Below are 72,089 nucleotides of genomic sequence, written 5' to 3'. Positions count from 1 at the left end.
GAGGGGAGGGGGGATCTCAAACTTTGGGACGCGCTTCTCTGAAATGGGGGAAAGTTACGAACTTATCCCCCGTTTAAAATTTTGGACATCGCGTCGGTTGGGGATAGGACGGTAATCTCGCATCTCCCAAATATTTGTCGGTAACTATTTCGGGCGAGGAGAGGGTGTTTTGCCGCCCACGGTTGGCGCCCATGGTGTATGAACGGGGCTGACAGGTAGGGCGGTTGTGTCACGTCTGATGGAAGTTACACATCTGCCCGTATTTAAAATATTAGCCTACATCGATTTCGGGCGAGGAAAGGGTGTTTTGCCGCCCACGGTTGGCGCCCATGGTGTATGAACGGGGCTGAAAGGTAGGGCGGTTGTGTCATGTCTGATGGAAGTTACACATCTGCCCCTATTTAAAATATAAGCCTACATCGATTTCGGACGAGGAGAGTTTGTTTTGCCACCCACCGTGTATGAATGGGGAAATGGAGGAAGAGACACATGTCGTTCGGACGAGCTTGAATCAAATGTGTTTTGCCGCCCACGTTTGGCGCCCACCGTGTTTGAATGGGCTCAGAGGCCGTTGTGTCACGTCTGATTGAAGTTACTAGTCTACCCCTATCGACAGCAGTGTAAATCCTGTCGATAAGGATGTCAAGTGTCAGGGGTAGACAGTAATTTCCATCTCGCAAACACTTGCTTTGAGCAGCCCACAAATTATAGTGGGTGTTTAGCCGCTTCGTTCAAAACTTGGGAGAATTAGCATTCACGTTTGCCCTGGGACCTGGCAAACTAAATTCAAATCCAATTTGTATTCGATTACGAATATCCACAGATAATTATACGTTTTGTTATTTATTTCTTCAAAACCACAACAAAGATTTATTCCACCTTTATATATGATTATGATTTAGAAATGTCGTGATCTTCAAATTCAGTAGGTTGGATACACTCTGAGTCAAATAGTTATTTCAGCCAATACAATATGCTCACACGACAAATAGTTCACCTTATGTCAATCATACAAGTTCTGAGGATTACCTCGCCTAAAAAATTCGGATCATTACAACACATGGACAACATAGGGGGTCTTGCAACATAATCCATTCAGAGACATGACACAACATGCAAGTACAATAATCTAATGAAAATTTGAACTGGTATCTAAAGAAGAACCGGGATTATCTTGGGCTTCAGATAGCAGAAACAGCAGGACCTCCTCCGTCTTCAAATGCAACATTCTTACTTCCTCCAATTCTTGGGTTGCTTGCATAATGCGTGCCGCTAATTCCGTAATTTCCAGCCTCAAGATAAATATTACCTCATTCATGGCAGCTAGACCATCTCTTTCTGCCTCTAGTAGAGCCACAAGCACTATAATATCTGTGCTCAGACTGCTCTCCGGCGGTGTTGTCTCTGAACTGGTACCATCTGGTAACATGGATGGCGCACTGCTTCCACAAATAGATTCTGGGGTTGTACATTGTGTCCTAGTGTGAACGGCATCCTGAAAGGTTTCCGCTGGACATCAGTAAGAGATAGTTATTGTATGATCCAGGCAGTATGCTTACATGGTAAACGACGGACGAATTATTGCCGAGCATGGAAAACTATATTTAAATGGTTCAAAGCAGCATCAGCCGAAAAACAATTAAAATGGTAAGATGAAACTAGGGATGTAAGTGGCAAATAAACGAAATCCGCCAGTCCCATCTAGTTAGTTTTTGCTACCTCCCTAGTTCATTTTCCTCAAAAAACAAAAACTCTTTTGAACTATCATACCACTAGTGGACTTTAATCGGGATTAAACCGGACCCAGTTGACATCCCTAGTTGAAAGGCAGTGTACAACCGCTATATTTAAGTTGCCAAGGCATCTAAGCAATTGAAATAATCTGAGAAAGCACTTAACAGTGTGGCCTCATATAAACTACGAAGACAGTCTTGTGATGAAGTTGAGAGGAAAAGTTAAGGACTCAAATGAAATAGGCATGCATTTCTTTACGATAGTACAGCAGGCACTGCTGACATATTGGCCAACTCAGGTATAGCGTAACAACAAATAAGCATTCGAATCAAGCAATACAGGAAAGCAGACAACTGAACTATTTGTAATTCGGTAGGATTACACGTTGAGGGCACAAGCCAAGAAAGCAACCCACTCGCATTACATTTCACATGTACTAAAACACACTGGCTTACCATATGTTGCTGTGAAGCCTAGCTGTTGTTGCAATGTTCTTTGAAGATATCGTCAGCATCCCGTGGTTGCAAATCTAGTTGTTGTCGTTTATTCTGCACCATCCATTTAGGTAAAATTAATTTTAATCGCATGCACTGGTCCGAATTGATCATCAATGGTTCATCTAAACTAATGAAAGAAGGGTGTGTGCATACATGACAATACTCCCCCCGATTCTTTTTACTTTGCGTATAACTTTTTCTCAGTTTTCTCGTATTAGTTTGCGCGTTGCCAATTCCTAGCGTTGGTTTCCTTTTGTGCCCCGCCCCATCCGCCTCTGCCCTAATTAATTGGCAAATTAGTCCAGAAAAATAAACCAGTGCCCTCCTTGGTATGCGGGTCAAGAGTTATGGCAGAGTAAATAGAATCGGAGGGAGTATATCTGCTTCCCTCTATTTTTATGCTTGTTCGAGGTGCCAGCCCCAAAAGAACAAATATTTTGCTTGATGGGGTTGGCAGCTCCATAATTAATAGAAGCATCAAATTAGTCATGCAACTTGGGAAGATCAAGAACACACAAACAAGTAATGAACAGACTCGGAGCAGTGATGTAATAGCTAGCATCAAAAAATGTAGGGTAAAACGAACAAAAAGCAGCGGAACCACATGCTAGTTTGCTGATGTGTAATTAAGCATAGAGAACATTAAGCAGTCTGATGGAAACAACAGGTGGCATCAGAACAAAACTAAAACATATTAACTATATGTGCACTGGTATGTAATTTAGCACATGTAATATGTTCACTGCTAGAAGTATGGCCCTACAGGTGCAAGCAGAATAACGCGTCTCATGAAAAACTGAATGATGCCCTGAAGAAATTCAAAGGTGCGGTGCTTATGCTAGGAAAGTGAACGTAGGTGCCGGCCGTTGGATAATAGTACATGATTCTCAGCGACGTATGGGTATCGTTGTCATAATTGATAGCTAAGGATCGTCGATGGTGCTCGTGTTGCGGTTGAGTTTGGGCCGGCTGTCGCCGTCGCTGAAGCGGCTCCGATGCTACGGTTACGGTGCCTATCGACATACAAGAAAGCTCATCTGTGGTAAGTGAACAGTTGCACGATAAAGAGAAAAACCGAAGGAGTACAAATCGAAATAACCTAATGAGGTTGCGGCATCGGTAAAGCAGGGCAGGTGGAGTTGAATATGGCGTACGTGGAGTGGGTCCGGTGCAGTGGACGAAGACTTCGGCGGGCGCATTGTACAGTGCTTTCGGTGAGGCGGATCTGTTGCGGCGGACGAGGGCTTGTATGAAGGGCCAGCGAAGGGGCGGACGAGGGAGTCAGTGAAAGGCCTACGCTGTGGTGGACGAGGGCGCCGGTTAAGCAGATCCGGTGCAGTGGACCATGATGGCGGTCAAGGAGATCTGGAGCGGTGGACAAGCCAGTCGCTGAAGCGGCTCCGGTGAAGTGGTGAGTTGGCGGTTGGGGGTTCCAAGGTGCGAAAGGTAGATCCGGCGGGGTGTGAGGTCCACCGCTGCGGCGGAGGACTAGATTCGGTGGCTTGCCGGGGTTGGGGGGGGGGGGGGGGGAAGGGGAGGGGCCCTGGGGAAGAATGTTGGGGGCAAAGAGGGGAAAACAATGGAGTTACCAAAGCAGCCCTTTTCCGTTCATGTGGCCGGGGTAAAACAGGAATATCACAGGGCTAAACTTTCGGGCGTGTGATATTTCGATGTGAGCGGGAAGTTTGAAAGCTTTTGGCTCCTAAAATTATAAGTATTCTTCTCTCGTACGGCCGACTATGATATCATGGCCGACAATTTGTTTGTTTTGCACACAAAAAAAGTGCAAGTTTTGAAAATCAATGTCTCCAACTCGAAACTTAGATTGTCCATTCAATTCAAATATGGATCATTGAGCTACTACAAGCAAATACCATCATACGGTCCAATTCAAATGAAATTCCAAATGTTTTTATCCTAAATATGATGACAAAAGCAAAAATGTGTATGTGTATGAATAAAGTGGATGATTATAAAGTTTGAACATGCCCGTATGTGTATATCTCTAGGTTTGATATATGAATTTGAAATCATGAAATCCCGGCTTAAAAAATATACCTCCGTTTAAATGAATTACAAAAGCTAATGATGGAGTTGAATTCCAAAATTCCAATCTTAGGTTTGTAATTCTGGTACATCAAGGTATATCATGCATGTTCAAAAGTATCGTTATCTCATAGTACAAACTGTGAAACAAATTGATCAACCATGAGTGCACAATATCTCAATTACGCTAAAGTCCCTCAAATATAGACACCTCACTCTTTATCTGAAGTCAACCCCCCCCCCACCACACACACACACACACAAAGAAGTCGTTCTCTCCCCCAAACACCAACACACGAGCACATTAACGCCCCTCTCTCTTGTAAAGTCTGGACCCCAACATAGGTCTCTATCACTTTGTCTATCGGGCATGAACATATCTCTTCCGTCACTCTCTAGGTCTCCCACTATCTCTCTTACCCAAGCACACGCACTATGTAGAGTGTATATTTCCCATACACACAAAACGTCGCCCCCAAACATCTATCTCCCTAGTTATGTGGTTCTCGCGCACTCACCTCACACACCACCCACACTGCAAACAAGCACACTTTGTCTCCTTGTGCACCACTCTCCTCGTTCTATCTCTCCCACATGCGGACTCGCCCCAGCTCCTTCCCTGTATACATATATGTCGTGACTCTTTGCATAGCTCCCTAATATATAATCGTTCTCGATTTCGCACATTGTTCTCTACACCATCTATTCTAGCTCTCTCATGAAGTCCCTATCACACACACGATGACTCGCTTCCCTTGCGTCTCCGTTCATAGGCCAATTTTGGACAACATCAACATTGTCTCCCTATCTATACACCATTTATGGACACAAACGACCCCTCTCGCCCCCTCTCTTCCTCTCTCTCTCTCTCTCTCTCCGGCGCTAGCTCTCTCTTTCTCTCGCTCTCACACCCCTCTCCCCCACACACACTCGATGTCTCTTCCAAATAGTCTGCTCCCCCCGCCCGCACCCGTGCTATCTCGCTACTGCACATGTCACACCATTCCCCCTTCCCTTATACTAGGTTTACATCATCGGTGGTCTCTCTACTCCACATACACTCTCTCCCTCTCACACACAAACGCATGCACAAACACACACGGACACGCACAAATACCCATTTACCTGGATCCTCATGTCTCCTCATGTATGCATGTGTATCTCACACACTCACTCTCTAATTATGTATATGTGTCTCCACGTTACACAACACAAAGCCCCATGTACATGTCTCTCTCTATCCTCCACACACATAGACACAAAGAATCTATTATCATTGCCTAAGTCTCTAACATATCACACACACACACTCTCTCTCTCTCTCTCGCAAACACGCTCAACCAGGGTTTCCCCGTGAATAACTTACCGTCTATTCATGAACAGTCTTGGCAGTACGGCGAACATGAGACGTGAAAAAGAATAAAATTACACGTGCTTAGACCACCTAGTATGACTACTAGGACTAGAGCAAGCCAAAAAGCGCGCCGCCGTCACCCCCTCCTTGTCGGCGACGGGAAAATCTTCGTTTTACACAGATGAGAAGTCATTGTGCTAAGGGCCCACATGTCGAGGCGTTGAATAGAATGTAGATGCTAGTTTACGGAAGCAAGTATCGATAATACGTTTGTATCTCCATACTTATATTTCTTCTCTTATAAAAAACCCAGTTGGTGATGATGGTACATGTGCCATCTTGCAATATAGACCGTCCGATCTATATCTAACGGATGGAAATTAAACTAAAAGATACCCGCACCCCTCTCCATATTTGCAGACAAGGCCTTTCCTTGTTCATCCTTATCTCCAACAGAACTCATTGTTGAGCAATTAAGAAAGGAAGCCTCTCGAACAAACTGGCCTGGTGACCACTGCCGGCGTCGTCAATCCCCATGCCTCCGCTCAGTTCGACCACCTACCACCACCACACCCCACTCCTCTTCACCTTATCTCATATTTCTCGAGATATCATTAGTTTTTACACATGGGATTACTCCCGCAAGGGTCAATCACAACAAGTGTTTTATAAAAAAATGCATCTTGATATTCCCTGCAATGCACGGATCTTGCTAGTACTCCTACACAAGACTAAGTTGGTGATGTTGGTGTGTCTGCCATCCGTCGTTTTTGACCATTAGATCTACATCTAACGATTGTGAGGTAAGTTGTTGCCTTTTCTAACCAACATCCCACTTGTCTACCAATTTGCAGAAAAACCCATAATTAGTATCTTAAAACCAACCACATCCCTCCCTGACCTCACCAAAATAGCCCAACGAATATATTCTAATTGAAACATAATATATCTCTAGTGACATATGTATATCAAAATTAGAGTGTTTTGTACCAAGTTTGTGAATAAGTATTATTCTAATTATGATTCGTTGCAACGGACATGAACATTGCTAGTATTTCCAACCATGCATTTCTTTTCCTAGTATTCCATAGTTTCGAGTTTTCCATCAAGATATTAGTCACTCATGGTTGATATTTACTTTGAATCATGTACACATATGCACTATGTAACTAGCCTTGCTTATTGGCTTCCAAAGCTTAACTTTCACTCCTACTTACAATATGTAGAGTATTTAACAAAAAACTACCACTTTCAACCAGCCCTAGGAGGAATCTATTGTACAAAAAATAGCAAAAACATACCCAAAATTTCTTAATCCACGCCAAAAACTACCTAGTACTCCTACCGATTAGGTTCGTTTAAACCCATTTATGACAGGGTTGGCCCACACGTCCGTGCTGACGAGGCAGCTTAAACCAACACATTTTGTTTGACCGTTGACACGAGGGACCCACATCTGACCTTCTATCCTGTTATTCCCCCTCAAATCATTATTTTTCCTGAACATTACTTCAAACAGTACTGATGCGTGTTCGTCGGTGGCGCCGGTGATGAGCGAGTTGGCCGTCGCTCCGCCAGACGGGTCGGACGCCGCGCTGGCCTCCGCACGGGTTGGCAGGCTGGCCCGAGCATGACTCACGAGCGAGCAAGCCGCCGCGCTAGCCTTCGCTCGAGCCAGATGGCTGGCCTTAGCGCGGCGCGCGCGAGCAAGCCGCCGCGCTGCCTTGCCAATCTAGCTAGCAAACCTTGCAGACAAGCAGCTGGACAAAGCTATCTTGTCTAGCTAGCGGCCGTGAGCGCCGGACGGAGCGGGCATCCGGGCTGCCGCAACATGGGCTCCGCACCACCGACGGTTTTGACCTCGCCTTCTGCCGGCGGTGGTAGCTGCGTCCCATGGCCGAGGATGACTAGGTGGACGGGCCGGAGGTAGGAGGTCACTCGAGGATTTTTGTTGGTAAGAGCATGTACAATGGTTGATAAGGTAGTCTTATCTTAAGTCTGCCATGTATGCAAGTGGTAGTAGTTTCTTGGCATTTTAGTGGTTTCTTGCATTATTAGAGCAAGTACAATAGAGCTGAGTCAGCGGGCTATAAGAAATAAACTACTACTACATGTTGGCTATAGGATGGGTTGTAGATGACATGGCACTGGCTTATAGCCAGCAGCTGGCTATATTATTAACCATGCTCTTAGGGGTTTCTTGTAAGGAACAATGTATGTACTACTAGCGACAAAAGGCGATTCTAGGTTGCGTTGTACTCCAACGAGTACTACTAGTGGTCGCGGGAGTGTATACCTCGTTTTGTAGGTTTGATCCCGGCCGAACGCACGGCGGCCTTTAAAAAAATAGTACTACTACACTTCGCTGTGAGCCAATATTTTACACGGGTAGTTTGAGTTTTGAAGTCAAACGGACATGCGGCCCCACAATCTGGGTGCACTGGACAGCCTAGCCACGTGAACGGGTTTTCCTTCCCAGCATCCCGTGGCTCGCGTGCTCGCCCTAGCCGCACCTCGCTTGCAGCTTCCAGCTAGTAGCATATTTAAACTAGCGCCTCCCAATTAAGCCCGAGGAGCCAGAAAAGCCTGGCGGGGCATTGGGAACTATGCACTATGGCTTTGTACGTAAAGTGCTCTACTACTACTCTGTAGCTTGTGGCGTTGCATGCATGGAATTCACTCCATTATCGGCTCTACTATAAAATAAATTCCTCTTGCCGTGTTTTTTTGAAACGGAGACAAAAGCTTTGCTTCATCTCATTCATAAAGAAGGAACTACTAACAAAGTTCGACGAGATCCATTACACCTCCACAAATGGAAGCGAAAAGCCTAGTCTCGCTGTATCAAATAACTCAAATGTTCTGCCCCCACAGTAACCGTCGCTGATAAATAGGCTGCTAGTGTGTGCGTGAGAGGAGCGGCTGAGTAGGCCAGCTACGTGAGAGGAGCGGCTGAATAGAGCACCGAGAGTACCCACTAGGCCACTACGCAGGTGTACTTCCCCTACATTGATAGTACAGCGATGGTTCTAGAGAATAGTAGTACCCTCCACTTCCAACTGTAGCTCCTTGGCCCTAAGATTCAAGAGTTCAAAACTGGTGCACTATACTAGACTAGACTAGAAGTATAGTACATCGCACTACTAGTTAAGAAAAGTAGTACTAGTACTGCTACAATACGAGTACGTACTCCTCCGTCACATAATGTAAGACGTTTCTTGACACTAGTTGGCGTGTACAAAAAATGGCAAAAACATACCCAAAATTTCTTAATCCACGCCAAAAACTACTACCTAGTGCTAAAAATTTCTTACTAGTGCTATTATTTACAGTATAATGCAATCCCATAACGTTCCATAATCCATTTCTTTCAAAAAAATCACTTCTGGAAAGAAGATTGCTATCTCCACGCGAGCTTCTCATAGGCCAGCGCCACCGCATGCAGTCATGTGAGAGAGAGGGAGACATCCATGCAGCATGCAGAGAGAGGAGAACGCGGGCCGACAGCCAATGGGCTGCATGGGGCATTTATAGCTGCTAACTCCTCCCATCCATGTGCCAGGGGTATTTCCATCCAGAAAGCATGCAGCGAGCCCCTGCCTTGGTATCCGGGTTTGCTCTTATGCGCAGAGTAAAAAGAATCGGAGGGAGTACTAGTAGTAAATAATAGCCTCACCGCCGCAAGACTCGGTGCTTCCTGCACCAACTTTTTCAGGACGCTGCTTAAATAGGCCATGCTTGTTGGTCTTCCATGCATCCTCGAGGAGAAGGTTCTTCTATGGGACAATCCTTCGAACAGTCCACCGCTCCTTGGTCATGGTTGCACGTTGACTCCGCTAGAGTTGCCGACGTTGAGAGCTAGTCGGATTTTGTCTGATGAGCAGGTCAGTAATGGAGTTTGATCATGTAGTACATAGTTATTCCATTTCCACCCCATAATTTCTCCGCTGCCCACCATCTTATATATAGGTCTGGGTCGGTGTCAACGAAGATTGGCTTGCATACCTCCGGCCGGATACCACCATCATTTTGCAAAACATCCACAGCAGTGCGGCCGTTCCGGTAGACCCCTTCTCCACCATTGGGATCGGCCTTCCGGACTGGCTGGGAAAGAATACGTATGATGATGCCTACATGAGATTGAAGAACATAGCAATTGCGGACCCGCCGACAAAGCAACGCGGCTACGACAATTACTATCTCATCGCGGTGTTCGACATAAGGATTGCCATCAATGCAGGAGGCAGTAACGGCAGAGGCTGGCGCATGTTGGCGGCGGCAGATTTGTACCCCTACACGTTCGAAGACGCCGTGCGCCATCTAGGCCGCATCTTCGCGGTGACAAGCCAGGGGACTTGTTTCATCTGGTTGACATCCTACGGTACGGGAGATTACAAACGGAATGCACAAACCATCATTTGCATCCCTAACGGTACTCCATTATTTTGCAGGGACCAGTCATCCCCCGATCAAAATAAGATCGCCGATCCTGGATGTGCATTTGCATCCGCGATTCGGTCTAACCTGGAACCTTGTAGCTGACTTTGGCATATTGGGATCAACTATCTTAGCAGTCGTTACCCATGGTACCACTGATGTGCAACATGGTCACATAATCTACCACGATCGGACCGTCACCATCTACCCAGGTATTCCATTTTTTAACCCTCTCGCCTTCTCTTTCATTGTTGTACTAGTAGTATACTTTGTAGTACTAGTAGGAGTACTTTTTACCTTGGAGGACGTGTATAGCTAGCTAGGCCCTTGAAGACTTGAACCCACTAGCTGCCACCATTTTTGTTTTTCCATGTCTTACTATCTCATCCATGTAGCCAAGAGTGGCTATATATAATAAGCCGGTTATTTTACTTCCTCTATACCGGAGTAGTACTATTTGCTGCACAGTATTACTGACCGCCACATTTGAGCACAACATCATTATACATGGACCTTGACTATGTACGTCACCATGTGTCCAGATCTGGGATGCCGCGTGTACCAGATGAACGGCGCCGAGTTCGACCCCCGTGATGCTACGTGGGTGCCAAGGAACACTCTTGGAGAGTACTCGCTTTTCATCGGGGACAGCTACCCCATTGTGAAGCGTATGCCACCTTCCGTGCATGACACAGAAGGCCTGCCATTCATGAAGTATGGTTGTGTCCTCAGTGCACACCGCTGGATGAACGACATGCTGGGACACGCTATCCCTGATTTATGCCGCTTCAGCTTGGATGAGTCTCCATCATGTGGAACCGGACTAGAAAGCTGCGACAATGATTCCCGTTGCCCACCGCTATGGACCGTGCCATCCATGAAGAACACCTGGGACTGGAACCTGGAGGAGGACATTTAGCCCATCTATAACGTGTAAGTGGAGTACGGTAATTGTGAACGGTAGCGCTGTGAATATATGTAGACTAGTCGTGCACAAATTTATCACATGAGTTGGAGATGAACTTGTGTGGCATACTGGCATTTATCCTTTAGAATTTATTACTAGTAAATGTGTTATGTGTACGTGCAACTTGTGTGGTTGTTGCACGGGCTCCAACACGCTCTTTGAGAAAAAAAGGTGGCACAACTTTGGATAAACGTGATGTGGCGGCATCATACAGTAGCATCGTTCGCTATAGTTGTACTAGTACACTCCTACTAGGACGACAACTCCTATAAAACCTTGCGGTTGGCTCTTTGGCCCTGTTTGGATCATCGGGTTAGAGCTAGTTTGGGTTAGTTGGAGGCTAAAATAACCCAAAAGTATCCAAACAGGGAGGGTTAGAGTGGGTTAGTTTCATCTAACCCAACTATCCCGGTGGAGAGGTGCTTATTTGGGTTAGAGTGGGTTAGAAACTAACTCTAACTCTAACTGTGTTAGAGTATCCAAACAGGGCCTTTGCCTCTTCGGGAGGTTCAACAGTTCGTACTCGTGTGAACCTTGCACTTGGCTCTTCGCCTCTTCGGAAGGTCCAACAATGATGATACTACAGTACAATATGCTTCTGGCAATCTGACACCGATTGAACTGCTGCACGTCCACCGCGAGGGCGAGGGTGAGGGAGAGGGAGAGGGCGCTGTAGTCAAAACCCTCTCCTCGTCCTGCGAACCACCGCGCGCGTGGGCGAGGGAGAGGCGTAGTAAGCAAGCTTCTCCTCGTTCGGCGAGTTGACGGGACACATCAAAGCAGTACTAGTACTAGTAGTAGTAGTCCATACTGCGTCCTTTCCGATTAATATGGCTTAATTTGAAACGAGAAAAATACACTGGCGGTCAACGTATGTAACAGTACGCTCTTTACGGTCACTATATATAGTTTTGCGGCGATTATGCGATCACTAGCTCATCGTAGAGCACCGTATTGCACCCTACTGACCGGCCACATAGTCGATGTGGCACTTTATTGACTGGTTAAATTGTCACCTGGTTTATGGGTCCCACCTGTCAGTTGGCAGAGAAAAGAAATCAGTTAAACAAAACTTTACGCAGGCGCGACATGAGTCCAACCCTTGTGCGCGAACCGCCCTGGCTGTGTATGTGAGTGCATGCACGTGTCCTCCCTCGGTCTTCCAACAAAGAGTGTACTACATGATGTACATCTACACTTCCAATGTGCTTAGCCTTTAATCTAAATCGATATTGATTGACTAATGCACCAACTTGTGCTGTAGGTATAGGCTACATGTCTATCCTTAATTACAGCATGCAACGGCCTTCATTTAATCTTCTTATCTCAATGATCGCATGCACACATAATTATGCCCTGGTCAATGTGTAAATCTCTAAATGTGCAGTCTTTCACGGACGTAGGGAGTAGGTTGAGCACTTGAGCGTGAGCGTGTGTGTTGCGTCGTGTGATGTGTGCCGCATGGGTGCGTGAGTGTTGCGTGCGTCCATGTGTATGTGTGAGTGTTGCATGTTGCATGCATGCATGCATGCATGGGGCTTACTCCCTCCCATTGACATGTCCATTTGGCTATAGATTTCAACAAGTGACTAGGTATGGAGCAAAATGAGTGAAGTGAGCGTAGAGGCATAGGGATACTATAGAAAGGAAGTCCTCGCGATCCATTTATTGCCCATCTCGGTCAGAGAGAACTATTCAACTAGTCTTTGCAGTGAAGTGACAATACACACTGCAGCAGATGGGACACGTAATTAATAAGCTGAACCAGTGTGTTGGTGTTACTAAATCAGTCGGTTATGCTTGGTAGTCTCAAGTCATTGAAAGCATGCACAACCCACATATCTTATTGGTTGATATGCCACAAAACAAAAAACGAGAAGGGAGTTAATGTATGGTGCCTAAGTGTTTTGGGATTATTTGGTTTTCGTAAGGTGACTTACACACCTAGACGGAGGGAGTAGTAGAATTGAGATTGAATGCACTTTCTTCCCCGTCTTCCACTCTTCTTCCTCCTCTATTCTTCTTCCTCCTCTCTTCCCCATCGTCGGCCGCACACCATTTACCCCCGCTCACTGCTCGCCCGCCCGCGCCATATTCCTTGGTAGCTCGCACGTACCATATCCCCCCGCTCATTGCTCGGCCACACGAGGAGAAGCTTCTTCGCTCGCCCGCCCGAATCCACTTCCCCGCTGGCTCGCAGGCACCGAAAACCCCAATGGTAGAACCGAATGACATGCAGAGCCGTGATTGGAATTCCCTCCCCGGTGTTCTCTTGGAGCAGATCTGTAGTCGTATGGACCTACTCAGCACCGTCCATCTGGCCGCATGCTCGGTGTGTTTGTACCGTCTACTCGTCTGCAACCAGCCAGCTCTTTTCAAGACACCCTGCTTGCTAATGCCCGATCCTCGCAGGTGGCCCAGACACCAACTTGACGATCCTACAGAGGTTTCCATGGTGCCCCTTGACATGCTACCACTACCCGTCCACCTATCCTTCATGCATGGCCACTACTGGGTGGGCATGAAGGCCAACTGGATCGTCCTCATCCACCACACTGGTAGTCCGTGGCGTCTCGTGGATATCTACACCCAGCGAGAGATCACCCTTCCATCGTTGGATACCGCCGCCATCGAGCCTCGCGGCCTGCCAGACACTCCTGCCTACTACGCATGAGACACGTCAAGCTTTTGGCTCGACCTCTGTTTGCAGAAAGTTGTAATCTGCGAAGTGCCCACACCATCAGAAGACTACATGGATTACAAGCTCATTGCCTTGTTCAACAAGGGATTAGTCTATCTGGAATCCGGTCGCCATACATGGTTATGGCTCATCATCAATCCTGTTGAGGAAACGTTTCTGTCTGATGCTATAGTGCACGATGGCATCATTTACGCGGTCGATGCACAGATTGGCTAACTATATTGGTGGAATCTATCATCGTGTAATTGTTCTATCTCATCTCATCTTTACCTTATGAATACGACTGCCTGTTCATTTGTTACAAATTTAGAATGCATAGCATGTCTATAACCACATCATTCTATATGTTCCTCTCATTTCCTAGATTTTTATGACCACACATTTTATTGTTAGAGTTGATATGAGAACAATTGGCATCTAATGATTGTTAGAATACATATTATGAGAATAACATCATGATTGCTATATGTTACTCTCATTTACAAGATTTTTATAACAACGCATGTTATTGCTTAGAGTTGATATGAGAACAGTAGTAGTAAGTGCCATGGTAGAATATGAGTAGGCGCTGTCATAGTTGTTTTCCTCTCATTGTTACATGATGTTTGAACCATGACATATTGCAAGAATATGAAAGCCATTGGCTTATTTTTTTTAAACTTGGGGTATGATTATGACCACGGCATTGCAATTCTCTATCTATGATATGTGTCACTGTTATAATAATCTTAATTCCACACATACTCTGAACATGATTGTTTATTTTTGTCCTTTTGGTCTCCAATTTGAATTGTTGCAGCAGACGCAAATGCGCTGGCCTTCATGATTCTAGGACCTGGAATCATACCAGTCGATGCGTGGTGGTTTATCGCTCGTTCAGCTGACGACGGTCATTTGATGCTCATTCGCACGTACCAAATTGACCAAACCATTACATCAAACCACATGTAGTACAATGCGTGGGGCATTCGTGACATTGATGGCTATGGCTGCTTCGTGTTCGAAAAAGATCCCAGCTCCGTTGGGCCAGGCGTATTCAACTGGAAGCGGGTTTACAGCCTCGGCAACCACTCCTTGTTCCTCGGGCTCAATTATCCGATCATCCAACCAATAATCGATCATATCACCGGCGATGATTATTGTGATATGCAACTTCCATTCGCGAGGGGGGCTGTGTTTACACATCATACCATGGGTTTCATGAATCACCATATCCAGCGATTGGTCGACACAGCTTGTTGTCAGATAATCTTCAGTGTGTGAAAGGTATCAAGCTTCTATGCGATGGATGGCTTTTGCAAACCCGACATGCGGCGATGTGGTTCATGCCAACAGAAAATATGCACAACTTGATTCGTGCTGATATCTAGACTGAGCCATGTATTCTGCTGCTGTAGCACGACCCTCTTTTGTTGGATATTATATACTGTTGTTAGTTTGAAGCACTCCTCTGGTTTGAAGGATAGATACCATCCTGGGATCAAGTGCATCCTAACTCACCTGCGTAGGATGTACTGATAATGATGATGGAAATGTTGTGCAGAAGCCATATATATATCAGGTGGGCTTCAAGTGCGTACTTGTTAGTTAAACCTATGTATAAATCGTGACACTAAATACGACTAGTAAGTAGTACAGTAGTAGTACTAGTATACGTCGGTCAAATTATTCATCATGTCCACACATTGAATTGACGTGACAACACGCTGCGCGTGAGGTGACACAAGAATCCCGGCAGCGTGTTTGGGTATTCTAGACTTCAGATTTGGAGTACCACTTATCTGTCGAAATCTTTCATCATTCACTTAAAATAGTCGATTGATCATACATTGAGTACCATATAAATGGAATTACCGATGCAAGTCGAAGAAGGATTGGCCCGTGCTTCCGGCTGGCGTCAAGTTTGATCCCACGGATCAGGAGCTGATTGAGCACCTTGAGGCCAAAGTGAGTGCTGACAGCGTGAGATTTCAGTATCTCTTCGATTTGTTCATACCAACCATTGACAGCGAGCACGACATATGTTACACCCAACCTGAGAAACTTCCAGGTAAGACACCAATCGGCCGTCTACTTGCACAAACATATTCCTTTGTTTATAGCTTTATTTTTCTTTTTAGACGCAGAACTGGTGAAGCAATTACAATTTGACAGTTAATAAAAAGTGAAACAAGTGATTGCAACATGCCAAAGATGTTATGAAAATGCCAACTAGGTACACTAAAACCCGTATTCCACAATACTGCAGGTATCACAATGAGTGGCCTAAGGAAGCATTTCTTCCAGCGCAATTCTAGGGCGTTCAAAAGGGGCGCGTGGACGTGTCGCAAGATACAGTCGGAGTGCGGCATGCACGCGATGTGGCACAAGACCGGCAATACCTTGCCGGTGATGGTCAACGGTCGGCAGACGGGCAGCAAAAAAGGTTCTGGTGCTGCACACCAACAAGAACTTCGACCAGCAGAGGAACAACTGGGTGATGCACCAGTACCACCTCGGGGACCTGGAGCAAGAGAAGGAGCGGGAGCTGATCCTCTGCAAGATTTTCTACCAAACGAACACTAGGGCCAAGAGTAAAAAGATTATAAGTTAGTTTGGCATTGGTAGTTGTACTACCTTGTCATCCGCAAGTTGATATTGTTCTTAACGATCTTTTGGTATGAACTTGCATTTGCTTCCAACTATCATGCCGAGGGTCGACGTGGATATAAAGCTGAATCATTTGTTTCAAAACGAATTTTCAGGCACCTGATTTTTATTTGATGAGTCGCATAAGCACCCGCCGTTCGAATTTCCAGTTCTCCAATTTATTCGAAACAAGTGCATGCACTTATTATCACGATAAAAAAACAATATCCGTGTTGCATCCCAGTTATAAGTCTGTATTTGTAGAATTCTCTCGTTTATTGAGCACGTATATTGTTTTTTCAGGTCGAGCAAGTTTCAACTGGGTTGTAGATTGTCCAGGGTTGTTTTGTTTTTAACAGGCCCAGCCCATGACGACAACGGGGCACAAAGATCCAGCAGGTATCTACTAGCCTCTGGCCCGCCAGCGTTAGTTATATTTTGTCTTACAACATCCGCAGGCAGTTTTTTTACTGAATCAAACACACAACCCAGTTCTATTTTCCTCTTGAAACGCATGTCCTACATCCGTTTTCTAATCTCTACCTATAGTTTTACTAGTTCATATACACGTACCATTATATTGAAAACACATAAAATTCCCTTTTCATATTTACATCCTTATTTTTGTTGTTTTTTCCGACCCAGCGCTGATTTTTTTACCACTGGTTTTCCCTTAAACCAACTAAATTGTCCCACGTCTTATTTGCTTACAAAAACAAAACGATTTTTTGGCAAATCAATAAGTTCTTAAAAAATGTTTATCATTTCGGGATTACAATAGTTCGGACTCCACCGAAATATGCAAAATAAGGTTGGACTTTTTGACCGTGGTCCTGGGCAGAAAATGGGCTGTAATAAATTACTTAAGAATTAGCAAATGGGCTGCAAATTATAAAAAATAGTAATTGGGCTTTATGTTGTCTGCCACAGATTTGGAGGCTGACTTGTGGGCCTACTAAGTTCATGCGTACACAAGGTTTCTCAAAAAAGAAACTTAGTCAACAATCGACTCTACCAGCGTCAGACCGTTAGATGGCAATCTAACGGCAATCGTGCTTCTTCAGTCTCTGATCTTCCTGCCCTAGCCGCCCAAACCAGCGCCATCGGAACCGCCTGCTCCCGTCTCCCGTGGCCGGCAGTGCTGCCGGGAAGGCCTCACGGCCCCATCATACTCGCATCCCTGGCCCGTCTATCCCTCTACTCACTCACACCTCCTGTTATTTTCCGGCGACGGCAGCCGAACCAGTCAACCCTCATACTCTCCACCGCGTGGGCAGCCACTGTCGTGTCTTCCCCGGCTCCGTGTCGTTCCCTTCGTAGGCCTCGCTGTCGTCCACCGCCCTGGTGCTCTCGGCGCGGCGTGGTCAATGATGTCCATCCAACAGTCGTAGTGCTTCTTCGACCTCTGGTCTTCTTGCCCTAGCCTCCCAAAGCAGCGCCGGTCATGCCGCATGCTCCTGCCTCCCGTGGCCGGCTGTGCTGCCGCGGAGGCCTCACCGTCCCCATACTACTCCCATCGCTGGCAAGGCCATCCCTCCACTCACCCACTCCTCCTGTTATTCTGCGGCGACGGCAGCCTCACACCGCAGCCGAACCAGTGAACCCTCGTATTCCTCTTCGCGTGGGCATCCACTGCCGCGTCTTCCCCGGCTCCACGTCGTCCCCTTCCTAGGCCTCGCCGTCGTCCACCGCCGTGGTGCTCTCGGCGCGGCATGGTCAATGTGGTCAACGACCGACTTCCATCAAAAGAGTACTGTACGTGGAGAGGCTGACAGCTGGGTCCACGACAGCCGCAAGGAAGTGCCTCCTTATTACGCGCAAAATAATTATTTCTCCACCTGATAGCAGGGACCCACCGGACGGGCCACCAGTATTTCATGGAAAAAACATTTCCCCCCTGACAGCTGGGACCCACCAGACGGGCCACCGTATTTCGCGAAAAAAAGTTTGCCCCTGACTGCTGGGACCCACCGGGCGGACCACCGTATTTCGCGAAAAAACGTTCCCCCCGCTGTCAGCTCGGACCCACCGGAAGTGCCTCCTTATTACGCACAGAAAAATGAATACTCCCCCTGCTAGCTGGGACCCAACCTGGTGGGAGGCTGACTTGTGGGCCTACTAAGTTGACGAGGATGGAGGGCTTTGTCAACTTAGTCAATATGAATGATTCTAGCTCCAGTGACCGTATGATGTCCATCTAACGGCCGTAGTGATTCTTCAACCTCTTGTCTTCTTGCTCCAGCCGCCCAAAGCTGCGCCGGTCGTGCCGCGTGCTCCTGCCTCTTGTGGCCGGCTGTGATGCCGCGGAGGCCTCACCTCCCCCTACTACTCCCATCGCTGGCCCATGCTATCCCTCTACTCACCCACACACCCTGTTATTCTACGGCGACGACAGCCTCACAACGCAGCTGAACCAGTGAACCCTCGTACTCCTCTCCGCGTGGGCATCCACTGTCGCGTCTTCCCCGGCTCTGCATCGTCCCCTTCCTAGGCCTCGCCGTCGTCCACCGCCTTGGTGCTCTCTGCGTGGAGTGGTCAATGTGGTCAACGACCGACTTCCATCGAAAGAGTACTGTACGTGGAGAGGCTGACAGCTGGGTCCACGGCCACAGCCTAGTTTTTTATGATTTGCCAAGTAAGTCGCTTTGTCAGGCCTGTTGGGCTGCAAATCTTTCAAGACGAGGAGAGCTTAATTCGGCTGGCCGAGAAAATGGCCCATCAGTAATGAGAAATGGGTTGTCCATTTTTAAAACACATCAAACCGGCAATTAGTTTAAAATATCTTTTTTTCATTTCGAGATTTTAAATTACATTAATTTTTATGCATGGAGAATTTGTTGAATTTTATATTGATATACATTTATTTTTAAAATCAGTTTGAATGTAAGTCGAAATTTCAGGATTAAAAACAGTTCGGACCGCACCGAAATATGCAAAATTTCGTTAATTTTTTAACCGTGGCCACAATATGGGCTGTAATGCTAACAAAAATAATACGGGCTCCAAAAAAAACCTTAAAAATTAGCAAATGCACTGTAAATTATTACAAATAATGGCAGATGGGTTGTATGCTGTTTTCCACAGATTTGAGGCTTTCCTAAAAAAGGTTGACGCACAAGCAGTGACTGTTGAATGTCCATCGAACGGCCGTCGTGCTTTTTCAATCTCTGCTCTTCCTGCTCCAGCCGCTCAAACAAGCGCCGGCGGGACTGCCTGCTCCCTCCTTCCTGCGGCCGGCTATGCTGCCGCGTAGGCCTCACCTCCCCACCGTACTCCCATCGCTGGCCTAGCCATCCCTCTACTCACCCACACCTGCTGTTATTCTCCGGCGACGGCAGACGAACCAGTAAACCCTCGTACAGTCGTACTCCCCTCCGCGTGGGAAACAACTACCGAGTCTTCCCTGCCTCTGTGTCGTTTCCTTCCTAGGCCTCACCGCCGTCCACCGCCCTGGTGCTCTCGGCGCGGCCTGGTCAACGTGGTCAACGACCGACATGCATCTGAAGTGGACTGTACATGGAGAGGCCGACAGCTGGGTCCACGGCCGCACGCAAGGAAATGCCTCCTTATTACGCGCAAAATAACGATTCCTCCACCTGACATCATGGACCCACCGAAAGGGCCTCTGTATTTTGCGAAAAAAACGTTATCGCCGCTGACAGCTCGGACTCACCAGCTATATCTTCGCACACAAGGAAGTGCATCCTTATTATGCTCAAAAAAATGAATACCCCCTGCTAGCTGGGACCCACCTTGTTGGGAGGCTGACTTGTGGGCCTACTAAGTTGACGGGGACGGAGTGCTCTGTCAACTTAGTCAATATGCATGATTCTAGCTCTAGTGACCGTACGATGTCCATCCAACGGCCGTAGTGCTTCTTCAACCTCTGGTCTTCTTGCTCCAGCCGCCCAAATCAGCCCCGATCGTGCCTCATGCTCCTGCCTCCCGTGGCCGGCTGTGATGCGGCGAAGGCCTCACCGCCCCCTACTACTCCCACCGCTGGCCAGGCCATCCCTCTACTCATCCACACCCCCTGTTATTCTTCGGCTATGACAGCCTCACACCACAGCGAACCAGTGAACCCTCGTACTCCTCTACGCGTGGGCATCCACTACCGCGTCTTCCCCGGCTCCGCGTCGTCCCCTTCCTAGGCCTCGCCATCGTCCACCGCCCTGGTGCTCTCGGCGCGGCATGGTCAACGTGGTCAAGGAACGGCTTCCATCGGACGTGGACTGTACGTGGAGAGGCTGACAGCTGGGTCCACGGCCACAGCAAGGAAGTGCCTCCTTATTACGTGCAAAATAATTATTCCTCCACCTGACAGCGGGGACCCACCGGACGGGCCACCGTATTTCGCCCCCCTGACTGTTGGGACCCACCAGCTACATCTTCGCACGCAAGGAAGTGCCTGACAGTCGGGACCCACCTGGTCGAAGCGTACGTAGCATTGTCATTCTGGTCGTGAACGTGTACGTACATATATACTGGTCGATATAGAGGCGCGCACGTGTCGTAGTAGAGGCGCGCACGTAGCATGTACACGTATGTACAGCGGCCAGGGTGCAAGAAAGAAAATGCGGCCACATATGTGTACATACGGGCTCGTGTACATGGTTGGGTCGGAACGGAGAAACAGCGTCGTCGTCGTGTTCATGGGAGGCAACGGAATGCGTCATGTTCGTGAGGAGGCAACGGAATGCGTCGTGTCCATCGGGAGGGCTTGGACGGAACAAGCGATGGAAATGAGGCCTGGCGTACCGCAGAACGGAGGAAACGGCCTTGTGTTTGACCGGCCACGTTCGAAACGGGATCATGTTCATCAGGAGGGGTCTGGCGTACCACAAAACGGAGGAAACGGACCTCCTACGGTCGAAACAGGGGTCCTGTTGATCGGGAGGGGGTGTGGCATACCGCAAAACGGAGGAAACGGACTTGTGTTGGAGCGCTACGGTCGAAACGGGGGTCCTGTTCATCGGGAGGGGTGTGGCGTACCGCAAAACGGGACTCCACGGGATACTGTTCATCTCCACCGTTGACCTCCTCCAGCCTCCACGGGCTCCTGTTCATCCAGCCTCCACGGGCTCCTGTTCATCCAGCCTCCACCGCGCGCTACTCCACCGGCTACTGTTCAACCACCCCTCCACCGTCTACTGTTCATCCAGCCCTCCACACAACGGGGTCCTGTTCAACCACCCCTCCACGGGCACCCCTCCACCGTCTACTGTTCATTCAGCCCTCCACACCACGGGGTCCTGTTCAACCACCCCTCCACCGTCTATTATTCATCCAGCCCTCCACACCACGGGGTCCTGTTCATCCACCCCTCCACGGACACCCCTCCATCGTCTACTGTTTATCCAGCCCTCCACCACACCACGGGGTCCTGTTCATCCAGAGACAACGCCACCGCTCACTGTTCATCCAACCCCCCCTGCAACGCTCACTGTTCATCCCATCATTGGCTTCAGTTAGCAGCAGTAGCGAAGGAATCGCTCGATCGGGTTCAGTTAACAGCCATCAATCGATCGTTCGGGTTCAGTAACGCATAGCCTGCAGTGCAATCGCTCGGGTTCAGTTAGAGCCCAACGCCTCGCTCGGGTTCAGTTAGATCCAACGCCTCGCACACACGTGCGTACGTGTACGAGAGAAACGCGCATCGCTCGGCCCCCGACCTCCCACCGTAACAGGGAACTCCCTAAAAAATTTTCCGTCATGGACGGCCCAAAGAATGTCATGCAGCTGCGTCTCCGGCCCGCCCAGGACGAAAAGCCCATTTTCTGTCACGATTTTTTGTCATAGAAGTAGGAGCCCACCACATCTATGATGATACCTGGTTTTGTCACAATTATTGTCATAGAAGTGTCATATGTATGACATAAAAAAATTTCGTTCGGCCCAAAATGTCACGGATGTGTCTTTTTTTTGCAGTGTAGCTATGGACCCGTAGGTCTGAGATAAACTACTCATGCTTCATCGGAAGGGCAATGGTGTTGATATAGAAGCCCTCCGTGATTGAATCCCCCTCAGGTAGGATGCCAGAAAAGGCCCCTAGATGGGATCTCACGGGTACAGAAGGTTGCGGCGATGGAAAAGTGTTCTCGTGAACTCCCCTGATGTTTTTGGGGTATGCGAGTATATATAGACGAAAGAATTAGGTCGGTGGAGTCACGAGAGGCCCACAAGGGTGGGGGCGCGCCCTCCGTCCTTGTGGCCGCCTCATGGCTTCTCTGACTTGCACTCCAAGTCCTCTGGATGTCTTCTGGTCCAAGAAAAATCATCGCGAAAGTTTTATTCCATTTGGACTCCGTTTGGTATTTCTTTTCTGCGAAACTCTAAAACAAGGAAAAACAGAAACTGGTATTGGACTCTAGGTTAATAGTTAGTCCCAAAAATCATATAAAATAGCATATTGATGCATATAAACCATTCAAAACAGATAATATAATAGCATGGAACAATCAAAAATTATAGATACGTTGAAGACGTAACAGGCTGCATTTTATATAGTGGGCGAATGGCAACGGTGGGCAGCAGGCAGGCGGACAGGTGGCGCCGGAGTTGATTCCTCGGCAATCGCGTGCCATTAATGTGGGCAGCAGATGGACTGATGGATGGCCGACCATGGTGTCGTGTGAATGCGGAGCAGTCGCGTGCACCGGGAAGCGATGCGGGCGACGCTCTCTCTGTCGACATGCCGCTTCAATGCCGCCGCCAGTAAGAGGTCGCATCCGCTATGGTCGGGCAAGAATGTTGCACTGACGCTCTGGAGCGATGTTGACCATTTCGGATGAGGTAGGGGGTTTGGGTGGGCCAGCGCGGTCAGACGCGGGCGTGGCAGCGATCCGGACGTCCACAAAGCCCCGCTATTTTGTTCCTGATTTGTGGGAAAAAGACATGTCCGAACCGTTCGACATACCAGTCGAATGACACAACACATCCAGACGTATGCGGGTCGTTTGACGGTCGGCATTGAAGATGCCCTTAGTGACATTAATAGTGCTCTCATTCCCAAGAAGCTTGTTCACCCCACATTAGAAACTTTTAACTCACATGTATACTTCCACCTCACATTAGTGCGAAAATCCGGGTGTATAGCAACGCTCCTGCGTATATGGTCTTTGACTTTTCTGTAAAAAGGGAGAGTACCAGTCAATACTTTAATTCTTTTTAACCAGATGCAGTAGTTTTGCATGTGTGCGAGAGAAATCCTAAACATTCCTCTAACCAGATGCATGATGAGCGACTCTTGCACCCACTGCGATGTCACCTCTGTCAACACGCACATAGACATAGTACATCTGTTTCCTTTTTCTTTTGCGGATGACATACATTTGTTCTTTCCTTGTTCAGTTGTTCGTCCTGTGGCCACACCTAAAACCGGAGATAATGTAAGGTGCATCGGTCAATTGGCATCGGTGTTAGCAATCTTGCTCTAGTTTTATGCGTTCGAGAGGACGCTGCATGACTAGAAAAGGTTTTCTCTTTTCTTCTAGGGGTGCATAGAAGAGACTTATTCGATCGGATCTGTTTCCTGGCATGATCCGTACTTTGCGTTCTTATACTCTGACTTTTTCACCACTGGCTAGCACGTTCGTGACCGCACGGTAGAGCATTGTGATTGGCATCTATCTGTATTTTCAACATAGTACGTACATGTGATTGTCGGTTCGCGGCGTTGTGAAGTATGGTTCATGCAACAAAAAGGAAATTGGAGTAAAAATTGCTTACCGACACTAGTTGTTTAGTATCCTTAACATGTTCTTGCGAGTTTCACAGAAATGTTTCAGTTAAATAATATTTGGCTCTTCCATGATTTGGAAACGTTTTCATAATACCACATATTTTTCTTAGGATTACGATAGCTACGTCCTTCACCTAGGAAAGACACTGAACGAAGTGATGATGGTAACAAGTGACATAATACACATTCTTCGATTGTCTAAAAAGCTCTAATCTTAAGCATATCTAAAGTAAAACATTTTCAAACTTTGACTACCGGTGTCTAGACATATGGAACTAATTAAAGTTCAAATAATGAGCGAGCCAATGCGAACTGAGCATAGCTCAGATGGTTAGATTTCTTGTGGTGTAATCAGCCACCACCAGTGTTCAAGTCATAGACTTGACCGGTGCTCATATTTTTTTGGATTTATTTCACATTTTCTAGCGATGTTCGCATAGGATGTGTTCATGATATTGCGTCAAAGCCAAAACTAAAAATCCAGCCAAACTTTGTATTAACACTACATATGATTGATCTAACAATACTGATTTGGTATTGTGGATGTTGATATTTTCTATAAACCTGGTCAAACTTTAAAACAATATGGAATAAACTTTTCAAAGTTTGACTTAAGAGAAAACCAAACCGTGAATTATTTTGAAACAATGTTTATGAAGACCTATGGAATGTATTACACTAATGTCCTAATAATTATCGGTGAGATATTTTCACTGTTTGAAAGATTTTGTAGTATATGCTTTATTTTCACTAGTATCCATGTATTTCGATAGAATTTGCACCAGACTAATATCCATGTATTTAGATGGAATTTACAATAGAATGAAAAATTTTCTATACATACTTTATACACGCCACTCGGCCATTGTGATGTCCCCATGCACGATAATAAAACTATGAAAGCTCAAATACCCCTTCAAGTGAAGATTTTCCTTTGGTTTTGAAATCAGTGGGTTGGTCTTGAATAGAGATAGCCTTACACGTCGAAATTGACATGATAGTAAGTGTTGTGTCTTTTCCCACCATGACAAGTCAATTGAACACCTATTTTTAAGTGTTAGTTTGCTCATGTGTTGTGGTTTATTGTAGCTTCTAACATGCGCCCTCCCATAGGTGTGTAATATCTTTGGCAACTGATTGAGCGGGGTTCATAAAAAAAATCTTCACATATCCTCATGGCACGACAACCTTATGTTTGGCTCTAATGTTTTCCAGGAATGATGTGTTTTTACTAGAAAAATGTGTTGCAGATTATTCATGCATGTATATATTGGCTATGTACTTGGACTATACTGCATAAGCTAACGGACATAGACTTATGTTGACGTCTACCTGGTTAGGGCACACGGCGAGGGGGATTTTGTACCATTATGGGTGTTGGTGTAGTTTTTCCAATAGGACCTCCTACATCTTGGCCAACTCTCATTTACAATTTTTGTAGAGACACTTATTTTTTTAATTTTCTCTCGGCTTGTTGGTTGTCCATATCTTTTTTTGCAGAGGGCGAGTTCATTGCGATTGTATCAACTCGACCTTTAGCAAAGCATATGATTTTGTTTCCATGCAACCATGATATAAATAAATGTTTTTCTGATAGTTATATAAATAAGTGTTATAAACATTTCTGCAAAAAAAAGTGTTATCAACATATGAAATTAAGTAATTTCCAATATAACTGTCTGAAGTTTATGAGAGGAATGTAATTTTCCTGGTAACAAACAAAGTACAACTGAAAGATAAAATGCCGTGACAGACATTGGTTTCTTGAAGGAAACGGGACACATATTAGAAACTTGAATAAAAGAGACGAAAATGCTAAAATCTGGCGTTCAATTTTTAGGCATGGCAAATCAAATCCACAAGATGTCAATTTAGGTTGTTGCGAGCAAACATGGCATGTCCCGGCAAAAAACTGAGCATTGTTGGATTGGATTTGCCATGCTCGCTTCATCTAGGACGTTCAATTTGCCATGCCTAAAAATTTGATGTCAATTTTTTTAGCGAAATCCAAAAAAGATTGTATATATCATAGGCATCTTAGGCCCTGTTTGGTTCAGCTTTTATCGACGGATTCCGCTGCTGCGCAGCAGAATCTGAACCAAACGGCGAACCCAATAGAATCCGATTTCAGAAATCCGCTGCGAAAATCTGAATCAAAAGCGGAAGCAGCTCAGGACATGCTTTCCAAAATCTGATTCCGCTGCGGGCCAAAATCTGAAAAAGTTGTATCACCTGGTTTGTCAAATGAACTACATCTTTTTCACATCAGATTTTCCACAACTGTTTTTTCACAGCAGATTTTTCACAGCAGATTTTTCACAGCAGATTTTTCACAGCTACTTTTAGAAATCCACAGCCGAACCAAACAGGGCCTTACTGGGGAAAGTTTTACATTGCTTTTGTGCTTTGCTGCGTGGGCCTAATTTAATTTAATTTAATTTAATTTTGGAAAAGGAGGATGTACCCGGCATCTGCATTTGGACGATGCATGCATCTATTTTATTAATTATTCGTAAAGACCATACAAGGTGATACATCAATAAGCCTGAAGTCACCATGTTGGCAATGTTGTTGCTATTCCTATCTCCTTGATGAAGGTGTGCCGAATGTCAGGGCCTAATACCAAATAGACATTGCACCAAAGCCTAACATCTAAAACCGGATGCCCCATTCAAGCCACTACCTGGATTAGGTCACACACTGGTCCGACACACTCCCAGTGAGCACCGCACGCTGCAAGGGCCGTCACCTCCATCTTCCATCGATCCATCCTCAGAGCAGCTCTGATGCACCGACCTTGCCAGGCCTCTTTGTCATCGACGCCACCATGACGCCAGACAGCTTTCTCCTCATGCGCGAGTCCATCTCCACGCATCGGACGCCGAGTGTCCACTGCGCCATGCCGCCGAGACCCGCTGCCTGCAATGTGTAAGCTGAAGCACCGCTCCACCAAATAAGCCTTCCACTGGTCCCTCGGCCCATGTACACCTCGACGAATGACACCCCTAAGAGGGAAACGACACCATAGCGTCGTCGTCATCTGATATACTATCTAGGGTTTTCCCTGAAGGTAGCATAGAGTGGCCTTAAACTTCTCTACGGCGATGCCTTCAAGAAGGGAATGACATAAATAGCGCCGCCACCGCTAGCCTTGGCAGCTAGCCGAGAGCAGGTTTTCACCCAGATCTGTTTGAAGAGCCTCCCTCAAGCATCTCGTGCACGGACTGCCGCCATCTCTGCTGGGGACTGGACGAAAGGGATCCAGGCCACTGTCGCCGCCTGACCGGCCATGGCACCACCACAGTGCCTACAGCCGGCGCCGTCAGGCCCACCACGCTCGCCTCTAGATGCACACTGGAACCGCCAGCCCACCCAAGCCCATCTTGGAAAGACAAGACCAGCGATCCCGGCCGCCGCCACAAGGGCGTCTCCGCCGCGAGGAGGTTGCGCCTCCACTGCCGCCACCGTCACGCATGCCGTAGGGATCCCGCCGCTCCTTGCCGCCGTATCTCCGTCGTACGATGCGCCGCCGCCGCCCGGAGATATCGCCACCACCATGCGAGGGATAAGGCCCCGCCCCCTCCCCCGCCGCCGCCATCATAGGTCAGGCTTTGCCGGTGAGACCTCAGGCGGCGGCAGGACGAAGGAGACGAGGGAAGGGGGCCTAGAGCCGGCGGTGCGATCACCCCATGTGTCACCTAGGGTCGGCAACGCGGGGGTGGGCGAGCCTAATTTAATTAAACCTTGACACTTAAATCTAAGTTACTGGTAGTAGATGTTTGCCATTCCGTGGTTTCTAGACAATCTCTATGTTTTTCCTTGCATTTGCTTGCGTGGGGATGCGCACAGATAGAATTTCCGCTATTTATTTACTTCGTGTTATGCATTTTGATACTATAGTATGATAGTAGTAGAACATGGTACACCTATGCTTAGCCTTGCAAGGGTCTCTCTGTCCGATCAGCGGCAAGGATTTAATGACACCGTAGGTCAACGAACCCTGCCCAGAGCACACAACGGGATACGAGAATCGTTGATTAAACTAATCCCGCGCGTTAAGGCGCGTTTGAAAAAGAGAGCACACACGTACTCCGGAGTAGTATGCTTCACTTTCATTTGTAAGAAGAGTTCGGACGGCACACATAGCTCCGGAGCAACCAACTCGCCGGCGATCGGTGGCAAGCAGAGCTGGCGAAAATCGAAGCCGGTGCGAGAGCAGCAGCCGGATGCGACATGAAAGCCGGGAGCAACGAGAGCAGTAAGAAGCTCGTGAGCGGATGGGCGCTCGCGGTGTGGCTCCTGCTCCCTCTCGTCGTCCTCGTCGTGCTCAAGACCGATTGCCTGCCGCAGGTTACAGTTCGACAACTCTGTAAGTCCCCCAAGTTATAGTACGATCGACAACTCTCTTGATCTGACAGACTGGTGCATATGTTCTTCTTCGATTCATCGTTGGTTTTTTGGTTTTCTGTTCTCAATTTTGCGGGTGCGGTGTCGTGATTTTCACCAAACCTAGCTACGGTCTTGCATGCAGCTCTCCAATGTGGGGCTGGATCTTTCCGCATTAACTGTCTTCTCCGGAGAATATTTGGTTCTTAATTTCGTGGAGGCAATTTTTGACACACCTTGATTTCGTCTGATACGCGTAGTGAATGATTATGATTTCGTGTGTGAAATTGCCTTTTTTAGTTTACTTGATACGCATACGTACTGCAGGGTTTGTGTGTTGGCTAGACCGTCAGTCCAAATGGAAAAAAAATGTACTCCCTCTGTAAACTAATATAAGAGTATTTAAATAACTAAAATAGTAATCTAAACGTTTTTATATTAGTTTACGGAGGGAGTACTACTTATGTTAAAATCCTCTCATAAAAATCTTGATCCATATGAGAATTGAGCCGTAACAAACGAGAACTGAGCCGTAACAATGATTCGTACTACAGTACCATATTTGTTGCAGAGCGTAGCTCTCGAGGAGTAGAGATTAGTACTGATTTTTCTATACTCAATGAAATCGACCCCTCGTCCCTCCCTCACTTTGAGGTTCGATCACAATATCGATCAGGGGTCAGCATTGTATTAGTGATACTTTAAGCTCACCTCTCTAGAACTCGGGGTTTGACATCGTTTTACTTCGGAGTTATTTGATTTGTCAAAGATTGCCACATCTAAGGTTAAACAAGTTTGATAAATTTAGGTGTGTGTTTGGTTTAAGTCACATCTTAGTCAAGTCACACTATGGTCCCACATCACATACACTTAAAAAGCGTGGCAAGATTTCTTTAGGCTTGTCAACTTGTGACTCTCATTTTAAAGAACTAACCTTAAGCAAGTTTGACAATGTTGTATGGCAAAATGTGGCATTTCTAGACCTGGAACCAAACAGCCCCTTCACTCATTCATCCTGCAGCGCGCATAGGTCTCGAGAGCTTTTCTTTTCTTTCTTTTTTTGCGGGAGAAAAAAAAGCTCTTGGTTCATCTGTTGAGGACTCGTTTCGATAATAATATGTTTGTGGTGGTGACAAATGTAAAACCAACCATTACAGCGACATGACCTGCATGCGTTCCATGTTTTGCAGTTGCACAGTTCAGCTTCACCCAACCTGCAGGAGATGGATCGGTTAACAAGGTTCCGTCTTCAGGTAAGCCTGCCTGCATGAGGCACGTCTAATTAAGCTGAAATCCTGGCAATTAACTTGGCCGCTACGTCCTCTTTCCTTGTCCCAGGCACAGAGAATGCAACGCAGCAAGAAGCAGTTGGCGTAGCCAGGTTAAAAGCCGCGCATGGTATGCCACAAAGCTCTCATTATTTAACCTAGCTAGAGAAGCTTCATTTCTCTAATGAGATCATCGGTTGGCGTTAACAACAATATGTGCCATGTGGTCGAACCTTCATCGAATTCAGATCCGGTCGTCGGAGCGCCACCTCCCACCGCATTAAGTAACGAGACGGCCGCCGGCGGCGCCGATGCCAACGGAGGTAATTAATCGACTCTCCCTGCAGAACGGAGGTTGAAGTTAGACTAGCTTGTTCGGGAGTCAGGTTTGGCTCATGTGCAGTGCACGCGCCTGCTACGCACACTATACTACGTACAAGCTATAGCTAAGGAGCCAGCGGATCGGATCTACCACCAAAAACAAATACACAAAAAAAAATACAGAACAGAATCAGTAGAATCCACATCTGGGGTTTTGTGCACATGTCAACCATGTTACGCTCGACCATTTCTTCTTGGTGCGGTTTTACTAGCATTTACAGCATTCCTTATGTTTTGAGGTACGGTGTGTAGTGTAGTAATTTGTTGATATTGATCAAATGTAATTTGTTGCAGATCTCAAAAATCAAACGGAGTTGCTTGCCATGAACGGTGAGAGAGACGGTTTTGGGGTAAATTCAGGTAGCAAACCACTGCCTATTCAAGCACGATTGGCATTCACGATTTGGTTGGGGCAGGCACTCTGGCAGACAACGAAAGAGAAGTTTCAAATTAATTGTGTGCATGCATGATACGCAGATGTGGCAGCGCCAAGAAGCAGGTTGAGTTGCAACTTCAGCTTTTATCGCATGAACATCTGCACCATGGAAGGCGATGTCCGTACGCACGGCAAGGCCGGCACCGTCTACGTGGTCTCGGCGTCCGACGACAGCTACCGGCCGGAGAACGGGACGGTCACGATCCGCCCGTACCCGCGCAAGTGGGAGAAGCCGACGATGCAGCTGGCCCGAGAGGTGACCATCCGCTCGAGCGGCCCGGGTGCCGCGGACACGGCCCCGCCACGGTGCACGGTGACGCACGACGTCCCCGCGGTGGTCTTCTCCACCGGCGGCTACAGCAGCAACTTCTTCCACGCCGTGACGGACATCGTCATCCCTCTCTACAACACGGCGCGGGAGTACGACGGCCGCGTCCAGCTCGTGGTCACCGACTACAGCCGCAAGTGGATAGCCAAGTACCGGCACGTCCTCGCCGCGCTCTCCGCCTACCCGGTCATCGACTTCGACGCCGACAACGACGTGCGCTGCTTCCCGAAGGTGCACGTCGGCATCGAGAGCCACAAGGAGCTAGGGATCAACCCCGTCCTCTCCCACAGGGGCTACACGCTGATGGACTTCCGGGACTTCCTGCGGTCGGCCTACTCGCTGAAGCGCGCGTGGTCAACGCCCGTCAACCGGACCACCGGCGGCAGGCCTCGCCTCGTCATGCTGCTGCGGCGCCACTCGAGGGCGCTCACGAACGAGGCGGAGGCCGTCGCGGCCGCCGCGGAGGTCGGCTTCGAGGTGGTGGCGGCGGGGCCGGAGGCCGTGCGCGACATGGCCCACTTCGCGGAGGTGGTGAACTCGTGCGACGTGATGGTGGGCGTGCACGGCGCCGGGCTCACCAACATGGTCTTCCTCCCGCACAACGGCACGGCGATGCAGATCATCCCGTGGGGCGAGATGAAGTGGCCGTGCTGGAGCATCTTCGGCGAGACGGTGCCCGACATGGGGCTCCGGTACGTCGAGTACGAGGCCACCGCCGAGGAGACGACGCTCAAGGACGTGTACCCAAGGGACCACCCCGTCTTCACCAACCCCGTCTCCATACACAAGCAGGGATTCGACCAGCTGTGGAAGATCTTCCTCGATGGCCAGAACGTCACCCTTGACATCAATCGCTTCCGAGGGTTCATGCAGCAAATCTACCAGGACGTCACCGTTACATAGATGTAGAGAGTACGTACACGTACGTCCGCTGCCCCTGAAGTTATGCACATCACTGTAATTTTTGCTCTCTGTTGCTTCGTTTCTACTCCCTTCGCCTCAAAATGTAAGATCACTTTTTACACCATATGATGTTAAAAATGATCTTACATTTTGAGACGGAGGGAGTACTACTTTTTAACCGATCATTATGAATAGTCACACAAAATGGCAATTAATTAGATGAGAAAAAATGGCAAAGGCTTGTGTGAATAAACAAGGGCTATTTTGGTAGTAACTGAGATGGTAGACTCACGGACAGGTTCTACGGGTTCTTCAATTGTAGTTACGTGTCAGTTTTTTTATTGGAGACTAGGGTGGAAGGAGTCCATCCCGTGAAATTGAGGGAGGGGGGTAATTTTTTGTGAGTGGAAAGCCATAATGACTAGCTTTATTAATACTTAAATTGTTTGAATTATGTCGAATATTATTGTACAAGGTAGATTACAGTTGGACTTGGTTTTGAACTGTGTGTAGACAGGGTAGGAGTTGTGTCCTAATAGGACACTTGTATCCTAGGCCTCTCATATATAACGAGGGTAGACACACGATGTAACCTATGCCAACATAATAGCACAGGCACGCGGGGGAGCCGGCGGCGTGTGCCGGCGCCCGGGCAGCCGGGGTGCGGTATTGTGACGGTGTCATGGGGAGGAGCGCTCGTAGTCATGCCCCGGGGATGTAGCCATATCGGTGAACCTCGTTAACAAATCTCGGTATCGTGCTTGTGTGATTGCTTGATCCTCGGTAGAAAGACGAAGCGCCTCGGTTTTATTCTAACAAGTGGTATCATGAGCAAGGTTGCAAGGTCTGAAGGTTGCGGATCGTTGATTTAGAGGAGAGCGACGAAGACCGGCGGCTGTGGAGGTACGACGTATGTGCAGCAGCGATCGGAGATCGACGCGTATAAAGCAATCAGAATCGGAGAAGCAGTTCACGGTAGAGTCGGCGAGATTAGAAGTTGCAAAAGATCGAAAGTGCGTGCGGCGGTAGCTGTGTTCGAGGTGGCAGGATCCGAGCGGAACACGTACAGCCAGCGGCAGCAGGGTGGCGGCTCGCGAGGCTCGACACACGCGTGGCCGGCGAGCTAGCGTGCTTTCCACGCCGATCACTCGTTGGAGGCTGGGGCTGGGCTAGATGCAGCAGCAGGCCCATGGCACTCAGGTGGCCCAGGCGCAGCAAGCTAGACACGCAGGAGGTCGATGAGGGAGCAACTTTGGTCGCTACAGGTCTACAGAAGGAGCTTCGGTGCATGCAGGTGACAGGAGATTTGTTAAAAGGAAAAGAGCAATCAAAAGTCAAGGGCAGGATCCAGGACACGTTGTGTATTTGGTGCTATTTGTGCTAGTCAAAAGTACATGGAGTGCATGCATCAGGAAGATACGTGATGTGTAAGAGGAGGACTGGTGTTGGCTGTTGGATTGCGATTATATTCTCGTGGTTCTAGACAATTACAAGGAATATCAAGGTGTCATGGGCAGCAGGGATGGTTCATGTATAGTTTAGATGGTGTTGGCATGATCAGCTTGCTCAGGGGACTACGACAATTGGCAGAGTTAGGTTTGCAAGTGTTGTCAGGGCCGTAGAGCATGGACGACGTGGACAAACAAATACAGAGTCGTGCGAGTCCTGATGGTTTTAGCGAGAGAAGCCATTAGGTGAGCAGCGGGTGATCGGAGAGCCACACGGCAGGAGGACAACTGGTGGGGCGTGGTCGGACTGATGGCTTTTGGTCAGTTAGAACGTCCTACGACAGAGACGACAGTAAATTGGCGACGTGCGTATAAGGCTTGTGGAGCCTGGAGCGCGTCGTGAGGGATCATGCAGACACAGGGCGTCAAGCAGTGCACTAAGACGTGTAGGCGGACAAGATGCGGGATGGAGCATGATTGCAGTCGGATAACTTCGGCTGGGTCGGACTAGACTGTCTGACGGATCGACAGGGATGTCGGTCAAAGCAGAAGACGACGGTGATTTCAGCGACGACGACATAGGAGCGTGATGCTGATGGTGGCTGACTTCTGGGGCGTGGAAACACGTGGTGCGGGCCCGAGGGCTTGTGTGGCTTCGACAAGACTATGGCGCAGGGTTGATTCAAGGCAGTGCACACATGAGAGAGCTTGAAGTCGGCGGGGCGCGAGGGTGGACTGATCATCTACCATGGAGTCATGTTAAAGGTGGAGCTGGAGTCTGATGGACGACTTCACTCTGAGCTGATGGAGGGGCTATGGCGTAAGAATTCGGAGAGTCGAAGCCTATTTTGGCAGGATAGCGAGAGACACGTGGATCGGACTGGGTACCAGTGGTCTGATGGAGACGTGATACTCGGCATCGGTCGGTGGTTCTCTGCAGTAGGGGTTTGAGTGGTGTGGGTTCACGGCCCGGGAGACTCGACCAGGACAGCAGAGGCTTGACGCGGTGATAGCAGCAAGGCGTGCGGTAAGCACGGGACACAGCGACAGGCCAGGGCACCGGTGGTCAGATATGTTGTTAGACAAAGTGTGCAGGGGGTGCTGAAGCAGTGTTGACGAGTACCGGATTCAAGTTGGTGACTGGGTCTATCGATGCCGGAAGATGGTCAGGAGTTGACCATGGAGAATCTGAGAAAGTGGCGGAGGGTCTGAAATTGTCAAAAGCTGAGAGAGTACATGGCCGTATATTCTGTGGTGTTCAGTGCACATGGCAAAGTGCGGATGACAAGGCAGAAGGAGCCAGAGTGCTATAGCTATGGGACATGTCAGAGACTATTCGGGGAAAAAAGGATGAGACAACTGTGAATTTGACTCAAAGTGACACAGAGCGACGGTGAAATTCCTTCAAGTTTCAAACAGACGGTCATAAAAGAGCGGTGATGTTGAGTTCAGGTAACTCTTATATGTGACACCCAATATGTGAGTTGTTCATTTTTCACGCAGATTAATGATCGGTGTGTGATGGCGTTGAGCGGATACTCCGGAAGTTGGGAGCACAAAGTAGAGTAACGAGGAACTTAATTTTTGCTCGAGTGTTGACTGTGATGAAGACGAGAAGGGACTACAGTTGCAGGTGGAGTCACATGGAGTCTGGGAGTAGCAGCGGTGCTCATGGTGTATCTCAAGTCCAATGTACATGGAGGTTCGACGCACGGACGAATTCAAGGTGGTGAAGAATATTCGCCAAGGTGGAGTTTGTTAGAATTATGTCGAATATTATTGTACAAGGTAGGTTACAGTTGGATTTGGTTTTGGACTGTGTGTAGACAGGGTAGGAGTTGTGTCCTAATAGGACACTGGTATCCTAGGCCTCTCATACATAACGAGGGTAGACACACGATGTAACCTATGCCAACATAATAGCACAGGCACGCGGGGGAGCCGGCGGCGTGTGCCGGCGCCCGGGCGGCCGAGGTGCGGTATTGTGACGGTGTCATGGGGAGGAGCGCCCGTAGTTATGCCCCGGGGATGTAGCCATATCGGTGAACCTCGTTAACAAATCTCGGTGTTGTGCTTGTGTGATTGCTTGATCCTCGGTAGAAAGACGAAGCGCCTCGGTTTTATTCTAACATAAATCACTGCTACATCATCTGTTAAGAAATTAACGATAAAGTCTCGGGTTACTCAAACCAAACTGAGGTCGGGTTTTCGCAACACCATTTGGCTAGCACATACGCTACTACATTCGACTCCCTATTGCAATAATCAATGTAGGTCTCCTCGAACTCGCACAAATTGCAACGACAATCATCTAGTATAGGGGCTGCCACCTATCCATCATCCCAATCAAGAGTTTAAAACACGGCCAGTGAATTGTAATACGACTCACTATAGGGCGAATTCGAGCTCGGTACCCGGGGATCCTCTAGAGTCGACCTGCAGGCATGCAAGCTTCAACCGTTCATACAAAGTTGCGGCCTCGGCTGAAACAACATCAGGAACATGAGATAAATTTGCAGTTGTTGCTGCTAAGAAAGTCCCTGTTGATCATGAATCACTGCGCCACAAGGTCCTGAAAATTTGTATCTGAAAAGGAAGTGTGCTCACCATCGGTAAGTCTAGGATTATTGTTTGGTTACCGAGAAACTAGCAAAAATGGCAACAATTTGACCATCTACGTAAATTTCTCTGCCTTTCGATGAAGCTTGATCTATGTTTAACCATCCCCGAGCATTCTTGTGCCTTCTTTCTGATGAAGCTTCATCCTATGTCTTAGGGCGAGGGCGAGAATAACCCCTCGGCTACAAACTAGAGCTTTAATTGTCTCCCCTTGAGTTTATTCAAGTGCGAGTGAATGAGTTATGACAAACGACTCTCTCATGGGGGGCTTTATATAGGCTCGAGGTATGCTACTCGTGTCTCGTGTCTCTAGATGACAAGGTGATTAGGGTTTCCATGTTGTAACACCCCGGATGTAACTTTCCCAATTTGTACTCCAACTCTTGCCGTTTCCGGCGTTAAGATATATTTATTTCTTCGGGTTCGGGTTTTTGTCTCCGTGTGTTGTTGTCTTTGTCATGCATCTCATATCATGTCATCATGTGCATTGCATTTGCATACGTGTTCATCTCATGCATTCGAGCATTTTCCCCGTTGTCCGTTTTGCATTCCGGCGCTTCGTTCTCCTCCGGTGGTCATTTCTAGCTTTCTTTCGTGTGTGGGGATTAAACGTTTCCGGATTGGACCGAGACTTGCCAAGCGGCCTTGGTTTACTACCGGTAGACCGCCTGTCAAGTTTCGTATCATTTGGACTTCGTTTGATACTCCAACGGTTAACTGAGGGACCGAAAAGGCCTCGTGTGTGTTGCAGCCCAACACCCCTCCAATTTGGCCCAAAACCTACCAAACTCTGCTCCATCATCTAGAGCGTTCGATCACGATCGTGTGGCCGATAACCGCACCTCATTTGGACTCTCCTAGCTCCACTTATGCCTATAAATAGACCCCCTTCCATTTCGGATCTCTCCCTCTCCGAAACCCTAGTTTAAAAGAAAACAGGATCCCCGCGCCGGCCGGACACGTCCGATCCGACCGGACGCATCGCCTCAGCCAACCCGCCGTCGACACGTGGCGGGCGGACCACTTGCCCTCCGCCGCTCCCGCCGGCCCGCCCAGGCCCGAGGCGGGCCCGCTCCCGCGCCCGACCGGGCCACTCGCCGCCCCGCGCCCGAGGTCGCCTCCTCCGCCCTCTTCCTCGCGCCCGGTGGCCGGAGCCACCGCGCCGCCTCTCCGGCGCCACCGCGCCGCCTCGCCAACTCCGGCCGTCACCGGCCTCATCTTCTACACCGGCGGCCGCCGCCGCCCGCCGCCTCGGGCCACCGCTCCGCCCCGAGCCGGCCGGCCGCCGCCCCGGCCTCTCCTTCACTCCGGCGAGCTCCCCACGCCCGGCCTCCTCCTCTCCAAGTCCGGCAGCTACAGTAACGGCGGCGAACCTCGGGACCCGCGCCAGATCCAGATCTGGAAAAAATCACCTCGGTTGACTTTTCTTTCCCGAACCCTAATTTTTGTGCATACTTTGACCGGTGATATCTCCGCATCCGTAGCTCCGATTTGGACATATAGTATATCAAAATGTGCGTCTCGACGAGTACATCATTTCATTACATTGCATCATTTTCATTTGAGCTCATCTTGATGCCCGAAATGCTGCTAGAAGGAGGCTTCGTGAGATATTTGTCAGATCTGCTAGTTCATCTTAGACTTTTGTCATTTTTGCCATGATTATTGTGTGCGTGCTATGCCTGTGAGTCCTTCATATGTTTTGTTAAGTATTTTGTCTTCTTTCTAGAGGTGCAACCCATGCATTTTTAGGATGTGTGTGGTGACTTGTGCAAGCTTGCAAAGTGAGGCACCCGGTAAATCTGTTTTCAGGGACTTGGTAGTTTTCACTAAGTCTGGGATTATTTAGTTCATGATGCCATATGTTCAGCTTGTTTCCTAGTGATCCGTGCCTCTTTTGAGGATGATCAGTAAAGGAGTTTTGTTAATCATGTTATGCTCTATCCATCCATGTCTTTACTTGCAATTATGGAGCACCCTAGCTTGAGTTAATCGAGCTCTACTTTTGCTTCGTTGTGAATCTGGGCAGATCGTCAACTTGTTTGCGATTTTGCCGATGCTATTGTAGTTGATCCGTGTATGCTATGCCATTGTTCTTGCCATGTCTAGATAGCATTTTGTGCCTTCTTATTGGATGTATGCTTTCCTTGCCATGACTTGCACCGTAGTGAGTGCATCGAGCTCGTTTACATGTCTTCGTAAGTTATATTTCAGCATGTCTCAGTTTTCACTAAGTCTGAAAAACTGATTGTGTTTTAGCTATGTTCGTGTGCCCATTAGTATATTTTGTGAACCCTTTTGTCCCCAGGTCACTTTGGGTCTTTTGTTAAGCTTGTTGAGTAGCTCCATGCCATGTTCTTACTTGTCTTAATAAGGTCATGTTTCATGTTGTTTTGCTGCTCCGAAGAGGGCTTCATGATCTGAAATTTCAGACAAGTGTTAATTTCACTAAGTCTGGAATCTGTTCTGCATTTGCGTTTTTGCCATGCTTGTTTGAACCTCATAATGGATGAATTGGCCGTGGCTAAGTGACAGTCTTTTGTTAAGTATCTTGTGTGCATCCTTGCCATGCATTTTGTTGTCATGTTTGGGTACTGTAGCATGTTCATCTCATTGCATTTAGATGCCTACTTGCTGTAAGTCGCAGACCAGTGTCATTTTTGAAACGCTTGCCATTTCCAAACCGTAACTCCGATTCCGGCGTTCTTTATATCGTTTTCAAGCGATTTCATATCATCTTTCCAGTGGCACCCTTGGAATTCCATGTTGAGGCCAGGTTCATACATTTCCTGTCATATCTTGCATTTTGCATCCCGCATAGCATATCATCATTTCATCATATTGCTTGGTCTTGCACGTGGTTGATTGTATCCTTGTTGCTTGTTTGTCTTGTTGGATAGAGCCGGGAGACGAGTTCGCTACCGAGGAGCCCATTGAGTTTGCTTGTGAGGATCCAGTCAACTCTGACAACTGTGCAGGCAAGATGATCATACCCTCGAAATCACTACTATCTTTGCTATGCTAGTTTGCTCGCTCTTTTGCTATGCCATTGCTACGATGCCTACCACTTGCTTGTCAGCCTCCCAAATTGCCATTTCAAACCTCTAACCCACCATGTCCTAGCAAACCGTTGATTGGCTATGTTACCGCTTTGCTAAGCCCCTCTTATAGCATTGCTAGTTGCAGGTGAAGATTGGAGGCGTTCCTTGTTGGAACATTTATTTACTTGTTGGGATATCATTATATTGCTATGTTATCTTAATGCATCTATATACTTGGTAAAGGGTGGAAGGCTCGGCCTCTCGCCTAGTGTTTTGTTCCACTCTTGCCGCCATAGTTTCCGTCATATCGGTGTTATGTTTCCGGTTTTTGCGTTCCTTACGCGGTTGGGTTATAATGGGAACCCCTTGATATTTCGCCTTGATTAAAGCTTTTCCAGCAATGCCCAACATTGGTTTTACCATTCGCCGCCTAGCCTTTTCTTTCCCTTGGGTTCTGCAGACTCAAGGGTCATCTTATTTTAACCCCCCCGGGCCAGTGCTCCTCTGAGTGTTGGTCCACCTGTCAGCTACCGGTGGCCACCAGGGGCAACTCTGGGCTGGCCTACCCGTACCTAAGACAATCTGAGTGTGCCCTGAGAAAGAGATATGTGCAGCTCCTATCGGGATTTGTCGGCACACTCGGGCGGTGTTGCTGGTCTTGTTTTAACCTGTCGAAGTGTCTTGAGTTACCGAGATACCGAGTCTGATCGGAACGTCTTGGGAGGAGGTCTATTCCTTCGTTGACCATGAGAGCTTGTCATGGGCTAAGTTGGGACTCCCCTGCAGGGATTGAACTTTCGAAAGCCGTGCCCGCGGTTATGGGCAGATGGGAATTTGTTAATGTCCGGTTGTAGATAACTTGAACCTTAATTAATTAAAATGAATCAACTGAGTGTGTTACCGTGATCGCCTCTTCTCGGCGGAGTCCGGGAAGTGGACACGGTGTTGGAGTAATGTTTGCGCAGGTTGCTCTCTAGATTCTCGCTCGCGCTTTGCCTCCTCTTCTCGCTCTCTTTTGCGTATAAGTTAGCCACCATATATGCTAGTCGCTTGCTGCAGTTCCACATATATTGCCTTACCCTTCCTATAAGCTTAAATAGTCTTGATCGCGAGGGTGCGAGATTGCTGAGTCCCTGTGGCTCACAGATACTATAACTCCAGATGCAGGTCCAGGTGATTCCGCTCCTGGTGATGAGTACGAGCTCAAGTGGGAGTTCGACGAAGACTCTCAGTGTTACTATGTGTCTTTTCCTGATGATCAGTAGTGGTGCCTAGTTGGGGTTTGATTCGGGGCCTTGTCGCATGTTGGGTTCTTTTCTATTTTGGCGCCGTAGTCGGGCCATGAGTGTTTGTATGATGGATGTTATTTATGTACTTTGTTGTGACGTGGCGAGTGTAAGCCAACTATGTACCTCCCCCTTTTATTATATATTACATGGGATGTTGTGATGATTGCCTAACTTGCGACATTGCTTTCAATGCGGTTATGTCTCTAAGTCGTGCCTCGACACGTGGGAGCTATAGCCGCATCGAGGGCGTTACAAATTGGTATCAGAGCCTTCCCCGATCTTAGGAGCCCCATTGCTTGATCGTTTTTAGCAGCCGAGTTGTGTCTAGAAATTTTTTTTTAGTCATTTAGGAATTATATATCGGAGAGTCTAGGAATTCTTTTTACTTCCCAGTCTCCTCATCGCTCTGGTAAGGCATCCCGACGTAGAGTTTTGACTCTTCTCTTCTCAAATTTCACTAAATTTTTTTTTAGGATCACGCGAGTATCTTGGAATCGTTTCGATGGCTTATGATGAGAATACTGTCTTGGTGCCTCCTGTCAGGGGTTTAGTGGAAGTGTCCTGGGGAGTTGAGCTCTGAGGTGTTGTCATCATAATTTTATCGTTGCAATTCTGGAATACTTGAGATATGTTCGCCGACATCGAAAATCTCTTTTATGCAGTTCGTTGGTGAGATAACCTCGACGCCACCTAGTACTGGGGCGGGAGTTCGGGAGTATCGCCATAACTTGTATAACGGATGCTTTTCGAAGGTTGAGGTAGATGGTTTCCGAAGGTTTCTTGGTTATGTGTTGAAGGATGGATACAACTGGATGTAGGATTTGCTAGTTTGGGTGAGATATTATGCTTCCCCTGTATCCCCAACACCTGATTGCATAACCGGAAAGGTTCGGGAGTTTCATAGGTGGGAATTCTAGTAGCTCTAGTTTTTCTTCCACGGATATTGGTTTGAGATTGGGATTTCTTATCGATTATTCGTTCTCGTTCCGTACCTTGTTAGTTTTTTTTCTCTCTACCTTAATTCTACGTGGCTTCTCAATTTATGGATATGTGACCATTTCAAGAGGAATGCATTCGTTCATTTTGTTCGGATGTGAAGACTATATGTTGCAATTTTTCATTCCGTTGGATTCAGCTTCAATATTTGTCTATGTGCTAATGGTGGTCACCCTCTTCAGGATGGCTCCTCCAACGCGCATGACTCCGAATCCTGATCCGCCACCGCCTCCACCTCCTCCAGAGGCATGGCAAGCTGTGATGGCTGCAACCAATGCAAACACACAGCTGATCATACAAATTCTTCAAGAGCGCAATCAAGGCAGTCAAGGGAATCAAGGCAGCAATCAGAGTCACTTTGCTACACTCAACCAGTTCCTTGCTAACGGGCCAAAGACTTTCAGCAATTGTGTTGAGGCAACCGATGCTGACGATTGGCTTGTGGATCTATGTAAGCATTTCGAGTGCAGTAACGTCAGGCCTGAGGACTTTGTCAAGTTCGCTTCCTTCCAACTCAAAGATCAAGCTGCAGAATGGTTCCAGCAGTACAAGGATTCCAGAGGTGGACGTGTTGTCACTTGGGATGATTTCCGTCGAGATTTCCGAGCTCATCATATTCCGCAGAGCGTGGTTGAAAGCAAGCGTGAGGAATTCCGCAATCTGAAGCAAGGCTTTTTGTCTGTCTATGACCACAACAAGTTGTTCCAGAAGCTCGCCCGCTTTGCCAAGCAGGACGTCCCTGATGAGAAGAGCATGATATATCAGTTCAGGGGTGGTCTCAGAGAAGAAATTCAGCTCGCTCTTGTTCTCTTTGAGCCCTTGAGGTACGATGAGTTCTACAACATGGCACTGAAGCAAGAGGCTGCTCAGTTGAGGTGTGATGCTTCCAGGAAGCGAGTCAGAGATGTTACTCCTTCTTCCTCTACTCAAGTGGCCAAGCAACAGAAGTTTTGGCTTCCTCCTCCTCCGTTCCGTCAGCCGTATCAGCAGAAGAGCAAAGGTGGCAGTGGTTCTTCCCACCCACCCAACCCTGGCTTTCAGAACAAGACTTTGTCTCAAGCTCCAAGATCGAGTGCTCCGTATCACCGTCCGCTTTCAGAGGTCACGTGCAACAAGTGCCAACAGAAGGGTCACTATGCCAACAAGTGTTTCAACCAGAGGCGTCTTCCTCCTCCTCCTCCTCCTGTCAGATCGGCAAGTACAGCTGTGGTCAAGCATAACCCCAAGCATGCCAAGGTCAATTTGATGAATGCAGCTCAGGCAGGGGACTCGTCAGATGTGATCATGGGTAACCTTCCTGTTAACGATGTTCCTGCAAAAGTTCTTTTTGACACGGGTGCATCGCATTGTTTCATTTCGAGACCGTTTTCATCTAAGCATGGTTTGCCTTTGCAAATTTTGCCTAGTCCTTTAGCAGTTGTCTCTCCCGGTAAGCGCATGCATGCTAACTCCATTGCTCCGGATGTTTCTATCACTTTGGGTGACTACAAGTTTCTATCTTCTCCAACGGTTCTCGGTGACTCGGATATTGATCTTATTCTTGGAATGGATTGGCTTTCTAAGCACAAGGCCCAGCTTGATTGTGCAGCCAGGCAGATTCAATTGACTCATTCGTCTGAGGATGTAATTGTCTTTGCCGCTCGGGATAATACTATCCGTCTGTTTTCTCTCAATGAGAAGGGTGAATTGGATGCCATCTCTCAAATTCCAGTCGTTTGCGAATATCAAGACGTATTTCCAGAAGAGCTCCCAGGAATGCCTCCGCACCGGCCAGTTGAATTCGTTATTGATCTTGAGCCTGGCACGGAACCTGTGTGCAAACGTCCTTACAAGCTCGGACCCGAAGAGTTGAAGGAGCTGAAGAAGCAACTCGATGAGCAAGAAAGAATGGATCTCATCCGGCCTAGTTCTTCTCTGTGGGGTTGTGGTGTTCTTTTTGTGAAGAAGAAGGATGGAACGAACTGACTTTGTGTTGATTACCGTCCAGTGAACAAGAAGACCATCAAGAACAAATACCCACTTCCCAACATCAATGAGCTGTTCGAACAACTCAAAGGTGCTCAAGTATTCTCCAAGCTTGATCTCCGTATGGGTTATCACCAGATTCGCATTCGTGAAGAAGATATTCCCAAGACAGCATTCAGAACAAGCTTTGGTTCATATGAATACACTGTCATGTCTTTTGGCCTCGCCAACGCTCCTCCGACGTTCTCTAGCATGATGAACTTCATCTTCAACGCCTACACCAATGACTTCGTTTTGGTCTATCTCGACGACATTCTGGTTTTCTCCAAGAAGAAGGAAGATCATGCCAAGCATTTGCGTTTGGTTCTTGATAAGCTCAGAGAACACCAGTTCTACGCTAAGTTCTCCAAGTGCGAATTTTGGCTCGATGAGGTTCTTTATCTTGGTCATATCATCTCTGCCAAGGGCATTGCCATGAACCCTAAGAAGGTGTCTGCAATTGTGAATTGGGAACCTCCTCAGAACGTGAAGCAACTCCGCAGTTTTCTCGGTCTCGCAAGCTATTGCCGAAGATTCATTGAAAACTTTTCCAAGATCGCGAAGCCTCTCTCTAATCTTCTCCAGAAGCACGTCAAGTACGTTTGGTCTCCGGAGTGTGATATTGCTTTCAACACTTTGAAAGAGAAATTGATCACTGCTCCAGTTCTGACTCCGCCTGATGAATCCAAGCCGTACGAGGTCTTTTGTGATGCCTCTCTCCAAGGTCTTGGCGCAGTATTGATGCAAGAAAAGAAAGTTGTTGCTTATACATCTCGCCAGTTGAAGCCTAATGAGAAGAACTACCCCACTCATGATCTCGAGTTGGCGGCAGTTGTGCATGCTCTTTTGACTTGGAGACATCTTCTATTGGGAAGAAAAGTGGACATTTTCACTGATCACAAAAGTCTCAAGTACATTTTCACTCAGCCTAATCTTAACCTCAGGCAAACTCGATGGGTCGAAATGATTCAAGAGTATAATCCGAGTATCGAGTATACTCCAGGCAAGGCCAATGTGATTGCTGACGCTTTGAGCAGGAAAGCGTAACAGTCTGATTCTTAAGCCTTATCAACCCGAGCTTTGTGAAGCTTTCTGCAAACTGAATCTGCAAGTTGTTCCTCAAGGTTTCCTCGCCAACCTTCAAGTCTCTCCTACCTTAGAAGACCAGATTCGCGAAGCCCAGCTTCTTGATGCTATGGTAAAAAAGGTGAAGATCGGGATTGCCAAGAGTCAGTCCAAGTACAAGTGCTACCGCCTTGATGACAAGGACACTCTCTTCTTCGAGGATTGAATTGTTGTACCCAAAGGTGAACTTCGTAAAGTGATCATGAACGAGGCTCACAATTCTCTCCTCTCCATCCACCCTGGGAGCATGAAGATGTATCAGGACCTCAAGCAAGCTTATTGGTGGACTCGAATGAAGCGCGAGATCGCTCAATTCGTGAATGAATGTGATGTCTGCAGAAGAGTGAAGGCAGAACGCCAAAGGCCAGCAGGTCTCCTCCAACCTCTTGCCATTCCAGAATGGAAGTTTGACCACATTGAAATGGACTTCGTGACTGGGTTTCCAAAGTCCAAGCGTGGCAATGATGCTATATTCGTTGTCATCGACAAACTCACCAAAGTGGCTCATTTTCTGCCTATCAAAGAGTCGATCACTGCAGCTCAATTGGCGGAACTCTATACCTCTCGTATTGTCTCTCTGCACGGTATTCCTCAAGTGATCTCTTCAGACCGTGGCAACATCTTTACCTCGAAGTTTTGGGATTCTTTTCAGAAGGCCATGGGCACCAACATCCGCTTCAGCACAGCTTTCCATCCTCAAACAAGTGGTCAAGTCAAGCATGTCAACCAGATCCTTGAAGATATGCTCAGGGCTTGTGTGATCTCCTTCAGCATGAAGTGGGAGGATTGTCTTCCTTATGCTGAATTCTCCTACAACAATAGTTTTCAAGCAAGTTCGGGTAAGGCCCCTTTTGAAATTCTGTATGGCAGGAAGTGCCGTACCCCTCTCAACTGGTCTGAAACCGGTGAACGTCAGCTGCTGGGTAATGACTTAATCACAGAGGCAGAAGAAAGGTGCAAAGTCATTCGTGATAACCTCAAAGCAGCCCAATCCCGCCAGAAGAGCTACTATGATAGTAAGCACCGTGATTTGGCTTTCGAGATCGGAGATCATGTTTACCTCCGTGTCTCTCCTTTGAAAGGTACTCGTCGCTTCGGTATCAAAGGGAAGCTTGCCCCTAGATACGTGGGACCTTTCAAGATTGTCAGCAAGAGAGGCGACCTCGCCTATCAACTCGAGCTTCCTTCAAACTTTGCAAATGTTCATGACGTGTTCCATGTCTCTCAGCTTCGAAAGTGCTTCAAGACTCCTGACCGCACCGTCAACTTCGAGGACATTGAGCTCCAAGAAGATCTCTCTTATCGTGAGCACCCAGTTGCTATTCTTGAAGAGACTGAACGCAAGACTCGCAACAAGTCAATCAAATTTCTCAAAGTCAAGTGGTCACACCATTCCGACCGTGAAGCTACCTGGGAACGCGAGGATCACCTCCGTTCTGAGTACCCGGAGTTCTTTCAGTCCTAGATCTCGGGACGAGATCCTTTCGTAATGGTGGAGTGTTGTAACACCCCGGATGTAACTTTCCCAATTTATACTCCAACTCTTGCCGTTTCCGGCGTTAAGATATATTTATTTCCTCGGGTTTGGGTTTTTGTCTCCGTGTGTTGTCTTTGTCATGCATCTCATATCATGTCATCATGTGCATTGCATTTGCATACGTGTTCATCTCATGCATTCGAGCATTTCCCCCGTTGTCCGTTTTGCATTCCGGCGCTTCGTTCTCCTCCGGTGGTCATTTCTAGCTTTCTTTCGTGTGTGGGGATTAAACGTTTCCGGATTGGACCGAGACTTGCCAAGCGGCCTTGGTTTACTACCGGTAGACCGCCTGTCAAGTTTCGTATCATTTGGACTTCGTTTGATACTCCAACGGTTAACCGAGGGACCGAAAAGGCCTCGTGTGTGTTGCAGCCCAACACCCCTCCAATTTGGCCCAAAACCTACCAAACTCTGCTCCATCATCTAGAGCGTTCGATCACGATCGCGTGGCCGAAAACCGCACCTCATTTGGACTCTCCTAGCTCCCTCTATGCCTATTTAAACACCCCCCATTCCAAATCCCGGGTCTCCCCTCGTCCCTAACCCTAAATTCCCAGATCCGCGCCGGCCGGACACGTCCGCCCCGGCCGGACGCGTCCGCCACCGCCCCCTCGCCCAATCGCCGCCTGCCACGTCAGCCGCCACCTACCCGCCGCCGCCCGAGGCCCGGGGAGCCCGGAGCCGGCCCCCGCGGCCTGAGCCGTCCGCGCCGCGCCGCCTCCTCCCTCGCCCACGGCCGCCGCGCCGCCGCGGTCCACCCCGCCGCCGCCGTCGCCACCTCGTCGCCCGGGCCGCCGCAGCCGCCGCCGACCTCGGCCGCTGCGCGCCGCCTCTCCTCCCGAGCCGCCGCGCCGTCGCGCGCCGGCGACCTCTCCAGCCTCGCCTCGCCCTCGCCGGCCGCCGGCGACCTCGGATCCGCCGGCCGTGAACAGTGCCGCCGCCGCCTCGGATTGCGCGCCGGTCAAACCCTAGATCTGAGGGTTGTTTTTTTCTCTAAGTCCTCAGAATTTTTAGTTCATATGTCCATGTTCGCGGCTCTGTACCTTTGCATCCGTACCTCCGATTCATGCATATAGCATATCAAAATGTTCATCTCAGAGAGTACATCATTTCATTCCATTGCATCATTTTCATTTGAGTTAATTGTCAGATCTGCTACTCCGTTTAGCACTTTTGTCATTTTTGCCATGATTATTGTGTGCGTGATATGCCCGTGAGTTCTACATGTGTTTTGTTAAGGGTTTTGTCATCTTTCCAGAGGTGCAACTCATGTATTTTTAGGATGTGTGTGGTGACTTGTGCAAGCTTGCAAAGTGGTGTACTCGCTAAGTCTGTTTTCAGGGACTTCGTGATTTCACCAAGTCCTGGAGCTGTTTATCTCATGATGCCATATGTTCATGTTGTTTCCTAGTGATCCGTGCCTCTTTTGAGGATGATCAGTAAGGGAGTTTTGTTAATATTGTAGTGCTCTATCCATCCATGTATTTTTTTGCAATTATGGAGCACCCTAGCTTGAGTCAATCGAGCTCTACTTTTGCTACTTTGTGAATCTGGACAGATTGTCAACTTGTTTGCAATTTTGCCGGTGATGTTGTAGTTGGTCCGTGCATGCTATGTTATTGTTCTTGCCATGTCTAGTTTGCATTTTGTGCCTTCTTGATGGGTGTATGCTTGCCTTGCCATGACTTGCACCGTAGTGAGTGCATTGATCTCGTAAACATGCCTACTTGAGTTATATTTCAGCATGTGTCAGTTTTTCACTAAGTCTGAAACTGATTATGTTTTTGCTATGTTCACATGCTTGCAATTGTATTTTCTGATCCCTTTTGGCTCAAGGTCACTAAGGGACTTTTGTTAAGCTCTTTGAGTAGCTCCATGCCATGCCTTACTTTGTCATGTTCAGGTCCTGTAGCATGTAGTTTTGTTGCTCCGAAGAGGACTACCTGATCTGAAATTCCAGACAAGTGTTGATTTCACTAAGTCTGAGATCTGTTTGCCATTTGCATTTTTGCCATGCTTGTTTGAACCTGTTAGTGGATGATTTGGCCGTAGCTCAGTGCTAGACTTTTGTTAAGCATCTTGTGTGCATCCCTGCCATGTATTTAGTTGTCATGTTTGGGTGATGTAGCATGTTCATTTCATTGCATTTAGATGTCTACTTGCTGTAAATCGCAGACCGGTGTCATTTTTGAATCGCTTGCCATTTCCAAACCGTAACTCCGATTCCGGCGTTCTTTATATCGTTTTCAAGCGATTTTATCTTATGTTTCCAGTGGCACACTTGGTTTTCCAAGTTTAGGCCAGGTTCATGCATTTCCTGTCATATCTTGCATTTTGCATCCTGCATCGCATCCCGCATAGCATATCATCTTTGCATCGTGTTGTTTGAGTTTTGCACGTGGTTGATTGTATCCTTGTTGCTTGTTTGTCTTGTTGGATAGAGCCGGGAGACGAGTTCGCTACCGAGGAGCCCATTGAGTTTGCTTGTGAGGATCCAGTCAACTCTGACAACTGTGCAGGCAAGATGATCATACCCTCGAAATCACTACTATCTTTGCTATGCTAGTTTGCTCGCTCTTTTGCTATGCCATTGCTACGATGCCTACCACTTGCTTGTCAGCCTCCCAAATTGCCATTTCAAACCTCTAACCCACCATGTCCTAGCAAACCGTTGATTGGCTATGTTACCGCTTTGCTAAGCCCCTCTTATAGCATTGCTAGTTGCAGGTGAAGATTGGAGGCGTTCCTTGTTGGAACATTTATTTACTTGTTGGGATATCATTATATTGCTATGTTATCTTAATGCATCTATATACTTGGTAAAGGGTGGAAGGCTCGGCCTCTCGCCTAGTGTTTTGTTCCACTCTTGCCGCCATAGTTTCCGTCATATCGGTGTTATGTTTCCGGTTTTTGCGTTCCTTACGCGGTTGGGTTATAATGGGAACCCCTTGATATTTCGCCTTGATTAAAGCTTTTCCAGCAATGCCCAACATTGGTTTTACCATTCGCCGCCTAGCCTTTTCTTTCCCTTGGGTTCTGCAGACTCAAGGGTCATCTTATTTTAACCCCCCCGGGCCAGTGCTCCTCTGAGTGTTGGTCCACCTGTCAGCTACCGGTGGCCACCAGGGGCAACTCTGGGCTGGCCTACCCGTACCTAAGACAATCTGAGTGTGCCCTGAGAAAGAGATATGTGCAGCTCCTATCGGGATTTGTCGGCACACTCGGGCGGTGTTGCTAGTCTTGTTTTAACCTGTCGAAGTGTCTTGAGTTACCGAGATACCGAGTCTGATCGGAACGTCTTGGGAGGAGGTCTATTCCTTCGTTGACCGTGAGAGCTTGTCATGGGCTAAGTTGGGACTCCCCTGCAGGGATTGAACTTTCGAAAGCCATGCCCGCGGTTATGGGCAGATGGGAATTTGTTAATGTCCGGTTGTAGATAACTTGAACCTTAATTAATTAAAATGAATCAACTGAGTGTGTTACCGTGATCGCCTCTTCTCGGCGGAGTCCGGGAAGTGGACACGGTGTTGGAGTAATGTTTGCGCAGGTTGCTCTCTAGATTCTCGCTCGCGCTTTGCCTCCTCTTCTCGCTCTCTTTTGCGTATAAGTTAGCCACCATATATGCTAGTCGCTTGCTGCAGTTCCACATATATTGCCTTACCCTTCCTATAAGCTTAAATAGTCTTGATCGCGAGGGTGCGAGATTGCTGAGTCCCTGTGGCTCACAGATACTATAACTCCAGATGTAGGTCCAGGTGATTCCGCTCCTGGTGATGAGTACGAGCTCAAGTGGGAGTTCGACGAAGACTCTCAGTGTTACTATGTGTCTTTTCCTGATGATCAGTAGTGGTGCCTAGTTGGGGTTTGATTCGGGGCCTTGTCGCATGTTGGGTTCTTTTCTATTTTGGCGCCGTAGTCGGGCCATGAGTGTTTGTATGATGGATGTTATTTATGTACTTTGTTGTGATGTGGCGAGTGTAAGACAACTATGTACCTCCCCCTTTTATTATATATTACATGGGATGTTGTGATGATTGCCTAACTTGCGACATTGCTTTCAATGCGGTTATGTCTCTAAGTCATGCCTCGACACGTGGGAGCTATAGCCGCATCGAGGGCGTTACACATGTCTTCTCGGCGCCGCCGCCGACCTGTCTCATCTCTGGTGGCCTTAGGAACATGAAGGCATGGTGGACACCGTCCCTTGCTAGTGGGAGGGCTCTTGCTCTACTTTTAGTTAGAATTTTCAATTCGGTTAGGGTTTGTGTTTCGCTCAGGGAGGCGAGGTGGCAGTGGCTTCATGATGGCAAACAAAGTTTGTAGTGCATTTCCCAAGAAGATGACCAAAGTTTATAGCTTCGGGGGCATCACCTTGAAAGTAAGGCACTATGCCCATGTGAACTCATATGTACCCACGACTATCTAAGTATTAATGTGATAAAGGTAACCCATGTGAAATAAAGAAATCATTTGTTTCATTTGTTTTCAAAATAAAAGGAATGTTAGGAACTATTCAAGGAGGCAAAAAAAGTAGAGTGTTATCTTTGCTTGCAAATTGTATGTGGAATTAAGTTTCATAATTCTATAATTTTTCCACAATTTGCTTTGTTTCATTGCACACCTAATATTTCAACTCCTTAGGACTCACATAGAAATCAGTGGGTGGTTATGTAAGTGAAATAAGTAAAGCTCTTGTCGAAATCACACACTAGTGCACATATATAACATCAGGACAAACATGCGTACTATATGTGATGGTGATGTTCTGGTAGATTTGCTGCATCACCCTCTGAAGCGCTCGATGTCAAGGGTGACGTTCTGGCCGTCAAGGAAATACTTCCAACCCTCCGCAAATCCTTGTTTGTGTATGGAGATAGGTGTAAGAATTAGAGGCGTGGAAGCGTATGCATATTTTGCAGGGACGCATGCGTGTTTATATAGCACAATAGGATACACGGTCGGCAGGTTGTTGTAGTCTTGACCCATCCTCCAAGCTATACAAGAGATAAGATCAAATCTACCTAACAACCTGCCTAGTTTACATGATACACACACACACACTACCGTGACACATATGTCACGTTTATACAAACAAGCCTATCATTTTACATCCTCCCTCAACCTCAACACATCAAGGTTTAGATTGTTTCCGAAGGCTTGAAGTTGTCGAACTTGTAGTGGCTTGGTAAAGCCATCTGCCACTTGATCTCCAGTTGGGATGAACTTTATCTCTAACCTTTTTTGTGCAACTCTTTCTCGGACAAAATGAAAATCAATCTCTATATGTTTTGTTCTTGCATGAAACAAATGATTCGCAGAAAGATATGTTGCTCCAAGATTATCACACCATAAGCGTGACACATGTGATCTAGAGACGCCCAACTCATCAAGAAGTGTTTCCACCCACATTACCTCTGCAGTAGCATTTGCTAGTGACTTATATTTTGCCTCGGTGTTGGATCTTGAGACAGTTGCTTGTTTCTTTTCTTGCCATGACACAAGGTTGGAGCCAAGAAACACTGCAAATCCCCCTGTGGACTTTCTATCATCTGGGCAACCTGCCCAATCTGCATCAGAGAAAGCACTTACTGTAGTTGATGGAGACTTGCATATGCTTAACCCAACTCCAGTACTTCGTCGAATGTATCTCAATATTCTTTTCACAACTGTCCAATGTAAAGAGGTTGGTGCATGCAAGAACTGAAAAACCTCATTAACTGAAAAAGATATGTCAGGTCTTGTCAGTGTAAGATACTGAAGTGCCCCAACTACACTTCGATACTTTGTTCCCTCTTCTTGACTCAGCAATTTACCCTCATTCAGAGACAATTTTTCTGTGGTTGACATAGGTGTACTAGAAGGCTTACAATCCTTCATCCCTACACGACTTAGGATATCATATGCATATTTCTCTTGAGTGAGTAGAATGCCATCTTACACCTTCTTTACTTCAATGCCTAAGAAATAGTGCAGATCTCCCAAATATTTTAAAGCAAATTCACTTCTTACATTTCTTAACAAGGTTAACGTGGCATCTTGTGAGGAGCTTGCTAAAATTATGTCATCAACATAAATCAGCATATATATGATCACCTTTCCCTTTTTGAAGAAGAACAATGAAGTATCTCCCTTTGATGGACAGAACCCAAGTTGCTGCAACTTAAGGCTCAGTCTTGAATACCATGCCCTAGGTGCATGTTTCAAACCATACAAGGCTTTATCCAACCTGCACAGATAGTTAGGTTTGGAGCTATCTTCAAAACCTGGTGGTTGCCGCATGTAAACCTCTTCCTCGAGAATGCCATGTAGAAATGCATTCTGAACATCCAATTGGCGAAGATTCCATCCCCTGGAAACAGAAATAGATAGAACAAGTATGACAGTAGCAGCCTTCACTGCAGGACTGAAGGTGTCCTCATAATCAATACCATAACGCTATTTGAAGCCCTTAGCTACTAACCTAGCTTTATACCTATCTATTATTCTGTTGGGGAACGTAGTAATAATTCAAAATTTTCCTACGTGTCACCAAGATCAATCTAGGAGATGCTAGCAACGAGAGAGAGCGAGTGCATCTTCATACCCTTGAAGATCGCTAAGCGGAAGCGTTACAAGAACGCGGTTGATGGAGTCGTATTCGCGGCGATTCAAATCGCGGAAGATCCGATCTAGCACCGAACGAACGACGCCTCCGCGTTCAACACACGTACAGTCCGGGGACGTCTCCTCCGAGAGGAGAAGTTGAGGGAGAACTCTGGCAGCACGACGGCGTGGTGGTGGTGGAGCTTGTGGTTCTCCGGCAAAGCTTCGCTAAGCACTACGGTGGAGGAGGTGTTGGAGGAGGGAGGGGCTGCGCCAGGGAAGGGGTGCGGCTGCCCTCTCTCTCCCTCACTATATATAGGGGGGAGGAGGAGGCGCCCTAGGGTTTCCCTAGGGGCGGAGGCCAAGGCAGATTGGATCTTCCTAGGGAAATCCTAGGGAGACTTGCCCCCCAAGCAAAGCCAGGTGGAGGCTTGCCTCCCAAGCCAGGTGGAGGCGCCCCACCTGTCCAAGTTACGTGAGATGGGGTGGGAGGGGCGCACAACCCCTTAGTGGGATGATGTGCCCCCTCCCCTTAGCCCATAAGGCCCCCCAACGCTTGCCATAGCCTGGTACCCTTGGAACACTTCCGGACTCCAATACCCTTCATCCAATATATCGATCTTCACCTCCGGACCATTCCGGAACTCCTCGTGACGTCCGGGATCTCATCCGGGACTCCGAACTACCTTCGGTAACCACATACTATTCCCGTTACAACTCTAGCGTCACCGAACCTTAAGTGTGTAGACCCTACGGGTTCGGGGACCATGCAGACATGACCGAGACACCTCTCCGGCCAATAACCAATAGCGGGATCTGGATACCCATATTGGCTCCCACATGTTCCACGATGATCTCATCGGATGAATCACAATGTCGGGGATTCAATCAATCCCGTATACAATTCCCTTTGTCCATCAGTATGTTACTTGCCCGAGATTCGATCGTCGGTATCCCAATACCTCATTCAATCTCGTTACCGGCAAGTCTCTTTACTCGTTCAATAACGCATGATCCCATGGCTAACTCCTTAGTCACATTGAGCTCATTATGATGATGCATTACCGAGTGGGCCCAGAGATACCTCTCCGTCATACGGAGTGATAAATCCCAGTCTCGATTCGTGCCAACCCAACAAACACTTTCGGAGATACCTGTGGTGCACCTTTATAGCCACCCAGTTACGTTGTGACGTTTGATACACCCAAAGCACTCCTACGATATCCGAGAGTTGCACAATCTCATGGTCTAAGGAAATGATACTTGACATTAGAAAAGCTCTAGCAAACGAACTACACGATCTTGTGCTATGCTTAAGATTGGGTCTTGTCCATCACATCATTCTCCCAATGATGTGATCCCGTTATCAACGACATCTGATACGTCTTTGTCGTATCTACTTTTCCAAACACTTTTGCCCTTGTTTTGGAGTCTAACTTGCATGATTTGAATGGAACTAACCCAGACTGGCGTTGTTTTCAACAGAATTGCCATGGTGTTATTTTTGTGCAGAAATAAAAGTTCTCGGAATGACCTGAAAATCAACGGAGAATTATTTTGGAATATATAAAAAAATACTAGAAGAAGAATCCATGTCAGGGGGGCCTCCACCTGTCCACGAGGGTGGGGGGCGCGCCCCCTTCCTTGTGGGCCCCCTAATGCTCCACCGACCTCAACCTTGACTCCATATATTCACTTTTGGGGGAAAAACCAGAGAGAAGGATTCATCGCGTTTTACGATATGGAGCCGCTGCCAAGCCCTAAACTCTCTTGGAAGGGCTGATCTGGAGTCCGTTCGGGGCTTCGGAGAGGGGAATCCGTCGCCATCGTCATCATCAACCTTCCTCCATCACCAATTTCATGATGCTCACCGCCGTGCGTGAGTAATTCCATCGCAGGCTTGCTGGACGGTGATGGGTTGGATGAGATTTATCATGTAATCGAGTTGGTTTTGTTAGGGTTTGATCCCTAGTATCCACTATGTTCTGAGATTGATGTTGCTATGACTTTGCTAAGCTTAATGCTTGTCACTAGGGCCCGAGTGACATGATTTCAGATCTGAACCTATTATGTTTTCATCAATATATGAGAGTTCTTGATCCTATCTTGCAAGTCTATAGTCACCTACTATGTGTTATGATCCGGCAACCCCGAAGTGACAATAGTCGGGACCACTCCCGGTGATGACCGTAGTTTGAGGAGTTCATGTATTCACTATGTGTTAATGCTTTGGTCCAGTACTCTATTAAAAGGAGGCCTTAATATCCCTTAGTTTCCAATAGGACCCCGCTGCCACGGGAGGGTAGGACAAAAGATGTCATGCAAGTTCTTTTCCATAAGCACGTATGACTATATTCGGAATACATGCCTACATTACATTGATGAACTGGAGCTAGTTCTGTGTCACCCTAGGTTATGACTATTACATGATCGATCGCATCCGGCATAATTCTCTATCACCGATCCATTGCCTACGAGCTTTCCATATATTGTTCTTCCCTTATTTACTTTTCCGTTGCTATTGTTATCATCGCTATAAAACACCAAAAATATTACTTTTGCTACTGTTACCTTTTACCACCGTTACCACTATTATCATATTATTTTTCTACTAAATACTTTGTTGCAGATATTAAGGTATCCAGGTGTGGTTGAATTGACAACTCAACTTCTAATACTTGAGAATATTCTTTGGCTCCCCTTGTGTCGAATCAATAAATTTGGGTTGAATACTCTACCCTCAAAAACTGTTGCGATCCCCTATACTTGTGGGTTATCAACATCCAGTGTCCATGGTCAGGAAACCATAACCATCTATTGATGAATGAGCTAGTCAACTAGAGGCTTACTAGGGACATGTTGTGGTCTATCTATTCACACATTTATTACGGTTTCCAGTTAATACAATTATAGCATGAACAAGGAAATATAATAATAACCATTTTATTATTGCCTCTAGGGCATATTTCCAACAGTCTCCCACTTGCACTAGAGTCAATAATCTAGTTCAGATCGCCATGTGATTAACACTCATAGTTCACATTGCCATGTGACTAATACCCAAAGAGTTTACTAGAGTCAATAATCTAGTTCACATCGCCATGTGATTAACACCCAAGAGTTAACTAGAGTCAATAATCTAGTTCACATCATCATGTGATTAACACTCAATGAGTTCTCGGGTTTGATCATGGTATGCTTACGAGAGAGGTTTTAGTCAGTGGGTCTGCAACATTCAGATCCGTGTGTTCTTCGCAAATCTCTATTCCATATTGTAGATGTTGCTACTATGCCCCACTTGGAGCTATTCCAAATGGTTGCTCCACTATACGTATCTGGTTGCTACTCAGAGTCATCCGGATAGGTTTTAAAGCTTGCATCGACGTAACCCTTTACGCCGAACTCTTCATCACCTCCATAATCGAGAAACATTTACTTATTCCTAAGGACAATTTTGATCGTTGTCCAATGATCTACTCATGGATCACTCTTATACCCCCTTGCCAGACACGTGGAAAGGCACATCGCGGTACACAGCATGGCATATGGTATAGAGCCTATGGCTAAGGCATAGGGGACGCCTTTCGTCCTTTCTCTTTCTTCTGCTGTGGTCGAGCTTCAAGTCTTAACTTCACGCCTCACAACTTAGGCAAGAACTCCTTCTTTGACTCCTTCAACATCATGTCAAGGTATGTGCTCTGTGAATGTCTTATCAAGTGTCTTGATCTATCTCTATAGATCTTGATACCCAACATGTAAGCAGTTTTACACTGGTCTTCCTTTGAAAAACTCCATTCAAACAACCCTTTATACTTTCCAGAAATTCTACATCATTTCCGATCAACAATATGTCATCCACATATACCTATTAGAAATGTTGTAGTGCTCCCACTCACTTTCTTGCAAATACAAGTTTCTTGCAAACTTTCTATAAACCCGAATGCTTTGATCGCCTCATCAAAGCATATGTTCCAACTCCGAGATGCTTGCTCCAGTCCATAGAAGGACCACTGGAGTTTGCATACCTTTTAGCATCCTTAGGATTGACAAAAAACTTTTGGTTGTATCACATACAGCCTTTCCTCATGCAGACCGTCAAGGAAACTTTGTTTTGACATCCATCTGCTAGATTTTGTAAATGAAAAATGCAGTAATTGCTAACATAATTTTAACAGACTTTAGCATCGCTATGATTGAGAAAGTCTCATCACAGACAACTCCTTGAACTTGTCGGAAACTTCTTTGAGGCAAGTCGAGCTTCATAAATGGTGACATTACCATCAGCGGCTGTCTTCTTATTAAAGATCCATTTATTCTCAATGGCTTGTCGATCATTGGGCAAGTCCACCAAAGCCCATATTTTGTTCTCATACATGGATCCTATCTCGGTTTTCATGGTTTCGAGCCATTTGTTGGAATCCAGGCCCACCATCGCTTCTTCATAGCTCATAGGTTCATCGTTGTCCAACAACATGAGCTTTAAGACAGGGTTACCACTGAGAAGTTGTACACACCTAATAACCCACAAGTATAGGGGATCAATTGTAGCCTCTTTCGATAAGTAAGAGTGTTGAACCCAACGAGGAGCTAAAGGTAGAACAAATATTCCCTCAAGTTCTATCGACCACCGATACAACTCTACGCACACTTGATGTTCGCTTTACCAGAAACAAGTATGAAACTAGAAGTACTTTGTCGGTGTTTTTAGGTAAGCTTGCAAGAAAGTAAAGAGCACGTAAATAAAAGCTAGGGGCTGTTTAGAAAAAGACACAACTAAATTAGTTTTAGTAAAGAGCTTTTGTCAACAAGAAGGTTATTTGTCCCTAGGCAATCGATAACTAGACCGGTAATCATTATTGCAATTTTATTTGAGGGAGAGGCATAAGCTAACATACTTTCTCTACTTGGATCATATGCACTTATGATTGGAACTCTAGCAAGCATCCACAACTACTAAAGATTCATTAAGGTAAAACCCAACCATAACATTAAAGTATCAAGCCCCCTTTATCCCATACGCAAACAACCTACTTACTCGGGTTTGTGCTTCTGTCACTCACGCCACCCACCATAAGCAAATCATAAGCATATTGCAAACCCTACAACGGGAATCCCTCACGCTTGCGCGACACGGAGAGCACCATAGGACAACACCAATAATAAAACATGCAACTCAAACCAATCTTGATCATCAAATAGACATTAGGACAAAACGGATCTACTCAAACATCGTAGGATAGCCATACATCATAGGGAAATAATATATAGCATTGAGCACCATGTTTAAGTAGAGATTACAGCGGGTAAGAGAGAGGTTACACCGCTGCATAGAGGGGGGGAAGAGTTGGTGATGATGGCGGTGAAGTTGTTGGTGAAGATGGCGGTGATGATGATGGCCCCGGCAGTGCTCCGGCGCCACCGGAAGCAAGGGGGAGAGGGCCCCCCTCCTTCTTCTTCTTCCTTGACCTCCTCCTTAGATGGGAGAAGGGTTTCCCCTCTGGTCCTTGGCTCCCATGGCGTGGGAGGGGCGATATCTCGGAGGTCTCTCTCTGTTTCTGCGTTCTCTCCTGGCTCTGTTTCACCGTTTCGTATATATATGGAGATCCGTAACTCCGATTAGCCTGAAACCTTTGCCGTGATTTTTTTCCGAATATTAGCTTTCTTGCGGAAAAAGAAGAGCGTCAACCGCCTTACGGTGGGCTCACGAGGGTAGGGGGCGCGCCCTAAGGGGGGGGCCCTGCCTCGTGACCACCTCGGGCACTGGTTCGTGTTGATTTTCCTTCCAAATTTTCCATATTTTCCAAAAATAAGCTCCATCCGTTTTTATCCCGTTTGGACTCCGTTTGATATGGATATTCTGCCAAAACAAAAACATGCAACAGACAGGAACTGGCACTGGGCACTGGATCAATATGTTAGTCCCAAAAATAGTATAATAAGTTGCCAAAAGTATATGAAAGTTCGATAATATTGGCATGGAACAATCAAAAATTATAGATACGACGGAGACGTATCAGCATCCCCAAGCTTAATTCCTGCTCGTCCTCGAGTAGGTAAATGATAAAAAAGATAATTTTTGATGTGGAATGCTACCTAGCATAATCTTGATCATATGTCTAATCATGGCATGAATATTAAGACACGAGTGATTCAAAGCAATAGTCTATCATTTGACATAAAAACAATAATACATCAAGCCCACTAATAAAGCAATCATGTATTTTCAAAATAACAAGGCCAAAGAAAGTTATCCCTACAAAATCATATAGTCTGGCTATGCTCCATCTTCACCACACAAAATACTCACATCATGCACAACCCCGATGACAAGCCAAGCAATTGTTTCATACTTTTGACGTTCTCAAACCTTTTCAACTTTCACGCAATACATGAGCGTGAGCCATGGATATAGCACTATAGGTGGAATAGAATATGATGGTGGAGAAGACAAAAAGGAGAAGATAGTCTCACATCAACTAGGCGTATCAACGGGCTATGGAGATGCCCATCAATAGATATCAATGTGAGTGAGTAGGGATTGCCATGCAACGGATGCACTAGAGCTATAAGTATATGAAAGCTCAAACTGAAACTAAGTGGGTGTGCATCCAACTTGCTTGCTCATGAAGACCTAGGGCATTTGAGGAAGCCCATCGTTGGAATATACAAGCCAAGTTCTATAATTAAAATTCCCACTAGTATATGAAAGTGATAACTCAAGAGACTCTCTATATGAAGAACATGGTGCTACTTTGAAGCACAAGTGTGGTAAAAGGATAGTAACATTGCCCATTTTTCTTTTTTTCTTTTTTTGCGGGCTTCTCTGGCCCCCCTTTTTTATTTAGGCTTCTTTGGCCTCTCTCTTTTTTTGGGCAATGCTCTAATAATGATGATCATCACACTTTTATTTACTTACAACTCAATATTACAACTGGATACTAGAACAAAGATATGACTCTATATGAATGCCTCCGGCGGTGTACCGGGATGTGCAATGATCTAGCGTAGCAATGACATCAAAAAATGGACAAGCCATGAAAACATCATGCTAGCTATCTTACAATCATGCAAAGCAATATGACAATGAATGCTCAAGTCATGTATATGATGATGATGAAAGTTGCATGGCAATATATCTCGGAATGGCTATGGAAATGCCATGATAGGTAGGTATGGTGGCTGTTTTGAGGAAGGTATATGGTGGGTTTATGGTACCGGCGAAAGTTGCGCAGTACTAGAGAGGCTAGCAATGGTGGAAGGGTGAGAGTGCGTATAATCCATGGACTCAACATTAGTCATAAAGAACTCACATACTTATTGCAAAAATCTATTAGTCATCGAAACAAAGTACTACGTGCATGCTCCTAGGGGGATAGATTGGTAGGAAAAGACCATCACTCGTCCCCGACCGCCACTCATAAGGAAGACAATCAATAAATAAATCATACTCCGACTTCGTTACATAACGGTTCACCATATGTGCATGCTACGGGAATCACAAACCTCAACACAAGTATTTCTCAATTTCACAATTACTCAACTAGCACGACTCTAATATCACCATATTTATATCGCAAAACTATTGCAAGGAATCAAACATATCATATTCAGCGATCTACAAGTTTTATGTAGGATTTTATGACTAACCATGTGAATGACCAGTTCCTGTCATCTCTCTAAATAGATATAAGTGAAGCAAGAGAGTTTTAATTCTTTCTACAAAAGATATGCCCACGCTCTAACAAATATAAGTGAAGGAAAAGAGCATTCTACAAATGGCGGTTGTCTATGTAAAGAGAAACAGGCAATCCAAACTTCAAATGGTATAAGTGAAGCACATGAAGCATTCTATAAAGCCATACTCAAAAGATATAAGTGAAGTGCAAAGAGCATTCTATAAATCAACCAAGGACTATCTCATACCAGCATGGTGCATAAAAGAAAAATGAAAAATAAATGCAAAAGACGCTCCAAGATTGCACATATCGCATGAACGAAACGAATCCGAAAACATACCGATACTTGTAGAAGAAAGAGGGGATGCCTTCCCAGAATCCCCAAGCTTAGACGCTTGAGTCTCCTTGAATATTTACTTGGGGTGCCTTGGGCATCCCCAAGCTTGAGCTCTTGCCTCTCTTCCTTCTTCTCACATCGAAACCTTCTCAATCATCGAACACTTCATCCACACAAAACTTGAACAGAAAACTCGGTAAGATCCATTAGTATAATGAAGCAAATCACTACTCTAAGTACTGTTGAAAACCAATTCATATTTTGTTTTTGCATTGTGTCTACTATAATATAACTTTTTCATGGCTTAATCCACTAATATGAATCGACAGTTTCATCAAAACAAGCAAACTATGCATCAAAAACAGAATCTGTCTAAAACAGAACAGTCTGTAATAATTTGAACATTCACCATACTTCTGATACTTGAAAAATTCTACCAAAATTAGGAAAAATAAACAATTTTTATAGGAATACAGTGCAAAAATAATCAGAACTATTTCATGTTCCAGCTAAAAATGTAAAATCGCGCACTACAGCCAAAGTTTCTGTCCTGCACCGTACAAACCATCAGGCAAATGTAAACATCCTAAAGGCAAACCTTGGCACATTATTTTTATAATACAATGGAATTGTACAAGGGGATAATTATTTTTATTGAAAAGTTTCTGTAATCAAGATTCACAAAGTTGCCGTGAGCATGAACAAAGTTCAAGGAGCTCTCCCACTTCAACAATGCTTGTCTTTCTCACTTTCGCTTTCCTTTTTGAAAAAGTTTTGGGTTCCCCTCTTTATTTTTGTTGTTTTTAAAATATATAAAAGAACTCAACAGAAATAAATGACTCTCTAAAACTTCCGGGTTGTCTCCCTGGCAGCGCTTTCTTTAAAGCCATTAAGCTAGGCATATAGTGCTCAAGTAATGGATCCACCCGGATCCCAAGGTATATCAAAGCCAATTTTAATTAACAATAATTTGTAATTTAGTGGTGAGCACAAGGTAACATATATCATGTAATGACAAAGTCTAACTCTCTTCCTATGCATCGGCATGTCATAAAAGAACAGTTCATGCACACAAAGTAAAGGCCAATGCATAGTATAAACAGTTTCTTGCAATTTTATCATATTGGAAACATAGAGAGGTGGAGATATAGTTCCTCTCTCATAATAATTGCAAGTAGGAGCAGCAAGCACATGCATATTATATTCATCAAAATCATCATGTGCAACAGTAAAAGGCAACCCATCAATATATTCCTTAATAAAGCAAACTTCTCCGATATAGTGTAGTTTGGAGAATTCAAAAAGATAATAGGACTATCATGCGTGGGTGCAATAGAAAAAATTTCATGTTTAACATAAGGAACTATAGCAAGTTCATCTCCATAAGCATAATGCATATTGGCATCTTGGCCACAAGCATAGCGAGCATCATCAAAAAGGGATATTTCAAGAGAATCAATGAGATCATAACAATCATCATAGCAATCATCCTTCGGTAAGCACGAAGGGGAATTAAACAATGTATGAGTTGAAGAGTTACTCTCATTAGAAGGTGGGCATGGGTGATCAATCCTCTCCCTCCTTTTGTTCTTCGCTCTCCTCATCATCTTTTTCATCCAATGGGCTCATAGTTTCATCAATTTCTTCTTCCATAGCCTCCTGCAAAATATTAGTCTCTTCTTGGACAGCGGAGTATTCCTCAATATATGGTTTAACATAGGCATTAGAAGCATAATTATTATAGCAATATTTAAGTATGGCAAAATTTTCAGATTCGTAAAGAGTAGCACCATACTTTTCAATCAAAGAAGCAATTTCGTAAGCACCCTTAAAAGCAACAAATTCTTCAATTTGTTGAACATCATAGTAATTATAAACACCCTTAGCATATGAAGATAAGATTCCATTATCAATAAACTCACATTGGTAGGGAAGGTGTTTCTTAGGGTTTTCAGAACAACAAGTAAAATCATATATATAACATAAATTCCAAGCATAGCATTGCAAACGATGAATTTGATCCAATAAACGTTTCCCTCTTTCAGATATACGGTGTCGCACATAACAAGCATGCTCATCTAAAGATCTGCCCTCAACTAAGCTAGTTGGGGTTTCGGCACGAGCACATAGGGATCGAAGATGATCCAAGTAATAAGCTTCAGCAGTGTGATAGATTTTGAGTGGTTCTTCAACCATTGGTTCAGTAGGTACAACTAATTTTTTGGTATTTTGCGTTTCCTACCCATAACTAAAGATAGAAAACAACTAAGAATAGCAAATACAAATTACTTAGTGATAAGCAAACAAGCACACACGAGAATATTCACTCCACGATATTGCTCCTCGGCAACGGCGCCAGAAAAAGGTCTTGATAACCCACAAGTATAGGGGATCAATTGTAGCCTCTTTCGATAAGTAAGAGTGTCGAACCCAACGAGGAGCTAAAGGTAGAACAAATATTCCCTCAAGTTCTATCGACCACCGATACAACTCTACGCACACTTGACGTTCGCTTTACCGGAAACAAGTATGAAACTAGAAGTACTTTGTAGGTGTTTTTAGGTAAGCTTGCAAGAAAGTAAAGATTACGTAAATAAAATCTAGGGGCTGTTTAGATAAAGACACAACTAAATTAGTTTTAGTAAAGAGCTTTTGTCAACAAGAAGGTTATTTGTCCCTAGGCAATCGATAACTAGACCGGTAATCATTATTGCAATTTTATTTGAGGGAGAGGCATAAGCTAACATACTTTCTCTACTTGGATCATATGCACTTATGATTGGAACTCTAGCAAGCATCCACAACTACTAAAGATTCATTAAGGTAAAACCCAACCATAGCATTAAAATATCAAGTCCCCTTTATCCCATATGCAAACAACCTACTTACTCGGGTCTGTGCTTCCGTCACTCACGCCACCCACCATAAGCAAATCATAAGCATATTGCAAACCCTACATCGGGAATCCCTCACGCTTGCACGACACGGAGAGCACCATAGGATATCACCAATAATAAAACATGCAACTCAAACCAATCTTGATCATCAAATAGCCATTAGGACAAAAAGGATCTACTCAAACATCATAGGATAGCCATACATCATAGGGAAATAATATATAGCGTTGAGCACCATGTTTAAGTAGAGATTACAGCGGGTAAGAGAGAGGTTACACCGCTGCATAGAGGGGGGAAGAGTTGGTGATGATGCCTGTGAAGTTGTTGGTGAAGATGGCGTTGATGATGATGGCCCCGCAACGCTCCGGCGCCACCGGAAGCAAGGGGGAGAGGCCCCCCTCCTTATTCTTCTTCCTTGACCTCCTCCCTATATGGGAGAAGGGTTTCCCCTCTGGTCCTTGGCTCCCATGGCGTGGGAGGGGCTATATCTCGGAGGTCTCTCTCTGTTTCTGCGTTCTCTCCTGGCTCTGTTTCATCGTTTCGAATATTTATGGAGATCCGTAACTCCGATTGGCCTGAAACCTTCACCGTGATTTTTTTTCCAAATATTAGCTTTGTTGCGGCAAAAGAAGAACGTCAACCGCCTTATGGTGGGCTCACGAGGGTAGGGAGCGCGCCCTAAGGGGGGGCGCCCCCCTGCCTCGTGACCACCTCGGGCACTGGTTCGCGTTGATTTTCCTTCCTAATTTTCCATATTTTCCAAAAATAAGCTCCGTCCTTTTTTATCCCGTTTGATATGGATATTCTGCGAAACCAAAAACATGCAACAGACAGGAACTAGCACTGGGCACTGGATCAATATGTTAGTCCCAAAAATAGTATAATAAGTTGCCAAAAGTATATGAAAGTTCGATAATATTGGCATGGAACAATCAAAAATTATAGATATGACGGAGACGTATCAACACCCTTGTCGACCTACGAGGTTCGATAGTAATTTGATCTGAAGCTTCATGATCATCATTAGCTTTCTCTTCAACTGACGTAGTTGCCACAAAAACATCTTTCTGTGTTGTGCTATTCTCTGGTTGAAGTGAAGGTTCAACAACCTCATCAAGTTCTATCTTCCTCCCACTCAATTCTTTCGAGAGAAACTCTTTCTCGAGAAAGGACCTGTTCATAGCGACAAACACTTTGCCCTCAGATCTGAGATAGAAGGTATACCCAATCATCTTGTTTGGGTATTCTATGAAGACACAATTTTCCGCTTTGGGTTCGAGCTTTTCTGGCCGAAGCCTATCGACATAAGCATCATAGCCCTAAATCTTAAGAAACAACAACTTAGGTTTCTTGCCAAACCATACACTACAAAAAAATACACTTCCGTGATGATACGTGTTTGTCACAGTAGGTCGCGTTTTTTGTCATGCGTGTACATCCATGACGATTTTATGACAGAATCAAGATAGTCATACATGTGCTGTCGTAGAAGTGTTCCATGACATTACCAAAATTATCATCACGGAAGTGTCCACTTCCATGACGATAAATCGCGCGTCATAGAAGTGCTTTCGTCAAGGGTGACCGACACGTGGCATCCACCGTAACGGAACACCGTTAAGCTATCGGCTTCGATTTTGGATCCGATAACCCGTTAACAGCCCGGACCAATGGGGATTTTCCACGTGTAAAATCATCATTGGCCGGAGGAAACACGTGTTGCCTCACCGTTGGGACAGATGTCATCCACTCATTGGACAGGAGGCGCCTATGATAGGTCGACACATGGCACGGCCCAACAGTGGCCCATTCCGGTGAAAAAGGCCGGCCCAGTAAAAATTAGCAGGCCATCCCATATAAGGCCTACTTGTGTCAGGTCCATTTAATCCCACGACCCATACGAGATGTGCCAATTCGGCCCGTCAATGGCCTGTTAAAGATTTGACACCATTGCAGCCCATCGTTAGTTTGAGCCCATTAATAGCCCGCTATATATTTGGGCTCAATATCGCCCCGATGAGATTTCGGCCAGTTAACGGCCCATTCAGTGGATGGGCCAATTTTCATGATGTACATCTTTTGGCCTTTTAGCGACCCATTTAAATATTGGGCTAATTTCCGGCCCGGTGTGTCTTTCAACCAGTTGATGGCCCATAAATGAGTTGGGCCATTTGTAGTCGGACCTGAGTTTCGGCCTTTTAGCGCCCCATTTAAGTGTTGGGCCAATTTCCGACCCGGTGTGTCTTTCAGCCTGTTGACGACCCATATATCTGTTGGGCCATTTGTAGTCGGACCTGAGTTTTAGCCTTTTAACGGCCCATGCCCTTCATGGTCCAATACCAGCCCGGTTTATCTTTCGGCCTGCTAAAGGCCCACAACACAGTTGAGCCATTTACAATACGACCTGACTTTTGGCCTCTTAGCGGCCCATGCTCTTCATGGTCCAGTACAAGCCCGCTGTCTCTTTCGGCCTGCTAAAGGCCCATAGTATAGTTGGGCCATATGTAGCCCGAACTTAGTAACGGCCTGTTAATGGCCTGTGAAATCAATTGGGCCCACATGTTGCCTGCTTCGATGTCGTCCTGTTAACGACCCGGGAGTTAAGAGGGTCGACCATTAACTTTCGGCCTGGTAACGACCCATTAACTTAATGGGCCCACTAAAGTCCGTACATGTCTTTAGGCCAAATTAGATAATTTGAGCCCGTTACGACGAGCAATTATGCACAAGACCAAAACCGATCAAGCAAAGGTACGACATACAGGGAAAAACCTTGCACATCCAGCATATGTTACAGGAAATTACATCCACTGGGCAATCAAAGATTGATGCCAGTGCAAATAAATGAACAGAACCTAATGATCTACAACGTCACAATCTGCAACCTCAGCACGGATGATGCCCATAAGCATGTGGGCAAGTTCTTGCTGCTTTGCTACACTGTCTCTGAAAACATTGTTCAGTTGTTGTGTCGCACGACTCTGCATCTCTGATTCCTCCACCATTTCCATCATTCCTTCAACCATTAATTGGTTCACAAATATACATTTTTTGCGTTGCATTCGAGATAGAGGATACTAAACAGATTCAGATGGCGATTTTGGCAGACTTGTATTATTGATAGTGGAGAGTGTCTCGACCACTGCATCATAACATAAATTAGGAGGGGAACCAAACAGATTAATCATGAGTTATTTCCATATTACCCGGCCTAGATTTATTGGAAAGAAACAATGGGGTTGCCTTGCTGTTTTCAGAGTTTGTCTTCTTATGTTCAGCAGCCTGCACCAAATTAAGACACTAGCATTGCTATCATTGGCCAAGTCGGATAATAGGAAAGCAACATTGGCACAACGAACGTTTGGGCAACTAGCCAACACAAAATTAACACAATATGGCACAACTATCATCAGTCAGGTAAGGTAATACGAAAGAAACATTGACACAATGAATGAATGGGCAACCAGAGCAGCACTACAGTTCAGTAATGTGCATGATATGAGATAGTACACTCATGCAGCTCAGTATGCAAAACTACCAGGCAGTTTTCTTTACAAAAATCAACATTGGCACCTTTAACATTTTGCTACAACTAATTTTAGATCAGATAAATGTTGGATTCACGCCGATTAACAAAATACATGTTGATGTAAAAACATAATGATATACAACAGGTACTTACATCAGCATTGGAGCACAGAGAATTCCCGCAAGATATTTTCCTCGAATACAATCCCAATGAAGGAAGTCTTCTATCATTTAACCTTATTTTCTAAAAGAGAGATGGGTAAGAAACATTTAGAAAATATGATAAGAATGCTATAAAATTTCATGATGCGAGGATACGCACACACTTCTTAGAATGGAGTTGACATTCTTTTGCTGGACTAGAGCGGACTAGTTCTTTGGCCACCGGAATCTGCTTATTATCAGTAGATGTTGGGTTTCTCTATGCTGGAGCAGTATCTATAAAAACTAGAGTTGGTTTATTATCTCCTAGCGTTTGGATCTTTTGCAAAGACCTGGTTTGTAACCCTTTAGATTCTAACATAGCCGTCTTCCCCTTGCATGCCTTATATAGAAGAATGGTGCTTCAATTATAAAACATGCTACAACAGAGATGGAATAGGTACTGAAGAATAGAAAGGCATGACATATTGACATGTATTCCCTCCATCCGGAAATAAATGGATGGGTCTAGGCGTATTGCAGTTCTAGATACATCCAGTTTTATCCATTTTGACAACATGTAATCCGGACGGAGGGAGTATGATGTAAGAGCTAGGGATATGACAGGACAACACAATAAAAAACACTAAAAACCCACTGCAAAACCAAAGTGATCAAACCCACTGATATGAGATAGTAAACTCATGCAGCTCAGGATGGAAAACTACCAGGCAGTTTTCCTTACGAAAATCAACATTGTGGCCTCTAATCATACATTTTGCTACAACTAAATTTAGATCAGATAAAGGTTGGATTCACGCCGATTAACAAAATACACGCTGATGTAAAAATATAGTGATATACAATAGGTACTTACATCTGCATTGGAGCATAGAGAAATCCCGCAAGAATCTTTCCTCATAGACGATACCAGTGCAGAAATTCTTCTATCTGTTAAGCTTATTTTCTAAAAGAGAGATGGGTAAGAAACGTGTAGAAAATATGATCAACATGCTATAAAATTTCATGATGCAAGGATACGCACACGCTTCTTAGAATGGAGTTGACATATTTTTGCTGGATTTGAGCGGACTAGTTGTTTGGCCACCGGAATCTGCTTATTATCAGTAGATGTTGGGTTTCTCTATGCTGGAGCAGTATCTATAAAAACTAGAGTTGGTTTATTATCTCCTAGCGTTTGGATCTTTTGCAAAGACCTGGTTTGTAACCCTTCAGATTCTAATATAGTCGTCTTCCCCTTGCATGCCTTGTATAGAGGAATGGTGCTTCGATTATAAAACATGCTACAACAGAGAGATGGAATAGGTACTGAAGAATAGAAAGCCATGACATATTGACATGTATTCCCTCCATCCGAAAAAATGGATGGGTCTAGGCGTATTTTAGTTCTAGATACATCCTTTTTTATCCATTTCGGCAACATGTAATCCGGACGGAGGGAGTATGGTGTAAGAGCTAGGGATATGACAGGACAACAAAGTAAAAAACACTTGTTGAATGTAAAACTGTATGCTAGCGGAATACGCACAGAAAAAAACTAAGGCAACATACACGTTTATGATTGGGAAACTAACATGGCATTGCAACAGAGCACTAGAACAACACTTCAATGTAAAAAAATATGGTATGGTAGACAGATGAAGTACATACTGATGAATAACAATGCATAAGATATCCAGAAGCATGATGTCCAAATTAAGCAGATGGCATTGCGATAGAGTAGAATGACAGTACTTGAATTTGAAAACATGTTATCATGAATGGAATAGGTACTGAAAAATAGGAAGGCATGACATATTTACATGCATGATCAGCATGCTAAGCACATGGCATTGCAACAGAGTAGATACACTCCAGGACATTATATGCATGTTGTACCCATATCATGGTCCAAGTTAGAGCAAGGACCTTGTGGGGTGAAGAGGATTCAACATATTTCTGCAAGTCTTCTGAATAACTGCCTTTACGTGATCCATCATATTGGATATCATTGACATCAAGTTTATTGGCCTTTACATTGCTCCACGAGGTTCTTGTGGATATATCAGTGTGTGCAATTATATCTGACATGCATGGAAGACAACTAGTAGTTAAATTTATGTAATGAGTGCCTGTAGGAGACGACATAAATAGTAGGACTGGGGTTAACTAGCAGCAACATGTCTCAAAAACTAAAGGAAGAACACAGATGAAAGCTACAGAATATGTATCATTTGTACTCGAGATTAACTAGATGGCACACAAAAGTATTAAAGAACAACATAGGTAATACTACAAGTGGTATAATACTATAATCACCAGCCTGTGGGATGGCATTGGTTGATGGATGATAACTATGGAACAAAGTTACCTAAAGAACAAGTATCTTAGCTGAACTATGGAACAGTGTTAACTCTTCAACAAGACCCGTAAGAGATCAACATGAATATACAATGAAATTTGATAATCTATTTTCCATGCTTAGATGAATAACAAAGCCATACATGTTGCACACAAGGAAGATGAGGGTACAACCTATCTGGCCGCCATCCATAGGAGTGAGCATCATGTGTTGACTTATCGATGGCCCTGCAATTGTTGTGGATGTCCATGTCGGGCACACGCATTCGATGCAGGGAACTGTTGAGTGGGGACTATAGCTCCCTTCTGGTGTATGTTTCCCTTGTTGGAGCAGTTGCGGTGAGTCGGAAGACGGTGTGGCTGAAGATGCAGATAACGCATAATTTTAAGAACGACACATCTCTTTGATCTGAAGAAATACACTAAGAGATCAACAGCAAGGTATGAGAGTGGTCACACGTCTGTTGACTGAAGACTAAATTGGGGTCACACGATTTTATTTTATTTTGGTACTGTCCGATCTACGCCAAATGGCTTGATGGTCGTCTTGTGCCTCCCGGCTGACACTGTTAGGAATCTTTCCCAAAGAGCCAGCGACCAATGGCAGAGCAGCCTGCCTCTGTCGTCCGTGGCCCCGGCCAAAATCCCTCGCCCCACCGCACTGCCGTGGTTGCGCTGCCCCCGGGCCAATCCACAAAGACTCCCCATCATCCAGATCCGGCGGCGACAATACCTTCAACCCACGCATATCTAAGATAGCCATCTAAGCGCTGCTTCCGTGGCGAACTTGCGGCCCTGCACCCTTACGTTAGACACCAGCCAACCGGCAGCCTAGGAGCTCCGCCGCCTCGAGGGGTGGTGCTTCCCATTGGGAATCAATTGGCCCAAAATAAAAATTCAGACAACTGACGACTAAATAAAGTGATTTGAGATGAGGGTGCGACCTATCTGGCGGCATGGTGAAGTAGGCAGGTCCAGCTGCAGAGTCGGTGAGGCCGGCGCGGTTGTGGTGGCGAGCGGCAGCAGGGAAACCACGATGTAGCGACAGTCGATGGCTACGGGGAAGCAGCGCCGGGACTCTGGACGGATCCGAAGTTGGAGCCTCTCCAGCGCCGTGAACAACGGCAGGGGTGAATCGGCTCCGGTACGGTTCACGCGGCCGCCGTGGAGGCAGCTCCAGCAGCACGGAGTAAGAGGCACATGGCCCAAGTGCACGGAGGCAAATGGACAACGTCTTCGGCATTAGGGAGGAGGGCGGCTATGAAATTGATGTGGTGGGGGCGCCATGGAGGAGGGGCTGAGGTTTCACGGCTCGGGAGAAGGGAGCTTCCGGGGATAAGGTGATTTGGCGCCCACGAGGTATGAATGGCGGGGGGTATTGGGAGGGGAGTGGAACCATGTTTTACGGATGCATTTGTCTGAAATGTGAGGGGAAGTTACAGTTCTACCCCTGCCTTTAGGCTTCTCAGCTTGGGTCTGTGTACTGAAGGTCGGGGATAGTAGAGTAACTTTGCTTCTCCCCAAATAGTGGGCGGGAGCGATTTCGGGCGAGGAGGGTGTGTTTTGAAATATTGTGGGCGCGAGCGATTTCGGGCGAGGAGAGCGTGTTTTGAAATAGTGGGCGCAAGCTATTTCGGGCGAGGAGAGCGTGTTTTGCCGACCATGGTTTATGAATTATTCGACACATGTCATTTCGGCCGAGGAGAAGGCGCGCTTGGATGAAGTTACGAACCTACCCTCGATGTACAACGGGCGAATTGATGCGTGTCCCACATAGGACGGTAATTTAGCGTCTCCCATTTATTTTCTCGGGCGAATTCCACCGAGCAGAGGATGTTTAACGGTTCGTTCAAATTTTGGGAGAACGAGCATCCACGTCTACCTTACCAAGTCAATTCGAATCAAATTTTGAAATATTAGCTTGCCACTTCTTTTTTAGATGGAGAGATGATGCTCGGGAGTAATGTGTTTTTATATGCTCGTTGCTAGCGATTTACTATATGACAAATAGTTGACCCACTCAAAACGGGAATAAAACCCAAAATGAAATATCTCGATTCAATGAAATAGCTTGTTCACCAGGTGAAAATAGTGAACTAAATCCCAAATTGAACACCTCAATCGAGTAGCATGTTGTACAGTATTATAGTACTCCATGAGCATGTTGAAAGTCAAATTAATGAACTTGTTTGATATAGGAATATATCCGTTCATGTGTGGATTGCAGACAACATGTTCTCCAATTTAAATATTTGAATGCAAGTTTATATCGAAACATGGTTTATATCAGTCTCCGATGCATAAACGGCGACCTCCCCCTCTCCCGGACTCCTGCTCTCTCCCTCCCTCCCTCCCTCTCTCTCTCTCTCTCCGACAATCTTCAATTCTATCGCACGCGTCCAACACACAAACCTTGTTGGTCCCTCTCGCTTTCTCTCCATCTCTCTCTCTCTCCCTCTCTCTCTCTTTGTGTGTGTGGGGGGGTATTTCTAGTTCGCATGCATATACACTCCATCTATAGGTCTCTCTCGCACACTATGTATGATTCTCTAGTCCAAGCTAGATATCTTGGGTACACTCATCATACGCACACAAATTCCTTGGCCCGTTGCCCGTAACTCTCTCACGCACCACTCTGTCGTCTCGGAGCTCTCCTCCTCTCTCTCAAACTCTCCATCTACCTGGGTCACACATACACATG

General features: G+C 46.2%; 1 protein-coding gene across 1 annotated transcript; it reads left to right on the top strand.

Moving 5' to 3' along the window:
* Positions 1–28,215: 28,215 nt before the first annotated feature.
* Positions 28,216–32,085, top strand: LOC125522272 (alpha-1,3-arabinosyltransferase XAT3-like). Its single transcript, XM_048687348.1, has 6 exons — positions 28,216–28,474; positions 29,682–29,744; positions 29,830–29,889; positions 30,008–30,082; positions 30,435–30,500; positions 30,618–32,085. Exons 1-6 carry the CDS (start codon positions 28,339–28,341, stop codon positions 31,805–31,807), a joined length of 1,590 nt encoding a protein of 529 aa, XP_048543305.1. The 5' UTR covers positions 28,216–28,338; the 3' UTR covers positions 31,808–32,085.
* Positions 32,086–72,089: the final 40,004 nt, after the last annotated feature.

Source organism: Triticum urartu, chromosome 7 (genome assembly GCF_003073215.2).
Source record: "Triticum urartu cultivar G1812 chromosome 7, Tu2.1, whole genome shotgun sequence".
Classification (NCBI taxonomy): domain Eukaryota; kingdom Viridiplantae; phylum Streptophyta; class Magnoliopsida; order Poales; family Poaceae; genus Triticum; species Triticum urartu.
This window is presented reverse-complemented; position numbering and strand designations above follow the sequence as displayed.

What these genes read in the sequence shown, in the direction of transcription:
- LOC125522272 (XM_048687348.1), top strand. Translation starts at nt 28,339, where the DNA reads ATGAAAGCCGGGAGCAACGAGAGCAGTAAGAAGCTCGTGAGCGGATGG. An exon ending in GGTTACAGTTCGACAACTCT is followed by an intron (nt 28,475 to 29,681) that starts GTAAGTCCCCCA and finishes CATGTTTTGCAG; the next exon opens with TTGCACAGTTCAGCTTCACC. An exon ending in CGGCGCCGATGCCAACGGAG is followed by an intron (nt 30,083 to 30,434) that starts GTAATTAATCGA and finishes AATTTGTTGCAG; the next exon opens with ATCTCAAAAATCAAACGGAG.